This window comes from Passer domesticus, chromosome 4 (genome assembly GCF_036417665.1).
Source record: "Passer domesticus isolate bPasDom1 chromosome 4, bPasDom1.hap1, whole genome shotgun sequence".
In the NCBI taxonomy this organism is placed as follows: Eukaryota; Metazoa; Chordata; class Aves; order Passeriformes; family Passeridae; genus Passer; species Passer domesticus.
This window is the reverse complement of record NC_087477.1, coordinates 1026449-1096391: the sequence shown is the minus strand read 5'-3', so window position 1 is coordinate 1096391 and position 69943 is coordinate 1026449. Positions and strand designations below refer to the sequence as shown.

At 52.5% G+C, this 69943-nt stretch overlaps 1 protein-coding gene and 2 long non-coding RNA genes across 3 annotated transcripts; 1 reads left to right on the top strand and 2 right to left on the bottom strand.

Annotated features, from left to right (window-relative positions):
• Positions 1–13402: 13402 nt before the first annotated feature.
• On the bottom strand, positions 13403–15307 carry LOC135298336 (serine/threonine-protein kinase pim-1-like). The gene is made up of 4 exons (XM_064415907.1): positions 15262–15307; positions 14706–15072; positions 13908–14087; positions 13403–13652 (listed from the first exon to the last, which is right to left on the bottom strand). The coding sequence occupies exons 2-4, from the start codon at positions 14959–14961 to the stop codon at positions 13546–13548; spliced, it is 543 nt and encodes a 180-aa protein (XP_064271977.1). The 5' UTR covers positions 14962–15072; positions 15262–15307; the 3' UTR covers positions 13403–13545.
• A 21851-nt stretch (positions 15308–37158) lies between these two features.
• Positions 37159–41004, bottom strand: LOC135298340 (uncharacterized). The gene is made up of 3 exons (XR_010360326.1): positions 39608–41004; positions 38424–38483; positions 37159–38270 (listed from the first exon to the last, which is right to left on the bottom strand). It is a non-coding gene; the product is annotated as an uncharacterized LOC135298340 (long non-coding RNA).
• A 3177-nt stretch (positions 41005–44181) lies between these two features.
• LOC135298342 (uncharacterized) lies at positions 44182–45844 on the top strand. The gene is made up of 2 exons (XR_010360329.1): positions 44182–44580; positions 44727–45844. It is a non-coding gene; the product is annotated as an uncharacterized LOC135298342 (long non-coding RNA).
• The last annotated feature ends 24099 nt before the right edge of the window (positions 45845–69943 follow it).

Here is a 69943-nt window from a genome sequence, read left to right as displayed (position 1 = left end):
ACAGAGTTCAAGATGTGCAAAAGAATTCTGCAGCTCTTGACTGGATCAGGATGTCAGCAGTGCTGAACTCCACCTTAGTCCAAATGAAACACTTCACACCTCTGCTCATATCTGCTAGATTTTTTTCTTCAGGGTATCCAGAGAAAAGTAAACAGAGGAGGAGCCTACATTTTCATTGTTTATCAGAAATGTATCTAATTTTGCTGTACATTCCTTTTGTAGGACGAGTTCTCTGTTAAAAACACTGGACAAAAAAGAAAAGAAAAAAATATGAAAGATAAAACCAAGAAACAAATGTGTAGGGAAAATCTTCAGTAACTTTGGATTAAGAGGCAACTGATCTTTTTAAGAAGAGAAATCAGTTACTCTGTAAATGTTCTGATGGCATGGATTCATGTTACTGACCTCAGCATCCCTTTTTTAAAACATTCAGGGTTTTGTTTGCAATATTATGTTATTTTAAATTGTGATTGAATCAATAGGAAATTGAAAGATCTATTATGAATTTATGCATTACTGTGTCTTGAGTGTAAAAATATTGCAGTTTGAAATTTGGATTTAAAGTGTTGCAAATGAAAGTAATAAATCCCAATGGATTGTGTGACAGCAGCTTTTCCTAGAGGATGTGCAGCACTCTAAGGACTTCATCAGTGGGGCTGGGGGTACTTGGACCTTTGTCCTGTGCCACTCTGAGAATGTCACAGAATGGAACTTCACCTGCCACCAGCCCAGGTCACTCTCTGCCACCAAAGCTCCTTGGACCTTGTGTCCCCCAGGCAGGCACAAACTGTTTGTGCTGCTCCCCCTTTTGCACAAACCCGCAGAGAGCTGGGATTTTTCCAAGTCTCCTGTCTGCATTGGGCCATATTCCTAAAGAAGCAGCAGCCCATCCCAATGAATATGGCAAGTTATATGGATGGTTGTGAGCTCCACTTCCTACCTAGAAATCCTGAAACTGCTTCTGAATGCTGCTCCTTCAGCTCTTGGACATCTTCTCACACAGATCTGGGGAAAAAATCCCCTGGTCTCTGGCTAAAGAGTGAGTTATGCCAAAGTTAGAGCTCTGTGCGAAGTCTCTATCCATCCCTAACCTATTAATATACCAATATGTGGGGGTGTGCATGGATATGTCTTGTACACAAAGGAAGGAGTGTGCAAGCAACGTGACTGACACTTTCACTGTCCATGTTCATCCCATACCCATGGGTACAGAGACGTTATGGAAACCCTGGCACACACAGAGCCTTCTGTCCATGGATACAGAGACATCCAAGAGCCCCTGGCACACACAGACCCTTCTGTCCCTGGATACAGAGACATCCAAGAGCCCCTGGCACACACAGACCCTTCTCTCCATGGGTACAGACACACCCAAGAGCCTCTGGCACACACAGACCCTTCTGTCCCTGGAGGATGGAGCGCGGTGGGTGGGGGTGGTTGGTGGGCAGCGAGTCCCGGACAGCAGGCCAGACCCGGCTCCAGCCCTGCCAGGCCCTGCCAAGGCTCAGTGCCGGCTCCTCTGGAATGGGAAAGCCTTTCAGTCTTGTCCCTGCCCAGAGGAGCAGTGCTGGCCTGGCAGCACAGGTTGTTTTCCCCTTGTGGGAACTCAGTACATCACTCCGGATGTCCAGAGCTACCGAGACAACCCTTGGGGGGCTCGGAGGCCCTGGAATGTTGCCAAAAGTACCTGGTGGCTTGACTTTGATCCTTTTAAAGAAATGACACCTGAAGGTGAGGAGATGAGAGAATTTCAGGTCTGAATGGTGAGGGGATGTTATTCACTTGTTAGAACTTAAGTTAGAATGCACTGTACAGGGGGGTTTTATGTGTTGTACAGGGGGGTCTAGAATTCTGTGCATGGATCAGGAGTCCCAAGATGGAGGAATTTGGGCGTGCCCTGTCCTTCTTCTTTCTTCTCCTTGGCATCCATGTTCAGGATGATGTTGGCATGTGTGGATTGGTTCATAGAATGAGTACACTTGCCAACAAGGGCAGAAAGTATTGGGAATTAAAGGTAAATATCTAATATGTAGTTTTCATTATAAAAGAGACAACCGCCTCGTGGGCGGGAGAGAGTGCCTTTGGCTGTCTTGCTGATCAGACCTCGGCTGGACAGACAGAAAATCTTTGTAGATAAGAAATAATAAACTCGACTGAAGACCTAAAAGCAAGAGTCCAGACTCCTTCTTCGAGAGCGCGGCCTACCCAGAACCACTTTTTCCCGTGCTGGGGCAGAGACAAGTAACAGCCGACCCCGGCATCTGGCGTCCCTGGGTGGGCACGAAGGGGGGCCCGAAGGTGGGCACGAAGAGCGGCAAGCGAAAAGGACAGCCGAGCGGAGAGCCGAAGAGTGAGCTGCAGAGAGAACACCCAGGTGGGCAGCACCCGAGCGGGCAGCTCCCAGGTGGGCAGTTCCCGGAGCTGGACTCGTTCCCAGGAGAGCACTGATAACTCCTTGGGAAGGCAGCCAGAAGAGTCTGAAGAAGCAGCAGCCAAAGAGAGAACACCGCACTCCACTTCTCCCGAAGAGACCTCGTATCAGAACAGCCCGGATCAGAATCGGAAAGGCGCCTCCGAATCCATCTCCTGTGACCTGCTGGACGGGAACCGGGAGCCTCCAGACTGCTCTGACGACACAAATTCAGTGAGAAGGTCAAAATTAAGAAACATGGGGAACACACACAGGAACAAATAGAAACATTGTCAGCCTTACAAGGCGTGACAGAAGCGTACGCAGAGGGGGTTTCTAGAAAGGAGCTCAAAGAATTATTATTATGGGTCAGATATAATTATCCATTTGCAGAAACACATGTGTTGTTTGAGGTAGGCTGTTGGCAAGAAGTTAACAGGCATTTATATTTTTTAGCTGCCAGAAGGGAAGAGACGGCTTTCAAGCTGTTATCTCCAGCGAGAATTATGTTAGAGGCTATCTCTGCAAAATGTAGGAGATCAGCCAGGGAATTAGGTTCCACAACTCCCACAAGGGCGGGGAAAAAAGAGCATGGCTCAGTGCAGAGATTGGCTCTGGTTCCAATTGGCCCGGGGGGGACAGCTCCCGAGGGAGAGGAGCAAGGGGAAAAGGCACTGCTTTCAGCCCCGTCATCCCAAAGTCCCAAGAGACCTCCAAAACGCCCTGAAACCCCAGAAACTGAGGGGGGTTCAGGCTCTGATTCAGACGCGAATACAATCCCAACCCCAGAAGAGCTGAGATCTTCACCCAGCAAGATCGAGGGGTCAGGGACGATTGTTCCTGAATTTCGAGTCTCGGGGGACGAAGGGGCGGGGGAGGCGGAAGAATCGGGAAGGGGGGTCTGATGGGGATCGAAGGGGGATGGGGAAACGCTTTCTCGCGGCGGGCGCGGCTGCGCGGCGGCGACGGCGGCGGTTGTGACTGGCGGGGGGGGCGCGGAAGCGGTGGGGAACACGAGTTTTGGCATGGGTTTTGGGGGACCCACACCGGGGGTGGCGGCCTTGGCAGGCGCCGTGCCAAAGACGCACACGGGGGGCGAGACACGCGGGACATCCGGGAAGGGCTCCCAAATCACAGCGTCCACGTCAGACGCGGGCAACAAGCTCGAAGCAGCCGCGGAATTCCGAGCAGCACCCGTAAGTAGATGTAGGGGACGCACGGCGGTGACGCAGGACCCGGAAACAGAACTGCGGCGGTCAGCTCGCATCGCGGAGCAAATACGGGCACGGGCGAAGCAGGGATCGCACACATGGGGACAGGGTGTGGACACAGCATCAGAGAGGGAGGAGAGAGAGTCAGGGACAGACACTGGGGAGGAGACATCAGAAGGGGAGTGGGACGGAGACAGTGACGTCAGTCCAGGGGAGACAGGAAGCATTCCCGAAAGAGCGCACGCGCGGAAAATGCGGACGGAGCGCGGTCGGGGGCGGGTCCGATCCTCGGTGACGTCTCGGGCGAGGAGGGGCCGATCTCGGGGCTCCGTGTCCCGGGGCTCCACCCCTTCTCCGGTTCCGGTTTCCTTTCCGGTTTCCTCGATCCCAAACCCTGTGGTTCAGACCTCTCCCATCTCAGGGTGGTGCTCAGGTGTTCAACCTCCATTGCTGGCTCAGTCAAAATCCGTGCAGGCTCGGGTTCCACAAACACAACTGCTGCAGCCAATCGATATGGCTGAGGAGCCGATCGAGCTTGTGACGTCATCGCAGCTGTCCAGGCAACCCAGTGGGGGGATGACCGAAATGCAGGGCAGAGCCACAACGTTATCTCGTGGCAGGACTGCAACAATGCAGCAGTTTTTTCCAACGACATATAAAGGGAAGGCAATGTCAAAGAAAACAGTACCACAATTAGAACATAAAGATACATTATACGAGGATCAAGGGCAAGAAGAAGACGTGATATGAATCGCAGCATCAGAAGGAATTCCGGCATGGATGTTTTCAGCAGCAGAAGCAAGAAAAGGATATGTGCCATCATTTGATGCGATGAAAAGGATGCAGACACAAGAATTTCAAATTCCTTATTTAAGTCCAGGAGCAAGGCCAAAGACCTCGAGTCAAAGACTGTTTGAAAAACAATCACTGTTGACATCGAAGACTCCACTGTGCATGCAATTGCCAAAAGAATTTCTACAGGAAGAAGAGGAACAACCAATGAAAATGGTGGATTGGAAACAGGTCAAAAAAGAACTGACAGAAGAAGCTTTGCTGCAAGGATCAGGAGATCTGACAATGCCAGTGACATATGATGCGCAGGGGCAGAATCCAAGGTGGGAAAGGTTGAATCACGATGTGATCAAAGACTTAGCGAGAGCTGTTCAACGCAATGGACTGGATTCACCATAGTCTAAACAGCTCCTGAGGGGGACATTTAACATGTATGACCTGACGCCATTTGATATTCGAAGCCTTGTGTCAATGATTCTCACAGACACGCAGAATCTCATCTGGGAAAGAAGATGGCGAAGATATCTCACAGAGCTGAGGAACAATTATCAAGGCGGGCCAAAGGCGAACCTCACTGAAGCACAGTTGGCAGGGGATCCTCCAGATGACAATCCAGCAGAACAAGCGGTACGTCTTCCAAGGCGAGTGTTGAATGACATCAAGGAAGCGGCGCGGAAAGCGATCTTGCAGATCGCTCCAGCAGGAGTTCCAGATGTCCCATTTTCAACCATCAGGCAAGGTCCCACGGAACCATATTCATCATTCATAGATCGACTCACGCAAGCGGTGGATCGGCAGGTGACCATCGAAGCTGCAAAGCGACCACTCTTGGAAAGTCTCGCATTCGGCAATGCCAACCCGGATTGTCAACGGGTCATCACTGCAATGCCAGGACGGCCATCCTTGGCAGAGATGGTGGAAGCATGCAGCAAGGTGGGAATGCCTCAGCATGTTGCATCAATTGTGAGAGATTAATTGAAAGGAGAATGGGAAAACCAGCTGAGAGAACACTTGGGAAAACAATCGGAAGAAAAGATGCTGGACAAAATATTTCAACAGCAGAATGAAATTCTTGCAACCATCCAAAAGAAAAACAATCCACCAGGAGGACAGTGCTACAAGTGTGGAGCATTTGGACATTTTAAGAAGAATTGCCCACAAGCACACGCACAAGCGCAGACGCAAAAACCGCAAAAACCACTTTGCGCACGATGCGGAAGAGGAAGACACTCTTTGAAAGAATGTTATTCTCAGACGGATGTGGAAGGAAATCCTTTACCACATCCAGGAAACAGGAAAAAGAGCGCGCACACAAATCGCCAGCGCGCAACGACACAAGTGATGGCGATGACACAAGAGCAGGCAGAACAGTCATCGGAGAGCATCAAGCAGACACCCTCAGCAAAGTCCTCAGCAGACTCTCCAGCGACCCAGACCTCCTTCCACCAGGAGCGCAGTGCACATTGGCAGCTTCCAAATTAGTGTGTTTCTTGGACGAAAGTCATGCAGAGATACCAACAGGTGTCCATGGACGTTCGGACAAAAAACAAGATTTTTTAATAGTAGGGCAGGACAGAAGTAGTATCCTGGGACTCATTGTTTATCCATCAGTTATATCAGCAGACAGAAACACAGAATTAACAGTTCTGGCAAAAGCCCTCCGTCCACCGTTGATCGTGGCGGAAAACACTCAAGTTGCGAGAGCTTTCGCATTGCCACCACATGCCATTGGGCAGGTTCTGTCAATCTTTGATGAGGAAGGGCATCCTCTGAGGGAGAATGTTGAAATTCATGCCACGTGGATCAAACACATAGGTCGAGATCGACCCACACTCACATGTCAGTTGACTTGTGGGGACAGAACAATAGTGGTCAGAGGAATGCTTGACACGGGAGCAGATGTCACAGTAATATCGTACATCTTTTGGCCCCGTGATTGGAATTTGATTGTGCCTCTGGAATCTCTCTCAGGCATAGGGGGAGCTTCTCTATGTCTGCAGAGTGAGAATTCTATTGTTGTCACAGGACCGGGAAACAAAACAGCAATCATCCGTCCATTTGTTGTGCAAAAGCCAATCACAGTTTGGGGAAGAGATTTGTTGGCTCAGTGGGGGACGAAGATCGAGATGGATTTTTAATTGGGGTCACTGCGGCACTCGCCACACTGAAACTGACTTGGAAAACAAATGATCCGGTTTGGGTGGATCAGTGGCCCCTTGAACGAGAAAAGTTGAGTGCGCTGAAGAACCTGGTCCAACAACAATTGGAGAAGGGACACATCAAACCAACAAATAGCCCTTGGAATTCTCCAGTGTTCGTCATCAAAAAGAAACTATCAGGTAAATGGAGGCTGTTGCATGATCTCAGAAAGATCAATGAAGTCATTGAGGACATGGGACCTCTTCAATTGGGACTTCCATCGGTTTCGATGATTCCCAGAGATTGGCAACTCGTGATCATCGATCTCAAGGATTGTTTTTTCAGCATTCCACTTCATCCAGATGATGCACCAAGACTTGCCTTTTCCGTTCCAAGTATCAACAAGGAAGCACCGTTGCAACGATACCATTGGGTGGTACTTCCACAAGGTCTGAAAAACTCGCCGACAATTTGTCAATGGTACGTGGCACGAGCTTTGCCACCGGCACGGAAGAAATTCCTGCAGGTGAAGATTATTCATTATATGGACGATTTGCTCATTGCAGCGTCAACACAACAGGAGCTGCAAAAAGCTCGTGACTGTGTGATCACAGAGGTGCAAAAGGCAGGTTTGGAAATCAGTGTTTCAAAAATTCAGGAGATTGCACCTTGGACATATTTAGGGTGGAAAATCTCAGAGAGAACAATAAAACCCCAAAAGATGGAGATCAGCACAAAAGTCAACAATCTGCATGATTTGCAACAACTTTTGGGAGAAATCAACTGGATGAGACCAATTCTAGGGATCACGAACAATGACATTCCTGCGTTGCTCAATCTTTTGAGAGGGGACACAGACATTCGATCTCCCAGGACACTCACGCAAGAGGCAAAGAAGGAATTGGAAAAAAATCACAGATGCTATTCAAAAGCGTCAAGCACATCGGTTCGTTGAATCATTGCCTTTTGAGTTGGCAGTGCTGGGAGAGAAAACACAGTTCCACGGCTTGATCTTTCAATGGGATTCATCCCAAAGAGATTCTTTGATAATTATAGAATGGATTTTTCTACCATACAGGCCTTCGAAAACAATTCTTACAGATCTAGAAATGATGGCCCAAATCATCATCAAGGGGAGAACAAGGTTGCTGACAATGGCAGGACAAGAATTTTCAATCATTCATTTACCATTGAAAAAAGATTATTTTAAATGGGCGATGCAGAAATCAAAAGACTTAATAATTGCATTGTTAGCTTTCCCAGGAACTTGCACAATTCATTTTCCGCAACACAGAGTGCTGCAGTCACAAATATGTTACAGAGCAAAGCCCAGAATAAGTGAAGAACCTCTGGACGGGATCACAGTATTCACTGATGGCTCAGGGAAGACACACAAGTCAGTGATCACATGGGTGAACTCAGAGACAGGGAAATGGGACTCAGACGTGAGGATGATTCAGGGTTCTCCACAAATTGTGGAATTGGCAGCAGTCACTCGAGCATTTCAATATTTGAACAACCTCTCAATTTGATTACGGATTCCGCATATGTCGTGGGGGTAGTCAGACGCTTGGAAGGTTCACTCTTGAAAGAGGCCAACAATGAAATATTGTATTCATATCTGGTAAGCATGAAAACTTTGTTAGAAAATAGGGAACATAAATATTTTATCACACACATCAGAGCTCACACAACACTTCCAGGATTTTTAGCAGAGGGGAATGCTCGAGCAGACAGGTTGACAATGCCCATTTCACAGACACTCCCAGACATTTTTGAGCAGGCAAAATTGAGTCATAGCTTTTTTCATCAGAATGCACATGCATTGATGGAATCCTTTTGTTTCACAAAAACTCAGGCGAGAGAGATCATCAATGCTTGTCCAGATTGTCAACTTGTACAGCCGCCAGCCTCAACAGGAGCGGTCAATCCACGAGGATTGGAAATTCTTCAGCTATGGCAAACAGATGTCACGAAATATCCCTCATTTGGGAGGCTCAAAAATGTTCACGTTTCAGTAGATACATTTTCGGGAGCAGTCTTTGCTTCAGCACATGCAGGGGAAACAGCAGACCATGCTTGTCGACACTTTCTACAAGCATTTGCGTCATTGGGTGTGCCTCAGGAAATAAAAACAGATAATGGTCCAACTTATACAGGCAGGGTGCTTGACAAATGTTTGAAAAAATGGGGTGTCAGACATACCTTTGGTATTCCACACACACCCACAGGTCAAGCAATCATTGAAAGAACACACCATACCTTAAAATCCCTTCTAGATAGACAGAGGAGGGGGGAGCCAGAGGCGACGCCACACATGAAATTAAATAAAGCATTGTATGTGTTGAATTTCCTAAATAGTTCATCTTCAGAACCCAATCCTACAATCTTGAGACATTTCTCAAACAGTTCACAGGCAAGACTAAGGGAGAATCCTTTAGTTTTGATCAGAAACCCAGAATCAGGACAGATAGAAGGTCCTTTCAAACGAATCACTTGGGGCAAGGGTTTCGCTTGTGTTTCCACAGAGCAAGGTCCAAAGTGGGTGTCGGCACGACACATGAAGCCGTTTCGAATGCAAGAACAAAAGAACACAGATCCCAGAAACAGAGAGACAAGTACTCAGACGGAGGAGGAGACTCAAACTACAAGCAATAATCTAGAAGAAATAGAAGAATAAAAGACTTTGGGGGGTTTTCTGTAAAACTTTGGGTAGAAAATGGTGATATTTAGTCAGAAAGGTGGAGCGATGAACTTTGCAATGTTCATGTGTTTTGTCTCATTGCCAATGGTCTTGAACAACAAAGCAAATTTGCCAGTCAATCAGCCAGAAAAAAATGTTTGCGAAGTTTTAGCCCAGGCAGCAGATTTAGATAGCATTTGCCTGACGCACTCCAGACCAGGAAGGCCATTTTCAGCATGCATGATTGGATTGCCAGTGAATGAATGGCCAATTCCAGGACACACTGCAATCGAGATCTCACAGGTTGTTAAAGATCCTGTGAATGAATGGTGTACTTGGACACATTTCCTTCCTGTAGCTTCTTCCGAACCTCAGGAATTGGAGATTTTCGGGTCTATGACAATGAATGTATGCATGAAATTTGAGATTTCAGGTAAAGCAAAGCCAAACAAAACTACTGATGTCACTCCCAGTCATGAATTCTACAGAAATGCGTCAGCCTGGTGCAACAACACCATGGTGACAGACAAAGGGTCACTCCAAGTCCCAGTGCAACTGCCAAGGGGATTCTTTTTGATTTGTGGAGACAGGATTTGGCATGGTATTCCTGCGAATGCCAAGGGAGGTCCATGCAGCATTGGAAGAATTTCAATGCTGACACCAGATTTAAAAATGCAGAGGGAACAAAAACAAAGAAAAAAGATCTTTACAGCATTTCGATGAGAATTGTGATGACAGGGTTTACACTTGGAGCAAGGCAAGGAGAATTGCAACAGCAATTTTCTCACCTCAGGTAGCATCAGGGGTTGCTTTGACTCAATTGGATCATATGGGTTGTTGGCTGAACAAGCATGCTCAATCAGTCTCTCTTGCACTGAGTGACATGTTGCAAGACATGAACAGTGTAAGACAGGCAACTCTGCAAAACAGAGCAGCAATCGATTATCTTTTGCTCGCTCACGGCCATGGGTGCAAAGAATTTGAAGGAATGTGCTGTATGAATCTCTCCGACCATTCCAGGTCAATCCATGAAAATATCGAAAAAATAGAGGAGAGTGTGAAGAAACTTGGTGAGATCACTGGATCTTGGATTGAAGACATAGCAAAGTTTTTTGATCTTTCACCTTTGGGAAAAGAATTTTTAAAGATAGGGTTTCAAATTTTGATGATTCTCATAGTCCTCTTGATTGTAATTCCATGCATTCTTTTGTGTGTGCGGGGTGTCATGAGTCGAGTTGCAAAGAGGGTGCTTTTGGTGCAAACAGAAGGGGGAGATGTGGGAACTCAGTACATCACTCTGGATGCCAGAGCTACCGAGACAACCCTTGGGGGGCTCAGAGGCCCTGGAATGTTGCCAAAAGTACCTGGTGGCTTGACTTTGATCCTTTTAAAGAAATGACACCTGAAGGTGAGGAGATGAGAGAATTTCAGGTCTGAATGGTGAGGGGATGTTATTCACTTGTTAGAACTTAAGTTAGAATGCACTGTACAGGGGGGTTTTATGTGTTGTACAGGGGGGTCTAGAATTCTGTGCATGGATCAGGAGTCCCAAGATGGAGGAATTTGGGCGTGCCCTGTCCTTCTTCTTTCTTCTCCTTGGCATCCATGTTCAGGATGATGTTGGCATGTGTGGATTGGTTCATAGAATGAGTACACTTGCCAACAAGGGCAGAAAGTATTGGGAATTAAAGGTAAATATCTAATACGTAGTTTTCATTATAAAAGAGACAACCGCCTCGTGGGCGGGAGAGAGTGCCTTTGGCTGTCTTGCTGATCAGACCTCGGCTGGACAGACAGAAAATCCTTGTAGATAAGAAATAATAAACTCGACTGAAGACCTAAAAGCAAGAGTCCAGACTCCTTCTTCGAGAGCGCGGCCTACCCAGAACCACTTTTTCCCGTGCTGGGGCAGAGACAAGTAACAGCCGACCCCGGCACCCCTCAGGCCATAGGAGATGAGAACACAACACTTGACAACACTGAGTGCGAGGCACAGATCCGGGTGCTCCCCATGAACCTCAGCTCTGGGAGCACTGTCTGCCCCAAGCTCCAGGGGCTGCAGTGGGAGCCCGCCTGGGCTCTGCCCTGGGGCCATCCTGCAGGGACAGCTGGAAACAGGGAGCATTCAGCTGCCATAAACAGCCAAGCCAGGGCTGCAGGGCAGCTGCTCCAGCCCGGACTGCACTGCTGTGTGCTGTGCTCTGGGGCTGGGGCTCCCGACACAGGGGACTGAACTGGAGTGCCAGAGGAGACAGAGAAGCTTCAGCTTCAGCCTAACTGAGGTGGGTGCATCGGCTGGGAAGAGTGGGGAGGCTCCAGGAGATTCACAGAGCTCGTCCTACTGCAAGGATGAGGAAAAGGGAGTGGGAACTCAGCAGTGAGGAGAGCTGAGGGCTGGAGAGTGGCTCTGAATGACACTAAAATCCCACTGGACCTCTGAGACATTGCTGCTCCTCAGCCAGTGACAGCATGAGTCCCTAAACCTGGTGCTTGGCCTTCCTTGTGGTCAGGGGCAACAAGGAAGGCCACTGAGTGATGGAGACAGCAATGGGCTAGGAATTCATTGGGGGAAAAGAGGGAGCAGTTGAGAAGTAAAAGGCAGGTGGGGGAGAGAACTGTTCAGAGAAGGGCTGAGCTACAGCTTGAGCATGGTGAAAAATGTCATTTGGAGTCATCCCAGATTGATTTGATTTCAGAAGGTATTGAACAATTTTAATTTTTGGCACGTGTCATGTTTTCCCTTGAAGGTGTACACTCTGCAAACTTGAGCTGTGTTGCTGAAATGCTCAAGCAAGTCTGTGCTGCAGGTGACACCATTTCTTCTTTGGTTGATTCCGGCCCGGTGCTGAGCTCCAGCAGAGCCCTGGCAGAGCCCAGAGCAGCCTCAGCATCCGCAGAGCCCGGCTGCAAGGAGAGAAAGCAGAAACTGCTCGTCAGCTGAAGGCTCCTGTCCCCTTGTCCCAGCTGCCCATGGCACCCAGGCCATGCTGGCCGTGCCCAGAGCTGCCCATCAGTGCTGCCTTGGAGAGCAGAGCAGGAGGGCAGGACATGTGCCCAGCCTGCAGCCAGCCATGGCACATCCACCTGCTCAGCAGCTGCCCAGAGCAGGATGCTCCTGTGCTCGCTGCCATCTCCCAAAAGCTCTGATCCCACCTTGCCAAGCAGATGGGGACCCACCTCACGCCATCCACAGCTGGAAGAAAAGCTGGTCCCAAACGATGTCCTCAGCCTTCTCTAAGGGCACGGCCCATCCACGCCACAGCTGGTCCCAACATTTCCCAATCCAGACTGGACCCCATCTGGAACGCTTCCTCTAGAAAAACAAACAATAAATTATTGAAAATAGATTACAGACAAAAAGGGGAAACAAGAAAAGAGGTAAAAGATCTTATGTCTGTCAGGGGCTTGAGGAAGCACCAACCCCTGCATGCCAGGGAAAAAAACAGCCATGGGTGAGGAAGCCCAGGCTTTCTCCCTTTCCCCTGCACTGCCCCCCACAATAACCGTGATCCCAAAGCAAACAAGGGCAGTGGAGCAACCCAAGCCCTTCCTTGCCTGCACAGCAAAGCAGCCCCAGCACAGGTTCTGGAGTCCCACCTCTGCACCCACCACGGGGGTTTGTTTGTGTCGGGCTGGCTGCCCCAGCCCCAGCCCCAGCCCGGGGCACGGTGGGTGCTGGGGGCTGTTGGCAGGGCCGGGAGTCCACTCCCATTTTGTACCCACCCCAGCCCATTCCCCCAGCCCTGCCAAAAGCAGCTGGGCAGCCGACTGAACAATCAGCTGCATCCACCCCAGCAAAGGGGGGAACCTTTGGTTCTTGGCCAGGCTGTGCAATGCCCAAATCTGGGAGCATCCCCCTGCATGTGGACTCATCTGTAAATTCACTGTGGAGCCAGGCTTTGAAGAAGGTGCCAGAATTGAAGTCCATCATCTTCAGCTTACCAGTGGCCAGGTCCAGGAAGAGGCTGTCATCCCTGATGTCATCCACACTGTCCCCAGCAGCAGCAGCCCCACCTGGTACAGCTTCTCTGGAGGCTCCTTCTCCTTCCCTGGGCTCAGACCAGGCTGTCAGAGCTCTGCCCAGGACCCCAGCTGTCAGGGAACCAGGACAAGCAAAACCTGCTTGGATGACAGCCACCAGGGCTAGGCAGAGCAGCTCAGCTCCAGCACAAGGGCTGCGTGTTCCCATCCCATGACCCTGGTGCAGTGACACAGGCTGGGTTCCTTTGCTTCTGATGGCCAAGGCAGGTGTGGAGCTGTAACTTACCAGGGCCCTGCAGCACAGTGTGCCTGTGGCTCTCTCCCTTCTTCTAGGGCAGATGTATATCCTGCATCCAAGGATGACAGAACACCTCTTCTAATGAGGGCCTTTCCAAGTCCAGCATGGATAAACACCGCCTGATCAGATCTTGGCACTCTGGGCAGAGAAACCAGAAACCGCCGGTCAGTTGGAGAAGGCTCCTGTTGGCTTTGCCCCACTATTCCCTGACCAGGCCATGATGGATGTGCTCAGAGCTGGGCCTAAACTTTCCCATCAGTTCCCTGTTTTGGAGGAGAGCAGGAGAGCAGGACATGTGCCACCTCCTCAGCAGCTGCCAGAGCGGGATGCTCCCGAGCCCGCTGCTGTCTCCCAGCACTGGCATTCCCCCCGTGCCCAGAGATGAGGATCCACCTGGAGAGAGCCGTTGTGGCAGCGAGAGCTGATGGTCCCAGCTGATGTTCTGGCCCCTCCTGAAAGGGTGCTCCCCACAGACCATCTGGTGCAGCATGATGCCCAGGGACCAGATGGTAGCTGGCTCGCCATGGTACCAGCCAAAGCGGGTCCATTCTGGGGGGCTGTATGATAGTGTTCCTATGGAATACAGATGGAGTTCATCAGGGGGCTGCTGCTGCTCCCAGAGCCTGGCCCCAGCATCCCTGGGCATGCAGGGACTGCCCCACTGGCACACAGGGTGACCCACTGCCCCTCTTTCCAACACTTGCGGTTGGAAAAGAAGCCACTGGTGTTGGAAGAGGGCAGCAGAAGCCCTGGAAAGACCAACCATGACAGAAACACACTTAGTGCTGAGGGAAAACCATGCCTTCATCCTCCCTGCCTGCATTGCCCCAAAATACATTATGAACCCAGAAGAAACCAGGTGAGTGGACCAGCCCAAGCCCTTTCTCGCCTGCACACCAAACTGGCTGGGGCACAGGTTCCAGGCCCCCCCATCTCTGCTACCCTCACCCACGGGTGTTTTTGTTGGGCTGGCTGCCCCAGCCCCAGCCCTGGGAAGAGTGGTGGGCAAAGGCTGCCAGCAGGGCTGGAAGATGGCTCCCCACCCAGCCCTTCTCAAACCCAACTCGGCTAAAGACTCCGTGCCATGAAGGGCAGCAAAAGGGAGAATCTCTGCTGCCACACCCAGCTTGGGCCATGAGATGCTGGGCCATCAGATACCAGAACCGGGATCACACCCCTGCGTGGGCTCACCTGCAAAATGAATGTAGGCTGTCTCTTGCAGGTAGGTGCCACAGCCAAAATCAATCAATTTGGCTTGCCCGGTGGCCAGGTCAACCAGGATGTTCCCTGGTTTGATGTCTCTGTGCAGGACCCTGCAGCTGGTGCCGTGCCAGACGGCCTCCAGCACCTGGTGGAACAGCTGCCGCGCCACCTCCTCGGACAGGAACCCCCGTGCCCGAATGAAATGCTGCAGGTCCTGAGAGTGCTCCAGGCGCTCCAGCACCATCACAATGTCGTTGGGGAGCTCAACCCACTCCAGCAGCTGGACCACACCAGGGAAGCCATTGGACACCTTTGCCAGCAGGACAATCTCCAGGGATGCGCTGGTGCCGTCGGGCTGCAGGAGGAGCACAATGCAGTCAGTGGGGGCTGATGCTGTGCCAGGGCTGGGCAACCCCTCAGCCAGCCCGGGATGCTCTGCGTCCTGTGCTGGCCCCACGCCCGCTCTCCTTCGAGGCGTCCCGGTGGCTTCCACCCTGCCGGGCCTCGGCTCATCCCTGCCCAGCACAGCACCTCGCTCACTCACCAGCTCACCCCAGTGATGGACGCGGTTCCGTGGCACCCTTTTGATGGCCACCTGCAAGCCAAGCGCAGAACAGGGCTCAGCTCCTGCCTGCCCTGCCCAGCCCCATCCTCCTCCCTGCGCCTCCTCCTCCCTGCTCCTCCTCCTCCGCCCCCTCCTCCTGCGCCCGCCGCCGGCCCCGCCGCTCACCGGGGCGCCGTCCGAGAGCCGCGTTGCCGACCAGACGCTGCCGAATCCGCCGCGCCCCAGCAGCGAGCCCAGCAGGTACCGCTCCTGCAGGGCCTCCTGCGCCTTCCCTGCGGGCGGGACGCGGCTGTCAGCGCTCGGCCCGGGGCCAGCAACGGCCCCCGAGCGCCCCTCACCCGCCCCGGCCCGGCCATCCCCCGGCGTTCGCTCCCTCCAACGGGACAGCGGCGGCTCGGGGCCGGGGGCCGCGCTGCCGAGCGGCGGAGCTGGGGCCGAGCAACCGCAGCGGAGGCGGCGGGAGCGGCCGCGCCGCCTGTGTCCTCCGCGGGGCCCGGGAGGAGCCGGCGCCGGGGGCGGGCTCGGGGGCGGGCTCGGGGCCGGGCTCGGGGCCGTGGCCGGGCTCGGGCCAGGCGGAGCCAAAAGCCGGCGATGCCGCCCCAGCCCCAGGCATTGACGCCCGCCCAGCAGCGCTAGCGCCAGCACGGCCAGAGCCGGGCTGAGGCCAGGCGGCGGCGGGACGGCCGGGGGCGGGCACGGGGCAGCCCCGCCCGGGGCCGGGGGCGGGCCGGGGACATGGCCCAGCCCGGCACGGGGAGAGGGAGGCGGGGAGAGGAGGGGAGACCGGGAAAGGGAGAGCGGGAGAGGAGCGGGACAGCGGGAGAGGGAGAGGAGAAGGGAATCTTCTGTTGCTTCTGTCGCTGCCGCTGCAGCTGCCGCCGCCGCTGCCTCTGCTGCAACTGAAGCTCCGGGGCTGTTTGTCCCCGTGTCCGTTTGTCCGTTGCCCGGTCGCCCCCGCCCCGAGCCCCACGTTCCCCGAGGGCAGCCCCTGAGCCTCTGCAAACACGGGAACTTTGCCGAGTTCAGCCAAGAGCCAGAGTCTGGACTCCTGCACAGTGGCTCAGGAATCCCCTCGGTCCCTGCTGTGCATTGTCCCTGCTGAGGGTCAAACACTCCCAGAGCGCATTCCCTGAATGCAGAATTTGTACCTGACCCAAGCACTGCGCTTACCTCTCCAGCATTGATTTCCAAGAAAAACAGGGGAAGCCAAACTGTGTGTAGGTCATGGTATCTTAAAATGTCTAAAACTTGCCAACTCATGGATCTTAGCAGTGAGATCTGTTTGGAATTAATGGGATGGACAACTAGTGCAAGATGGAAAAGGGGAGCATAAAATAAATAGAGAAAAACGTCTTGAATTGTTTCAATTTTCATTTAATTTCTTAAAAGCTCTTTCAGTTTTTCCAGAATCTTCTCCTCAGTCCTCTATGCTTTTTCCAAGAACCTTGCCTGGAGAACGAGGTGCAGCTTCTGTCACAAGGTGTGCCACCAACTGCAGCTTTCCACACTGTGTGTGCAGCACAACACTTGCAGCAAAGCAGGACAAATATTTGAAGAATTTTGCAGCTTGTTCTTTTCTTTTCCTTGTGGGCTGGGCAGTTGTGTCATTGGTAATGTTTTCATTGTTACTGTTCTACCCTAAGAAAACATGACAGGCTACCAAGAACTCTTAGGGAATGCAAGCCTGACTGAATGCAGAGAAACAATCTCCAGAGCCTGCAGCCAGAAGTGGAGAGCTGTGTGATCATCATTCCAACACCCCCAAGGACATCTTGAAAGTGATCTAGAAGATGAAAATGGGCTGACAGAAGGAGTTTGTTTCTGTGTTCAGTTCAGATTCTGCTACATCTGAAATCAATTCTACAGTCTCCATCTAAATCAAGTGTACAATCAGTTCATGAAAAGCCCCAGAACAAACTGGACCTCTCAGGAGATGACTGAAAGAAAATGAAAAGGAAAAATGCAGGAGAAATGCATTTCTCAGCAGTGCAGTATTTCCCTGCCTGAAACCCTCCTCCATTTCCGCCCCATCCCTGGATCTGGCAGTGTCAGTTCTGTACTCGTTGTTGCCTCCAGCCCTGAATCCCCTCATCTACAGCCTGAGGAACCAGGAGCTCAAGGCCGCAGTGTGGAGACTGATGACTGGACATCTTAGGAAGCATTAAACTGATTGCCAATTTCTGCAAATCACTTGTAACAAAACTAATCTTTGATAGTTCTGTTGGTTTGGTTCTTTGATTTCCCTGTCTTTTTTTTTTTTTTTTTTAATATTCTTCCTAAAGCTAGACCAGTGTTTCTGTCATTTCTGACTTTGTTTCTCTCCATCTTCCCTGTGGCCACTGACTGTGACAATGAGGAGCTGTGCTCTCAGTGGCTTTAAAGGAATTAAGAATCTCCCAGCAGAGTTTTCTGCAGAGATGCCCTTTTGTTGCCTTCTCTGGAGCTGCAGCAGCAATGTCTGTGTGCAGAGCTGGGGCAGATCAGTGCTGGCACAGCAGCTGTGCCCAGCAGCAGCAGCAGCAGCACTTGGTGTTGCCAGTGCTGCTGCCGTGGCCCTGCCCCGCTGCCCTGGTGGCCCTGGTGTTGCTGCAGGGCCTGAGTGCTCTCGGGGCCGGGCACAGTCCTGGGGGTGGCAGTGCCGGGGCTGCAGCAGGGACAGGCCATGGGCACTGCTGGGGCAGCGCTGACGCCTCAGGCCAGGCCCTGGGGGCTCCAGGCTCCTTGCCCAGGGTCTCTCAAGAACACGGCCAGGCCAATGCTCAGCACAGAAAAGCCCCAGGGTGAGCAGCCCCAGGGTGGCCGTGGGCAGGCTGGGGGCAAACAGCATGGCTGGGGCTCTGCAAGGGCCCTGGGGGAGACGGGAAGGAGCAGCAGAGCAGGGGCTGATCCATCCCCAGTGCGCTGCACAGCCCAGGGCAGCGTCCCAGAGCATCCTCATGGAGCTGCCAACAACATCCCCCCTCTGCAGCTCTGGCCTCTCCCCCAGCTCACACAGCTGCCCCATCCTTGCAGGCACAGCCACGGCAGCACTGGCTCAGGAGCCCCTGTTTGCATTGCACAGAGCAGGTGGGAGCACCCCCATGCTGCTGCTGTGGGGACATGAACCTGAGGGAGCACAAATGCCATCAGCCCCTGGGGCCAGCAAGGGCTGGGGGACACCAGGGAAAGCACTCAGCTTTGTCCTGTCCTCTGCAGTCAGTCAGACAGTTTGTTCCCATCAGCTGGGAGTTTCCTGTCCCACTGCAGACCCTGTTGCTCAGAGCCAGGGCTGCCTGGCAGCCAGCCCCAAACTGCCCTCAGCATTTCCTTGGTTTCACCTTTGCTTTCTTTACCCATCCATGATCCAGATTTCTTCCTATTGCCCAGCCCTGTCCCCTCCCCTGCAAAAAGCCCATTCCTGTTTGCCCTTTCCTCTCTGGCCCCACTCCCCATTGCAGTTCCTGACTTGGCACCATGGGAACGTCCCTTGGGGTGCAGGATCATCCTCCAAGTGCTGCAGGAATTGTCTGCAGGCTCCTGCAGTGCCTGGTGCTGCTCCCTTGCCAGAGGCACCACAGGCCAGGGGGGCACATCTGGGCTGCAGTGTCTGCCTGTGGGGCTCCCTGTTCTGGGCAATGAGGAGGAGCTGCAGAGGCTCTGCAGGACTGACAGAATGGGCTTTGGGGCTGGCAGGAGAAGCTGAGGCACCTGGGCTGCTGGAGCTTCTGAAGAGGAGGCCCAGGGCTCATCGTGCAACTGCTCCAAGGGTGGTTTCAGAGAATCCCAGAATCAGCAAGGTTGGAAAAGGCCTTGGAGATCATCAAGTCCAGCCTGTGCCCTGACACCGCCTTGTCTCTCTGAGCCTCCTCTTCTCCAGGATAAACAACCCCTGCTCCCTCAGCCACTCCTCACAGGACTCGTTCTGGAGACCCCTCTCCAGCCTGGTTGCCATTTTCTGGACATGTTCCAGCCCCTCCATGTCCTTCCCAAATTGGGGGGCCCAGAACTGGACACAGCACTCAAGGTGTGGACTCACCATTGCTGAGTACAGGGGAAGAATCACTGCCCTGCTCCTGCTGGCCACACCATTCCTGATCCAGGCCAGGAGCCATTGGCCTTCTTGGCCACCTGGGCACACTGCTGCCTCATGTCCAGCCTGCTGTCCATCCGTCCCTGCAGGTCCCTTTCTGCCTGGCTGCTGTCCAGCCACTCTGTCCCCAGCCTGTAGCGCTGCAGGGGTTGTTGTGGCCAAAGTGCAGGACCCGGCACTTAGTCTTGTTAAAGCTCACCTTGTTGGATTTCTGCCCTGGATCCAGCCTGTCCAGGTCCCTTTGCAGAGGCCTCCTACCCTCCATCACATCCACACTCGCACCCAGCTTGGTGTCATCTGCAAATTTGCTGATGCTGGACTCAGTCCCCGCATGCAGATCATTGGTGCAGATATTGAAATCCATGCTGGCTGGCTCTGATCCCTTGGCCATCCTGTGAGTGCCCTGTGCTGGATCTCAAGGTGATCTGTTCCATAACCTTGCCAGGCAGCAAGGTCAGGCTGACAGGTCTGGAGTTCCCCAGATCCTCTTTCCAGCCCTTCTTGGGGATGGGCTCACACTGGCACCTCCACTCCTCTGGGACCTCCCTGCTGAGCCAGGACTGATGGTAAATGATGGAGAGCAGCTTGGGGAGATCATCCACCAGCTTCCTCATTGCCCTAGGGTCGATCCTATCTGAACCCATACACATGTGAGCACCTGAGTGGCTGAGCAGGTCCCCAGCTGCTTCCTCCTGGATTCCAGGGGCCTGTTCTGCTCCCTGTGCTCATCCACCAACTCAGGAGAACACTTGTCCTGAGGACAATCTGTCCTAATATTGAAAACTGAGATAAACAAGATGTTAAGGAGCTCAGTTTTTTTCCTTATCTTTAGTTATTTTATTCTCTACTGTGTCCAATAAAACGTAGAGGTTCTCCTTATCCCTCCTTTTGCCATTTAGTTTTTTTACAAAAACTGTTGTTTTTTTTTTAATAGAAAAGCGACCACATGAAGTTCTAACTGAGTCATCACCTCTCCACTTTTCTTTTTCTGTAACCTAACATCATCTTTGGACACTTCCTGAGTTTTAAGTAATTTTTTGCTTTGAGTTGCCATAAAAGCTCCATGGGTAGCCAGGCCAGTCATTTTCCTCACTAACTCAACTTTTGCCACACTGGGACAGGCTGCTCCTACTCCTTTAAGATTATTTTCTTGAAATGTCTCTCTCCTTCCTGGACCCCTTTGTTTTAAGGGTTGTTTCTCTTAAAAAATCAGTACCTGATTCCGTACTCCCCAAATCAGCATCCTAAAGAGGACAAAGTCTGCCCTTCCTAATTCCAGTGCAGAAGTTTTGTTGCTGTCCCTCCTTCTTTCACAGAACATTGAAAACTTGATTATTTCATGGTCACGGTGCCCCAGGCAGCCTCCAACCCCACATCTGCCACCAGCCCTTCTCTGTTTGTGAACAGCAGGAGACAGAGCTCCCCTTGGCAGTAGGAGTGTTGCCAACAATTTGGTAAAACAGAAGACTCCTTAACACCACTGTAGCACTAAGAAGCAGCATTCTTTATTCAGCCAGATGCACAGAGCATAGCTTCTCCCAAAGCTGTGCATGCTGAGCACAGGAAAGTTTCTGTTTATATTCTGTATTTTGCACACATATTCATTGATTGCCCTGGACTAAACACACATATGATAATAATTTCCCCAAAATCATTAACATACTTCTCCCCTTTACCCATGTGTTCTTCTGTCCTAGGAGTCTCTCTGGTGGTCCCTGGTGGTTGTGGACCCCAATGTTCCAGTGGGCCTGGCTGAGCTGGCAGGACACTGAGGCTGGTGAACTTCCAGTTCCCCTTCTCACACAATGGGCATTGTGTGGTTTCCATAGGCCTGGGGTTTTGGAGAACAAGCTCCAGGTGTGAGCTCACCTGCTGTAGGCAATTGATCATCTGGTAACATGAGGTGACAGAATGGGCTATGACATCACAGAGTGCGTTAGGTGAGGTTATCAAGAACTATGACATCATAGACTGCCTCTGTGACATCACAGAACTAGCTGTGACATCACAGGGCAGAGGTCTGACATCACAGAGAAGACTATGACATCACAGAGTCAGCTGTGACATCAAAGACCACCTGTGTGACATCTAAGAATGCGCTGTGACATCCCAGAGGGGCTGTGTGGCATCCCAGGAGGGCTGTGTGAGGTCACTGGGTTGCTCACTCCACCCCAGCTCCCCCTCACAGTTTCTCCCAACAAGTCCAATGCTGTTCATGCCCAGCAGGGTCCCTGTCCCCCGGTATCCCCCCACTCCACCTGGAGCCACAGCCTCCAGCAAAGGATGTTGCACAGGAACCAGCCCAGAGCCTGACATGGGGACAAGGGGCCAGGGCTGTGTGACCAGGACATGAAGGACGTGGATGACCCAGGTCACTGTGGCCTGATTTGGGTTGCCCAGGGCAGGAAAGATGTCTGGCAGCTGGAGCAGGGTTAGGGAAGGGCCTCCAAGGTGGGGCTGGAAGCCTTGGGCTGTGGGAAGAGGCTGAGGGAGCTGGGCTTGTCCAGCCCAGAGCAGGGAAGGCTGAGGGGCTCCTCATCCCAGCCCAGAGCAGTGCCAGTGAGGAGGTGATGGAGAACACTGAGCCGGCCTCTGCACCCGGGGGCCTGGTGGGAGCATCCTGATACAAGAACCTAATTGTGTTTATATCTATCACAGAAATACGTTTTTCTGAAATTAATTCTAGTATGGAAATCACTTGTGGATGGTGGACTCATCAGACACTGCTGGGACGTTGCACATAGCTCAGGAAAGAGTGTGATTGTTATTAAATTGTATCCTGTTCAACCATGGTCTGTTTGCCATGAAGAGAAACTTTCAGTTGGTTCCTGTGCCCTCAAGATTTCCGTTTTGAAGCACGCCCACCTTTCCCGAACTCCTTTGTTTTTAAGGGCTGCTTCCCAAGGAACTTTCTGAATAAGTCTCCTGAGAAGCCAAAGTCTCCGGAAGTCCAGTGTAAGAGTCTTACTGACATTCCTTCTCATTTCACCAAATATCAAAAAGTCTGTAATTTCATGATCACTCTGCCCCAAGCAGCCTTTAACCACCACATCTCCCACCAGCCCATCTCTATTGGAAAACAAAAAGATCTAACACAGTCCCTCCCCTGATGGGCCCACCCACCAGCTGTGACAAAAGGTTGTCCTCCACACACTCTAAAAATTTCCTGGACTGCCTTTCTTTCTACTGTATTGAGTTCCCAGCAGATGTTAAAGTCACCTACAACAACAAGGGCTGATGAGCCTGAAACATTCTCTAGCTGCTTATAGAATGAGTTGTCCACCACTTCTTCTTGGCAGGGTGGACGATAACAGACTCCCAGTAGGATGTCAGCCTTGTTGGTATTCCCTCTAATTCTCACCCAGATGCATTCATCTTCATCATCATTAGTTTCAATACCTGTGGTGTCCAAAGCCTCCCTAACATAAAGGGGCACCCCTCCACCTCTTCTCCCTTTCCCATCTCTCCTAAAGAGCTTGTAGCCATCCAGTGCAGCACTCCAGCCATGTGAGTCATTCCACAATGTTTCTGTAATGGCAATTACATCATAGCTCTGCTGTTGGACCATGGCCTCCAGCTCTTCCTGTTTGTTACCCATGCTGCATGCACTGGTATCCATGCACATCAGCTGGGCTGCTGATTTCACCCCTAACTCAGGCTTACCACCCTTGGGCCTGCTTCCAGACAGCCCAACAGCATCCCCTTCCCCCTTCAATCCTAGTTTAAAGCCCTCTCAACAATTTCTGCCAGTTCATGAGCTAAAATTCTTCTGCCCTTAACAGAAAGATGGAGCCTGATGCTGTAAAAGTTGCCGCATGATTAAAGAATCCAAACTTCTGTTGGTAACACCAACCCTTAAGCCACTTGTTAATAATTTGAGCTCTCCTATTCCTTTCACTGTTCTTCTTAGCCACCAAAGGGACTGAGGAAAAGACTGCCTGTGCCCCTGTCCTATCAACCACTTGTTCCAGTGCCCTAAAGTCCCTTTTAATTGTCCTGACACTCCTCTTTTCAATCTCATCACTGCCAGCCTGGAGTATCAGCAGTGGGTAATAATCAGCAGGCTGAATCAGCCCAGGCAGTCTCTCAGTGATATCCTGTACCCGGACCCCAGGGAGGCAGCAGACCTCTCTGTGGGGTGGGTCTGGTCAATATATGGGGCCCTCTGCTCCCATCAGGATGGAGTCACCCACTACGACTACTCTTCTTCTCTTTTTGATATTAAAAGTGGTGATCCTTCTCACAGATGAATCATAATTGGGAGGCAGATAATTTTCTTTTAAGTCTGACTCTCTAGATCCAGGGGTTCATACATGTTCTGAAGTGGCACCTGACTAACGGATGGGGATCAGGAGGAGTTTTTATTAATACTTCCCCGAGCAGGGACCCATTTCCACTCCCCTTCATCTACCAAGCATTCTTCTATACAGTGGGAGGCATAGGAGTCCTTTGGTCTTTGGTGGGCCTCCCTTAAGGATGGAAGGGCCGAACTCCACCAATCTATTTCCCTTTCCCTTTTCCTGATACTCCCTTAGTCTTTCAACTTCCTCTCTAAGCTCAGTGACCAATGAAAGGAGATTGTTCACATCTTCACACCACAGGCAGATTTCTTCCAACACCCCCTGAAACAACTGACAAGCTCAAACACTCCACACAGGAATGGGTTTGGAGAGATGGATCCTTTTTGGAGGGCTCCATCTGGTTACATACACTTTTACTAACTGCAGTTTTCGATCACATAAAAACCATTACTACCAGAAATCCCAAAACCAACCAACCAACAGAAACACTGCAAACAACACACAGTAAAACTTACTAGCAAGAAAACGTGCAACCCTGCCTTAAAAATGCAGTTGTTAGAATGGTGGGTGCTGCTGCCTACTATCTGCTCCCAACAAACCTCTGCTGTAGAAAAGCAGGTTGAATTAACATTCAGGCAATACAGTCAAGCCCCCACTCAACACTCACCACAGCTGGCTCAGCAATAGAGGCTTGAAAGGCTCTTTTTGCAAGGTTTTATTCCAGCAGAGTATCACATGTGGCTACAAGGAACCCAGATGAAAAGAGAACAACCACGTGGAGCAGGCAGCTTAAGAAGGGGAAGGGGTGGAGGGTGGAGCTAAGGGCAGAGCAGAGGGGTTTGGTCTCCAGGGGAAAGGGCACAGCCAGGGGTATCCAACCAATGAGGGGACAGGGCAAGGAGAAACCAGGAATCCGTGAGACAGAAGTCCAATGGGGAATCTGTCTTTTCCCCCAGCAGGACCACCTCTATGGTAAGTAGTTACTGCCATTGCCAGGGCCGAGGACTTCGGAATTGGCTGAAATGGGAGAGTTCATGGGATGCTACACTGCCTGCTTGCCCTGCATGCATGAGCTGCCTCGCAAGCTGCCGTGCCACGCTCTCAGAGCCGTGCCACACCCATTTGCCCACAAACTGCTGTGCCACACTCTCAGAGATGTGCCATGCCCGTTTGCCCACACACTGCCGTGCCACACTCTCAGAGCTGTGCCACACTCCTGTTTGCCCACACACTGCTGTGCCACACTCTCAGAGCCGTGCCACACCCCTGTTTGCTCACACACTGACATGCCACACTCTCAGAGCCATGCCACATCCTTGTTTGCTCACACACTGACATGCCACACCCTCTGAGCCATGCCACACCTGTTTGCCACGCTTGTTTGAAGCCTCTTTTAATCAACTCGCTACTCAGCAACAAAAGAAGTCGCACCCCATCCCTGCCTGACTCACGAGTGCAATGATGCACCTGTTCAGTGTTCTATGGGTTTGGGATTTAATGTTCTGTTTAGGAAGGTTTTGTCCTCATCATTGAAGTCCAAACATCAGCACTAAACACACTGAGGCCCTTTGCTCAGCTTCTCTGCTCTACCCTTCTTGCCAGCACTGGATGACAGCGTCAGACTTCACTTGAAACAAACTCCTCTGCGTGCCTCCCCTCTTGCTGAAGGAAAGCTCATGCTAAACTGTTCCTTCCCTCCTTTCCAGCCACCATGTCCACAGCCTCTTCCTGAAACATCCTCCCATGAATGTCTGTCCATTTAGAGGAGCACACACCCTTAGTTTTGTTTTGCACACAGGGTCTCTACTTCTGTGCTGTTTGTATTTCAGCCTGTAAGGGGAACACACTGTGCAAGGAGAATGCCAGAGGCTAAAGATAACAGGAAGTCATCTGGTTGCAAACAAACAATTCTGAAAAGTTTATTCCTTTGCCTAAATCTTATCTTATTAATGGAAGTCTAGTATTTATAACATTGAAAACAGAGATTGTTTCTAACAATCAATACAGAGAGTACTTCTAACAGTCAATACAGAGAGTATTTCTAACAATCAATACAGAGATTACAGCAATCAATACAAAGTATTTCTAACAATCAGTACAGAGTATTTCTAACAATATGGAGAATTTCTAACAATCAATATAGAGATCATAGCAATCAGTACAGTATATTTAACAACCAATACAGAGAAATAAAGAAATTCTTAACCTAAGGAACTTAAGGAATTTCAAGCACCAAGTTTTTCTTACTGGAATGACGTAATTTAAGAGGTAATTCAACAAGTCTATCTGCAAATACCGGAAGATATTGTCCAGTTCTGTCCATTGAGATGCAAATTGCCCTGAGCAGCACAAAGGGCTTTGTCAGGAAGGCCACTCCTTTCCAGGCTTTCCCCAGGAGCCCTGGGCCAGTCTCTTCTTCTCTGTTCTCCCCTCCATTCCTACACTGCCTCCAGATCATGAACATGGCAGAGACAACCAAGCAAATCACTGTGCATGTGTGCCATTGGATCTTTCTCTCCAGTTCCCACAGAGGCCATGCCAGAGACTCCTGCCTGGCTTCCAGGTCTGCCATTTCCTTCTCCAGGTGCAGCTGGTGCTGCCGAAGGATCAGATCACCTCCCGCTCCTTCATCCTCTGGACAATTTCTTTGTCTCCCTCGGGAGGAATTCCATTCTTTCCAGAGGGCTGATTGATGCTGACAATGGCCATCAGCACCAGTTACCTAAGGAAGATTCCTTCAGCCATGGCTGATCCTTCCTTGAAAGAGAAAGAAAGGAGGAAAGAGCCAAGTTCCAGACTGTATTGCCTTGGGAAGAGAAAGGAAAGAGGCTCTCCACTGGGAGGAAAGCTCTGGGTAGCCCTGCAGAAAGGCTGGAGGCCAGAGGTGCTCCTCAGGGCACGCCTGCTGCTGCAAGTTCCAAGTCCAGCTGCCCAGAGAGGCTCCATGAGCTCGTGGTGAGGAGGAAGGGGAGGAAGGTATGAGACACAGGGACACAAATGCTGAACAGCCAGGTTTGAGGAGAGAGAAGCTCAGCATTGCAGATGACAGAGGAAACCAAGCCCGCTCCCCCAAGCAGGAGGAGGAGAGGAAGGGCCCCCCAAGCTGGCTGCAGGCAGACAATGGAGACCTTGCCCAGATGTTCCCAAATGGGCTGGAGAGAGGGAATACACGGCCCTGCTTTCCAGCTGCTCCCACCACTTCTGACCCTGCCACTGTCTTGAGACAAAGCCTGATGAAATCCTGCTCAACGTGGGCAACTGGGCCCTTGAAGGGCTTAGTGTCAGGTCAAGGCTTCCTTTCCCTCCCAAAGCCCTTTCCTTGGCAGCCTTGGGCAGGGGATTCATCCTCACTCCCTCCTCCTTCCCACAGCTCTGAACCACTCCATGGGCACACTTTCCGTTCTCCGTGTCCTCCTCAACTGCAGTGTCAAACTGGGTCAGTGGGCTCTGCCCTGAGCTCCCAGGAGCTCGCAGGCTGCAGATGGCAATGCTCAGCCGCACCAGGACACTGCCACTGCCAGCAGCACCCCCACAAGCAGCAGCAGCAGCAGCAGTTGCCTCTCAGCTGTTGGTGCCCCTGCACTGCAGCCCCTCCCGCTGGCACCAACATTCCCTCCTTGCCTTGGAGACAGTCCTCAAATCCATCCATGGGGTCATAGAGCCATGGAATCCCAGAGTGCTAGGTTAGTGGAATCCTGGAGTCATTGAATCCTGGGACCCACACTCATCTTTGATGTTGAGAAGATGCTGGGACATCACATTCCTGAGAATGATCTCTACTTGATTGGATATTTTCAGCCAATAATTATGTGACAGGGTTAGTTTGCCAGCCAACTGGCTCCCAAAGACAAATCTGCAGTGATGTACAGAGTTCGGCAGCTCATTCCATACTCCTCACCATTCGAATCCATTACTACCAGCCAAGAAAGTGACTCCATTCAACTATGCAGGCTTCTTTAAAAGAATGGGAGAAAAGGGTTTATTGTGAAAATATTAACTTCTATTCTCCCTGCCCATTACGGATTGTGGGATAGCCTGTACCATCGTAAGAGCACAAAAAAAGGAGACCAAATTACAAAGGGAAGTGAGAGCAAACATAGGTTTCTGCTCTTCTGCCTGGCAGGGGTATTTAAACAGAGACAGATCTGGAGTTCCAAGGCTGCCATTCAGATGGTTAAATGGGCTAATTGACACAGTTTTCTTGTAGGGGGTAGGTGCCATATGAGAGGTCAGCAGAAGCAATGAAGAGAACCTTTGCTTTAGCAGCAGCTACCACTGAACATCCACCTTTTCTACCCAGCACACTCAGCACACACAGAGAGTTTGGGGTTTTTCTCAATTTGGCATAGTATGGCCATTCTGATCCAAAGCTCCCATTTGCTGCAAGGGCAGCACACTCAGATTGATCCTGTGTGATTCAGAGAGGCTCCTTTCTGTGTCAGATGGCTGATACAGACATCACGCAGAGAAGGCTGAACCTTTTCATCTTGGAGTGGGTGATTGTGAAAAGCATCTATGCAATTATTCAAATTGCTTGAGTTACTGTCGGTAGAGAAGGTTAGTTCAGCTTAAGCCCTTGTTGGAGGATAACCTGACCCTAAATAATAATAATTAAAACCACGTTCAGTAACTGTTTTTCAAGACTTGTTTTATTCACAGCCTAGAACTGAAAGAATTTCTATTATTTAGAACAGGTAAACAAATTAACATCTGTGGGTCTTTGCAACAGAAACTTATGTCAGGGTTGATATTTCAGCCAAGACTATGACTTTAGACACTGTTACATGAATACAACAAAGATAATAGTTCAGTGAACTTGTTGCACTGTAACAGCTTAAGGACTGAATTCATCAACAATACTAATGACTTTTTCTGAGCCAAGATCCCACAGTCCATTCCTGAGGAAAGACAATGGATATTTGGTTGCACCAAGAGCATTGGACTATCTGATTTCAGGATTGTGTGAACAGAAGGAAGAGCCTCTGAAACATCCCCACTGGAACTCTGCATTGGTCAAACTCTGGAAAACTTATTGAAAATATCCAGGTAGAATTCACTGGGAGCAATTGAGAGATAATAATAAACAACAGTAACAAAAAAATAGATTCAGAGAAGCACACACAGAGCTACAACCTCCTGGATTCCAGCAGTGTTCAGATGGAAATTCCAAGAGGAGGTAGGGTCAAGATGTGTGCTTGCATTGTGGTCAGCCTTATATTCCCCTTAGTCTTCCTGGGCCCTTCCCCCAGGTGGGACTGGGGCTCATTCGGTCACTCAGGAGCTGGGCTGGGGGGCTCCAGAGGTGGCTGTGGAGCATTGCCTGTGCTGTGCCAGGGACTGGCAGCCACTGCTGGGCTGGGATAGAGGCTCTGGAGGGATTGGGGTTGCAGGGCAGGGCAATGCTGGGGTTCAAGGGCAGGGCAAGGCTGGACCTGCCCCTTCCTTCAGCACACATGAAATGTTTCCAGCCAACAATCTCCTCCAGTCTCTCACAATAGGCAATGTTGGAGGTGAAATCCCAATTCTGGCTGTGGACACCTGGCCAAGAAGGACAGTTCTTTTCCATAGGAAGGAAAGCACAGAGCCCCAGTGTTTGGAAGGCAGGTGAGAGCCTCACTAGGCCAAGGCCAGCTAGACTTGTAAGCAATGGCAGATTTGTCTGGGAGGAGTCTTTGGATTTAGGGAGTTTTGGAGGTGGAAGCCCAGTCTCAGCCATGGGTGCCTGGAGAAGCAGGACAGCTTTTTCCCATAGGAAGGAAAGCATGGAGCCTTCCCCAGTGTTTTGGGGACAGTTGGGAAGTGACCCTTGTGAAACCGCTGTCAGCCAGACTTGTCCTGGCAATATTCCTCCAGGAGCAATCCCAGGATGTAAGGAAATTTGGAGGTGAAATCTCAATTCTGGGCATGGGTGCCTGGAGGAGAAGGACAGTTCTTTTCCATTTGGAAGTAAAGCACAGAGCCCCAGTGTTTCAGCAGCAGATGAGAAGAGACCCTCAAAATGCCAAGGTCTGTTGGACCAGTAAGGCAGTCCATGAGAGGCCAAACCAGCCAGACCTGTTCTGTGTTTCCTTGGTTTTATGGGGCCCTGAAATGCCTCGATGGCACCTTGGTTCAATAGGGTCCCATAGTGTCACAATGGCCCCTTGGTTCCAGAAGGGCCCGCAGTGTCACAATGGTCCCAATGTTTCCATGAGGCCTTGTAGTATCACAATGGTCTCTGTGGTTCCCCAGGCCCCACAATGTCACATGACTTCTCTGTTCCATGAGCCCGGATGTGTCACAATGAACCTTTGAATCCTGGGGGTTTACAGTGTCACAATGGTCTCCTTTGGCTCCACAGTGACACAATGGACCACTGATGATGTGAGTCCCCTCTGTGTCACCCTGGAGCTTTGGTTCCATGTGGCCCAGCAGTGCCACAAAGGCCTCTTGGTTTCACAAGGCCCCACAGTATCACAATGGTCCTCTTGGTTCTGTGGGGACCCCCAGGATCACAATGGTCTCACTGGTTCCATAAGGCCTCACAGTGTCACCATGCTTTGATTATTTCCTGGGCCCTCATAGTGTCACAATGGGACATGGTCTATGAGTCCTACTGGTGTCACAATGGTCTCCTTGGTTCCATGGTGCCACACAGTGTCAAAATGGCCTTTTGGTTCCACGAGGCTGTGAAGTCTCTTAATGGTGCCTCCATGGATCCATGAGGCCTTGCAATGTCGCAATGGACCTTTGGCTCCATGGAGCCTCTCAGTATCACAATGGTCTCTTGGTTTCATGACACCTCAAAGTGTCATAATGTTCTCCACACTTCCATGAGGCCCCGTGGTGTAACAATGGACCTCTGGTTTGATGGGTCCTCTCAGTGTCACCACAATCCCTACATTCCATGGAGCCACACAGTGTCAGTACTGTTCCCTTGGTTCCATGAGGCCCAGAAATGTCACAGTGCTCTCCATGATTCTATGGAGCCACAGTTTCATAATGGTCCCTTGGTGTCACAGGGCCCCACAGTGTCACAATGGTCCCTTGGTGTCACAGGGCCCCACAGTGTCACCATGGTCCCTTGGTTCCATGTGCCCTGTGCTGCTGCATTCCCCCCTCCCCTTCTCAGGCCGCCCTGCCAGCTCAGAAATGCTCCTTGGGCCTCAGCCTTGGCCAACAGCCCCTGGGCTCAGCTCCTCTGCAGCTCAGCACAAACACTGTCTGCTCCAGGCACTGCTGCTGCCCAACCAGCTCCTGGTTTCTGGAGGAGCAGTCCTGGGAACTGGTTTTGTTCCCTCGGTGGCACAACATCCCTGTTCTCACACTGCCAAAGAAAGCTGTTGATGCCAAGTGTGGCCAGGATGAACCATTGCTGTGACTGAAGTCCCTCTCTTGGGGCCCTACAAACAGCGCTGCAAAAGGAGCCCCTTGGAGCTCTCCTGGGCCAGTGACTCCCTCTGAGTGGGGCCTCTCCCAGCCAGGAACTTTCCCGTTTGCTGCACTCGAGGATCCTGAACAACGAGGGAGCTGGGCCGATCCCCCCACTCCTCCAGGCTCAACCCTTCACCGGCTGGGGAGATGCCAAAGCATCCACAGGGAGCATTTCCTGCCCTCAGGGGAATTTCTCACAGGTGCCTTGCACTGACTCTTTGTGTCTGTGTGCACAGAGGAGTGCCTGTGCTGGGGAAATGTGGCAGAAATGCTGCTCTCTGAGGGGTTGAAGTGCCTTGGATAGCTGAGTCAGTCAGGCATGTAGGTGAGGTTAAATCACAAGGTCTAAGTGAAGTTATATGCTGCTAAGAGTTATACTTTTGTTGTTATGTTTACTATAATTAATGAGTTAAATATTGTTAAATGTAATTCCCATGTTAAATTTCAAAGTCATAGGTTATAAAGTAGGTTAAATACTGTTAAGTGCTGTTCTTTTGCTAAATTGTGAAGTTGAAGGTATCAGTTAAGGTTAAGGTGTAAGTCAAGTCCCGTTAAGATTGAGCTGTGTTAAGCTTTTAGGCTGTATTTTTTTATGCTTGTCCTCACTGCCCTTTTGTCATACACACACACACAGGGACAGTTCTGGGTTCATTTCTGGTTTGATTGCCTGGAGTTGGTTTGGTTTTGTTGTTGCTTTGTTTCCTTGCTGTGCCTGAAGTGTCCAGTCAAGAGGGACTCTTGCCAAGGAACTTTGTGGTGCTCTTGCTTAATATTAAATCGGGTTTTTGCTGATCCCTTGCTGGAGATTTTTTCAGCATTCTCAAGCCCTCATTTGTAACCGGGTAAAGGAGCCCTGGCCCAGGCTCTGGCCTTGGGGGACACAGGAACACTGTCAGGGGATCCCTGTCTCCCTGTCCCCCTGTCCCCATGGCCCCAGTCCCCTTCCCCGTGTCAGGCTCTGGGGTCGATCTCGTGGAACATCCTCTGGGGGAGGCTGCAGCGCCAGGGGCGGGGGGACCCGGGGGGACAGGGGACCGCGCTGTGCACAAGCAGCGTTGGACTGCTCTGGGGGAACTGTGAGGGGGGCTGGGGCAGAGTGACCTCCCCAGTGACCTCACACAGCCCCTGTGACCTCACACAGCCCCTGTGATGTCACACAGCTCCTTTGTGATGCCACAGCCCTCATTATGATGCCACAGCCCTCATTATGATGCCACAGCCCTCATTATGATGTCACAGTTAATGTTGTGATATTACACAACCTACCCTGGGATGTCACACAGCCATTCTGTGATGTCTCATCCCCTCTGTGATGCCACACAGATACTCTGTGATGGCCAAATCCATTCTAAGATGTCACAGAACCTACTCTATGATGTCATAGGCAACTCAGTGATGACACACTAATGCTCTGTGATGTCACAGCCTGCTCTGTGATGTCACAAAGCCCCTTCGTGATATCACAGGGCCAGTGCTGGGATATCAGTCTGTGATATCATAGAGCTGCACTGTGATGTCACAGACGATTTGGTGATGTCACAGTCTGTACTATGATATCACAGCTGGATCTATGATGTTACTCAGTCACCCAGTGATGTCACAACCCACTCTCTGATGTCACAGAGAAACCTTCCATGATGGCAGAGGCTACTCCATGGCCTCACAGCCTACTCTATGACATTACAGACAGCTCTGTGATGTCACAACCACCTCAGTGATGTCACTAACCCCTCTCTGTGATACCATACTGCCACTCTGTAATGTCACAGCACACACTGTGACCTTACAGCCTGCTCTATGATGTCATACAGCCATACCATGATGTCACAGCCTGCTCTGTGATGTCACACAGTTACCCCTCTATGATGCTCTAGCTGCTCAATGACCTCACACAACAAACTCTGTGATGCCATAGCCCAATCTGTGACCACACACAGCCCACTCTGTGCTGTCACACAGCCCCTTGCTGACATCACAGCTGCTCCTCCTGCCTCTATGACACAGCCACAGAGGTGCTGCTGTGACACAGCCCCCTCTGGGACATCCCCCAGCCCCTGCCAGTGCTGAGCCCCTGTCAGCTCTGGCTGTGCCCTGCTGGTGTCCCTGAGCTGCCCTGGCAGTGCCCCAGCCCTGCTGGGCTGTGCACAGGAGCTGCTCCTGGCCAGAGCTGTCTCTCTGCAGCGCTGCCCTTGCCAGGAGCTGCCTCTGGGCCAGGAGCCCGGCCCAGCTCAGCAGCACAGACACAGCACCAGGACTTTAATCACCCTCTGGGGCTTTGCTGCTCTTTGCATCAGACTCCGTCCCTTGGAGTGTGCTCAAAAAGCTTCTCAAGAACTCCAAGTTAAGCTGAAACATAGACATTTCTTGTAGTTTAAATGGGGTCCACTGAGGGATAAAACTCATGTGAAAGTGTCCCCAGGTTCCAGGTAGAGCAGAACACTGGAGGCAGTGATGACAGCTTCAGACAAGCAAGGGAAAGGTGTCTCTGGTGCTGAGCAAACCTGGATGTGTTTCAGGAATGCAAAAGACCAAGGCCTCAGCCCCAGCCCCTGGCAAGGCAGATCCTGTCCCTCCCTCCTTGCTCAGGGCTCTTCCCAGGATGGGCACTGGCATGTGGGGATGTGCAATGCCAAGGGCAGCACCATGGGGCAGCCCCTGCCAGGCTGCTGAGCAGGGACAAGGAGGCAATGAGGCCCCAGGGCTGCAAGGGTCACTTGTCCCCTGCTCCTGGCTCAGGCCCAGGGCCAGCAGCCATGGCCAAAGCGCTGCCCAGGTTGGCTCTGTCAGGGCCTTGCAGCTGCTGCCCATCCCTGTGCCCTGTGCAGCCCAGGCTGTCCTACGGTGTCCCTGCCCTGTGTCTCTGTCCCTGCAGGCTGTCGTCATCCCCTGGCTGTCCCACCTGGCTGGCCCCTTCCTTTGCTGACAGCTCTGCCTCCTGCCTGCCGCTGCCTGCCCACACAAAGCCTTGGGCTGACCCAGACTCCTTCTGGGGGACGTGTTGCACCACAGCCCTGCCCTGGCAGGGAAATTCCTTTCTCCTGGTGTCCAGTCTGGGCCCCCCCATCTGCCCTTGTGTTGCGTTCTGCCAAAAGAAATGGAATAAAAACTCCATGAGGCCCTGGAGTCTCAGACCTCAGGCAAACACCGATGACCAACAGGGAAAGGAAGGCAACAGAATATATCTTGTTTAGCAAAACCCAGGATCCTTAATTTTGCCAAGGCCCAAGACAAGAAATGAGGGGGAAGGGTCATGAGTTTAGTGGTGGAGTTTTAGCCTCAGGGTCCAATAGCAGAAGGAGCAGGGGACAGCAAAGGGGTGGATCAAGGAGGACAACCAATGGAAAAATCTGAGGTGGGGGCTTTGCAGTAGAATTTAAAAACCAATGAGGGTAAAGAAGAGGAAGAACATTTTGGCACCATTCCTTATATGACCAGATGGGGTGGAGTGTCTTTTCCCGGGCTTGCAGGGGCACGCCCCACAGTATGGAAGAGTGGAATCTTCTTTAAGTCACACCCCTCACCCGATGGCCTCTGTCTGGGTAGAGTCCCTGCCTCCTGGGGGAGGGTGCTCCTCACCTTTGGTGCCATTATTTCTTTCTCTGGCTGTTTTATACAATGAAGAAGAGCACCAGCCTCTCTGAAACCACCCTTCAATCCCTCTCAGGCTACTCCTGTTCTGTTCTCAGTCTCCATACCACTGAACTTAGAGTCATCAGCCTCTCCCCACTGGTTATGTGATGAGCCGTCCAAATGCCATCTTGGGAGATGTTTGGGTTCTCACCAAGGTCTGTGAAAATTGAAAAAAAGTGGTCAAAGTTATTTTCTCCTAAATCTTACAGTGACAGAACAAGGGTCAATACCATTAGACTGAAGGAGGGCAGAACTACATTTTTTGGAATGAAGAAAATATTTTACAATTATGGAAGGAGGAAATTATGTGAGTGGCACAAAACTTCAACTGGTCTTCCAGAGAAGAGGATGCCTCACCCCAGAAGTTGTCCAAGAGCAGGAGCTTTATGCAACCTGACCCAGTGAAACCCTCTCATCCCCAAGAACAGAATTCCTGTTCTGTGGGTTCTCTGATGTGCTGGGTGCCCTCACAACGCTTCTGGCCAGAATGTCTGCTGAAGGCAGCCAGGCTGCTGCAGGGGCAGTGACCTCACAGCCATCACCATGGCAGCCCTGTCCCCTGGGCCTGGCTCTCCCCTTTCCTCTGCCCCTGCCTTGTCTCTGCTGGCATGAAGAGTTTTGTCATTCATATCTTGTCCCCAAGGTGCTGGGGCCAATGGCTTCCCAGGCAGGCTCCTGGAGCAGAAGTGGCTTTTCAGAGCCCAGGCAGAAATGAGCCCTGAGGCAGCAGCTCTGCAGTGCTGGCCACCAGGCCAGGCTGCCAAGGGAGGCTTCTGGCCATGCCCTGCAAGCAGCTGCTGCTGCCAAGGTGCCTTTGGTGCCTCAGGCTCTGCCTGGCACAGCTCCCAGCATGGCACTCTGCCCTTGTGCCCGAGCCCTTCCCTGTGCTGGGGCTGGCCTGGGGCTTTTCCTGCAGCGGGACCTGCCCTGCTCCTGGCACAGGAAAGGCAGGTCCTGCTGGAGCAGGAGGCTCTGCCTGCAGTGGGCTCCAACCACTCCAGCAAGGCTCTGTTGACTCCAAAACTGCTTCCTAAAGCAGAATATTCTAATAATTGTTATAGAACCTATACTGTGAAGTAAATAACTGTGGTTAAGTTCTTTCTTCTAATCATGATCAGAATCAATCAGAGCCATATTTATAGAAATATATCTGATATTACATCATTAATTGTATGGGACAAATTGCATTAAGGTTCAATTCCACCTGTACAATCTCTACACCTTTGACAAATTCTGGGGCTAGGATTGGATCCAGCTGATCCCAGTCTCCTCTCTTAAAAGGAATTCTGGAAGTCTGGGGGCCCTGCAGGGATTTGAGGATCCATGGTGGCTGTTGGATGTCATTCCTCTATCTCATAACCCAGCAGGATTTTCTGTAATAAAGAAATAAAGCTTTTCCCTGAGGCTCCCACTGTGCCTATGACAGGAACCCCTGGGAGTGTCTGTCACATCCCAGCTCTTTGGCAGCCTGGGGACTCCTGGGATGTCACCGTGGAGCCCCTGTCAGTGCCTGGGACAGATCGGTGCCTTTGCAGCCCAAGGTCCCCTGGGATGTCACCATGGAATGGCTGTGACTGCCTCTGAGCACAGAAGCTCTTTACCATCCCCAGAAACCCCTGGGAGGTCTCCATGGAGCCCCCAGCTCTGCCCGTGACATTCCAGCTCTTCAACAGCCTGGAATGTCCCCATGGAACACTCTGACGGCCTGTGACAAATCTGATCCTTACCAGGCAACCATCCCCAGCCCCCTGTTGCTATGGTCAGTTTCCATAGCAACCATCCCCAGCCCCCTGTTGCTATGGTCAGTTTCCATGGCAACCATCCCCAGCCCCCTGTTGCCATGCTCAGTCCCCTGGCAGCTCCATGCACACCCCAGGCCAGGGCTGGGTGCCATGAACACCAGCTCAGGCCTGCAGCCAGAGCCCGTTGCCATGGCAACCATTGGCAGCCCCATCCCCAGGGTCATGGGATCCCAGATCCACAGAATTGGCTGAGCTGGGAGGGACCCATCAGGATCCTGGAGTCCAACTGCTGGCCCTGCACAGGACACCCCAACAATGCCAGCCTGGGCCTGGCAGGGCTGTGCAAATGCTGCTGGAGCTCAGAGAGCCCTGGAGCTGGGAGCCTTCCCTGGGGAGCCTGGGCATTGCCCCAGCAGCCTCTGGGCAAAAACCTTTTCCTGAGATCCAGCCTGAGCCTGCCCCGACTCAGCTGCAGCCGTTCCCTCCAGTCCTGTCCCTGGGCACCAGAGGGAAGAGGTTCCCACAGCCCCAGCCAGGGACCCGCTCCCAAGGCTGTTGCCATGGCCACCAGGGCTGGGACCAGCTGGGATACTCGGTTTCCATGGGCTGGGGTTCAGGAATGGGATTCCCCAATTTCCTGCTCCCTCTAAAACCGCGCTGCTGCTCACTGCCCTCCCACCTCCCATGGAAAGCACAAAAGGCAAAGATCCCAGGCTGGGATAAGAACAATTTACTGGGAACAGCAATGAGATAAGGAACAAATAGGAACAAAAGCAATATTGATAACAGAAGGGATAAGAAAAACTATTTACAGGGAAAAGTACAACATCACCACTGAGTGGCTCTTCCTGGCCACGTATTTCCTCCTGCCTGGAAAGGACACCTTTCTCCTCAGGGAGAGAGAGAGAGTCCCTTTCCTGCCCCTGGCAATGACCTGAGGTGGGAGTGAATCTAATGACACGGCTCTGGCCAGACCCTCTTGTTCTTCAATCCTACATCAGCTCACTAGCAGGGGCAGGAAAAGTGACAAGTGTCTTCCCACCATGGATCACAGGGAACATGGATCAGCAGGTCTCTTCCCAGTGTGGGTTCTCCAATGGGGGATGAAGCTGGAGCAGCACACGAGGCTCTTCCCACACTCAGGGCACTTGCAGGACTTCCCTTACTGGTGACTCTGTTGATGTTTGGTCAAGTTAGAGCTGTGGGTAAAGCTCTTCCCACACTGGGGACACTCGTAGGGCCTCTCCCCGCTGTGGATGCACCGGTGCCTGGCGATGTTTGAGTTGCACTTGAAGCCCTTCCTGCAGTCTGGGCAGAGGAAGGGCCTCTCCTCTGTGTGAATCCATTGATGCTGGAGGAGACTGGAGCTGGTCTGAAACCTCTTCTGACACTCGGGACAGTCATAGGGCCTCTCCCCGGTATGGATGCGTTAGTGAGTGATGAGCTCAGAGCTGCACCTGAAGCCTTTCCCACACTCCCCACACTAGTAGGGCCCTTCCCCAGTGTGTGTCCTCTGGTGCACGATCAGGCTGGTGATCCACCAGAAGCTCTTCCCACACTCCAAGCACCTGTGAGGCTTCTCCCCATCAGGAACCTGCTCATGGACCACCAGCTCCAAGCTCTGGCTGAAGCTCTGTCCACCTTCCTGGCACAGGGTGGATCTTTACTCCTCAGAGCAACCTGGGCTGCGTTTGCAGCCCCTCCTCGTGCAGGATCTCCGGGGCTTTTCCTCCCCGTTGGGTTCCTGCGCTGTGGAGCCGCTCAAAACGGCCTCTGCCACGAGGTTCTGCCGCGGGGATTTGTCCTCCCTGCTCTCCATGCTCAGCTCCTGCTCTGGGGGAGGAAGGACAAGGACAGGATGGCATTTGCCTCCGGGCCACAGGCAAGGGCAAGGAGATGCCCCCAGGCTGTCCTGCAGCTGGGGGCTGTGCTGGGCTGGGAGATGGAGCAGGAGAGAGGGGAAAGGGGCACTGACTTCCTCCTCACCTGCTTGCATGTTCTGGGGCATTTTCCTCACAGCCTCAATGGGGGTTGGCAATGGAAATCCTGGTTGGAGGAAAACTAAGGATGAGCACGTTGTGTTTGAAGGTCTCTCTGCCCAAGTCCATCTCTACAAGTCACCAGCGACCTAGGCTCCAGAAAAACCTCCCAAACACCAAGATTCAGGGCTGAAAAACCCTCCCCAGGAGTTCCCTGTCCGTGCTCCCTCCCCTCTGGTGTTCGGGGTTCCCCCTGTCCCAGCTGCTGGGGTCACGCTGGCATTGGGGGTCCCCCTTCTCCTCGGTGCCCGCCCTCCCCAGCCTGCTGGCAGTCCCAGCAATCCCAAAAGCTGCCCCCTCTTCGCTCTGCCCATTCAGGGGTGCCGGGGCTTTTTGGGCTCCCTTCTGGGCTCCCTTCTCCCCTCATTCTCTGCTCCGGGCTGCAGGGGCTCCAAGGAGTCCCCCCTGCCCCTCTCCAGCCTCTGCAGGCTCCCGCCCATGGCGGCGCTCCCCCCTCTCTGGGCTCCCCACTTTGGGCTCCTGGGGGACACAGGGCTCTGCTCCTCCAGGCTGCCTCTGCCGCCAGCCGCCACCCGCCACCCCCCGATGTCCCCCCGAGGGGCCTTTTCCGCTCAGCCTCGCACTTCTTCATTTTCCAAACATCCCCCCAAAAAAATCCCAACTGGGAGGAACTGGGAGTCACTGGGAACATGCTGGTGATCACTGGAAAAAACTGTGCTTATACTGGGATCAACTGGGATCACGCTGGAGGTGACTGGGATCATCCTGGCAGTGAGTGCCACTGCACTGAGGCTGACTGGGAGTGCTTGGCAGCAAATGGGATCATACTGGAAAGAACTGGGAGTGTCTGTAACCAAAGGGAGGGTGAAAGAGAGCAACTGGAACCATGTGGAGCACAACTGGTTCATACTGGCAGGGACTGGGAGCACACTGGGCTCATCTCTGGATCATACTGGGAGGGACTGGACTAATACTGGGAGAATCTGAGAGCGACTGGGAACACACCCTGCACATCATCCCCCATACTGGGCCTGACTGGGAGCAACTGGGATTATACTGGGACCACACTGGGAGGGCTGGCATGTGACTGGGATCCAACTGGAGCTTACTGGGATCATATTGGGGTCGAAAGGGAGTGACTGGGATCACACTTTGGGCTACTGGGAGCACCTGAGAGAAACTGGGATCACGCTGCAAGCAAACTGGAGGAACTGGGCAGGACTGGATGCATGCTGGAGGCAGCTGGGATATTCTGGGCGTGACTGGGGGATCACACTGGGAGAACTGACACCTTCCTGGGGCACTGGCAGCGCCTGGAAATGACTGCAGACATGCTGGGACAAGGTGGGAAATGTTGGGGGGTTTGTGGATTTTGGGGGGTTTGGATTTTGGGGGTTTTATTGGCGCTTTGGGGGGGGTGTTCTTCTGGGGGTGTTTATTGAAATTTTTTGGGTTTTGTATTTTGGGCGGTTTTACTGAGATTTTCCTGTTTTTTTTGGGATTCTCAGAAATTCTGTGAGTTTTATTGGGATTTCTAGGAGATTTTGAGGCATTTCACTGGAATTGTGGGGGCTTTTAGTGGGATTCATTGGGGATTTGGTTTTTTTCAGAATTTTCGTGGGATTTTTGGAGTTTTGTGGGTTTTTTTTGGGTATTGCCATGATTTCATTGGGTGTTGGGGGGGGGATATTATGGGATTTTTATTATTTAGGGGACATTTTTGGAGGGATATGCAAGGTTTCATCTGGATTTTGGGGGTTATTGAGATTTCAAAAGATTCTGTGGGGTTTTATTGGGATTCTAGGATGTTCTAATGGGATTTTGTGAGATTTAATTTGGATTTCATGAGTTTTATTGGGACTTTTGGGGCTTTTAAGGAGATTTTGATGCCTCTCAGCCCTTCCGGAAAACCCTGGGACAATCCCAAAGGCCCCAGACCCCCAAATCCCCCACAAATTCCACTAAAAATCCCAAATTCCTCAAGAAATTACAATAAGATCCTCCAAAACCTTAGAGAATCCCACAAAATCCCAGTGAAACAAACCAAAACTCAAAAAACTCCCCAAAATTTCACTAAACCTCCTCAAAAATCAACCTCCCCAACCCCAATAAAATCTCCCAAAATCCAAAACTCCCCAAATCCACAAAACTTCCAAAATCCCATAACCCCCTGAAACACAATAATTCTCTCCAAAACCCCAATAATACACCCTCAACTTCCATCAAAATCCTCAAAAGGCCTAAAGAAGTCCCAAGATAATCCCCAAAATCCACCCAAAACTGCCTCAAAACAGCCCCAAAATGCCCCAAATCCCAAAATTCCCCCCAAAATCCCCCCAGAACCCCCCAGACTCTCTGGGGCCGTCCTGGGTCAGGGGCACCGGCCGGTGGAACAGGAGCCACCTCAGGGGCCCTCGGAGCTCTGTGGGGAGGGGGCACCATGGGAGACCCCCAAAAACGGGAGGGGGGGAGCTGGGAACCCCCAGGATCCCCAAATCTCCCCCGGGAACCCCAAATCCCCTGAAAAGCCCCCGAGGTTGGCCCAGGACCACCCTGGAACCCCAAAGTCCCCCCAGCACCCCCAGCACCCCCCTCGAGACCCCTCTCAGGACCCCTCCCCACCCCCAGATCCCCCCACAGTGCCCCAGGACCCCTGCCCAGACCCTCCCTGACACCTCACGATCCCCCAGCCAAGACCCCTCCCCAGACCCCGCCCCACACCCCGGAACCCTCCCCAAAGCCCCCCCAGCCCCCCGGACCCTCCCACGCCCCCCCGATCCCCTCTCAGCCCCTCCCGGCCCTGTCCCGGCCGCCTCAGCAGCTCCCGGAGCGCTCCGGCCGCTCCCAGCGCCGCCCCCGCTCTCTGCAGCGCCCGGCACCGGCACCGCCGCTGCGGCTCGCCTCTGATTGGCTGCAGCGCCGCGGGGAGGCGGGCGCTGCTGAGGGGAGCCGCGCCCTCATTGGCTGGTTCGGGGCGGGGCGCGCCGCTATTGGCTGGGGAGCCCGTGCAGGCGGCGGAGGCGGGAGATTCAGAGGCGAGCGCGGCTGAGGAGGGCGCTGAGGGGAAACTGGGGGGGTTTGGGGCGGTCTGAGGAGAAATTGGGGATTTTGGGGAGATTGACGGGAAATAGGGGGGTGTGCGGTGGGTTTGGGGGGAGTGAGGGGGTCTGAGGGGGCTTTAGTTATCTTTCCGGGCAGCTTGAGAGGGTCTGGGTGTTCTCAGGTGGATTTAGGGGGATCTGAGGGGAATTGGGAGGGTCTGAGGGGATTTTGGGGGATTGTGAGAGGAGCTGGGGGGCTCTGGGGGGTTCTGAGGTGCATCTGGGAGGCTTTAGCGGAGTGTGAGGGGATTTCCCAGGGTTTGGGGGGGATTGAGGGGTCTGAGGGGGATTTGGGGCAGTCTGATGGATTTGAGAGGGGTCTCAGGTGGGTCTGGGGTAAATTTTGTGGAGAACTGGGGGGTCTGAGGGTCCCGGGAAGGTTTTGGGGGTCCAGGGTGATCCTGGGCCAACCTTGGGGGGGTTTGGGGCTCCTGGAGGGGTCCGGGGGAGATTTGGGGGTCCCGGGGGGTCCCAGGCCCCCCCTGAACCGGGGTCTGGGGGTTTCGGGGCGAGGGGGCACAACAGGGGTTCCACCCCCCCCTCCCGTTTTTGGGGGTCTCCCATGGTGCCCCCTCCCCACAGAGCTCCGAGGGCCCCTGAGGTGGCTCCTGTTCCACCGGCCGGTGCCCCTGACCCAGGATGGCCCCAGAGAGTCTGGGGGGATTTGGGGGGGCATTTTTGTGATTTTGGGGCAATTTTGATGAATTTTAGGAGGGTTTTGGGGGATTATCTTGGGGCTTCTTTAGGGCTTTATTGGGTATTTGATGGAAGTTCAGGGGGAATTATAGAGGTTTTGGAGAGAATTATTGGGTTTTGGGGGGTTATGGGATTTTGGGGGTTTTATGGAATTGGGGAGTTTTGGATTTTGGGAGATTTTATTGGGGCTTAGGGGGTTGGTTTTTGAGTGGGTTTAGCGAAATTTTGGGGAGGTTTTTGAGTTTTGATGTGTTTCACTGGGATTTTGTGGGATTCTCCGGGGTTTTGGAGGATCCTATTGTAATTTCTTGGAAATTTTGGGATTTTTAGTGGAATTTGTGGGGGATTTGGGCGTCTGGAACCTTTGGGGTTGTCCCAGGGTTTGCGGAAGGGCTGAGAGGCATCAAAATCTCCTTAAAAGCCCCAAAAGTCCCAATAAAACTCATGAAATCCAAATTAAATCTCACAAAATCCCATTAGAACATCCTAGAATCCCAATAAAACCCCACAGAATATTTTGAAATCTCAATAACCCCCAAAATCCCGATGAAACCTCGCAAATCCCCCCAAAAATGTCCCCTAAATAATAAAAATCCCATAAAATCCCCCCCCCAAGACCCAAAGAAATCATGGCAACACCCAAAAAAACCCCACAAAACCCCAAAAATCCCACGAAAATTCTGAAAAAAACCAAATCCCCAATGAATCCCACTAAAAGCCCCCACAATTCCAGTGAAATGCCTCAAAATCTCCTAGAAATCCCAATAAAACTCTCAGAATTTATGAGAATCCCAAAAAACCAGGAAAATCCCAGGAAAACCTTCCAAAATACAAAAAAAAAAAAATCAATAAACCCCCAAACACCCCCAGAACAACACTCCCCCAAAGCGCCAATAAAACCCCCAAAATCCAAACCCCCCAAAATCCACACAACCCCCCAACATTTCCCACCTTGTCCCAGCATGTCTGCAGTCATTTCCAGGCGCTGCCAGGGGCCCCAGGAAGGTGTCAGTTCTCCCAGTGTGATCCCCCAGTCATGCCCAGAACATCCCAGCTGCCTCCAGCATGCATCCAGTCCTGCCCAGTTCCTCCAGTTTGCTTGCAGCATGATCCCAGTTTCTCTCAGGTGCTCCCAGTAGGCCAAAGTGTGATCCCAGTCGCTCCCTTTCAATCCCAATATGATCCCAGTAAGCTCCAGTTGGATCCCTATCACATGCCAGCCCTCCCAGTGTGGTCCCAGTATAATCCCAGTTGCTCCCAGTCAGGCCCAGTATGGGGGATGATGTGCAGGATGTGTTCCCAGTCGCTCTCAGATTCTCCCAGTATCGCTCCAGTCCCTCCCAGTATGATCCAGAGATGAGCCCAGTGTGCTCCCAGTCCCTGCCAGTATGAACCAGTTGTGCTCCACATGGTTCCAGTTGCTCTCTTTCACCCTCCCATTTGGTTCCAGTCACTCCCAGTATCTCCCAGTGTATGCCAGTTCCCTCCAGCATGTTGCCAGTCCCTCCCATTATTCCCCAGTATGATCCCATTTGCTGCCAAGCACTCCCAGTCAGCCTCAGTGCAGTGGCACTCACTGCCAGGATGATCCCAGTCACCTCCAGCGTGATCCTAGCTGATCCCAGTATAAGCGCAGATTTTTCCAGTAACCACCAGCATGCTCCCAGCCACTCCCAGTTGGATTTTTTGGGGGGATGTTTGGAGAATGAAGAAGTGCGAGGCTGAGCGGAAAAGGCCCCTCGGGGGGACATCGGGGGGTGGCGGTGGCGGCTGGCGGCAGCGGCAGCCTGGAGGAGCAGAGCCCTGTGTCCCCCAGGAGCCCAAAGTGGGGAGCCCAGAGAGGGGGGACCGCCGCCCTTGGCGGGAGCCTGCAGAGGCTGGAGAGGGGCAGGGGGGACTCCTTGGAGCCCCTGCAGCCCGCAGCAGAGCATGAGGGTAGAAGGGAGCCCAAAAGGGAGCCCAAAAAGCCCAGGCATCCCTGAATGGGGAGCAATAGAGGGGGCAGCTTTTGGGATTGCTGGGACTGCCAGCAGGCTGGGGAGGGCGGGCACCGAGGAGAAGGGGGACCCCAATGCCAGCGTGACCCCAGCAGCTGGGACAGGGGGAACCCTGAACAGCAGAGGGGAGGGAGCAGGGGTGGGGAACTCCTGGGAGGCTTTTTCCAGGCTGACTCGTGGCGTTTGGGAGGTTTTTCTGGAGCCCCAATGGCCGGTGACTTGTAGAGATGCACTTGGGCAGAGGGACCTTCAGAGTCAATGTGCTCATCCTTTGTTTTCCTCAAACCAGGATTTCCATTGCCAACCCCCATTGAGGCTGTGAAGAAAATGCCCCAGAACATGCAAGCAGGTGAGGAGGAAGTCAGTGCCCCTTTCCCCTCTCTCCTGCTCCATCTCCCAGCCCAGCAGGGCCCCAGCTGCAGCCTGGGGGCATCTCCTTGCCCTTGCCTGTGGCCGGTGGCAAATGCCATCCTGTCCTTGTCCTTCCTCCCCCAGAGCAGGAGCTGAGCATGGAGAGCAGGGAGGACAAATCCCCGCGGCAGAACCTCGTGGCAGAGGCTGTTTTGAGTGGCTCCACAGCGCAGGAACCCAACGGGGAGGAAAAGCCCTGGAGATGCCGCACGAGGAGGGGCTGCAAACACAGCCCAGGTTGCTCTGAGGAGTAAAGATCCACCCTGTGCCAGGAAGGTGGACAGAGCTTCAGCCAGAGCTTGGAGCTGGTGGTCCATGAGCAGGTTCCTGATGGGGAGAAGCCTCACAGGTGCTTGGAGTGTGGGAAGAGCTTCTGGTGGATCACCAAGCTGATGGTGCACCAGAGAACCCACACTGGGGAAGGGCCCTACGAGTGTGGGGAGTGTGGGAAAGGCTTCAGGTGCAGCTCTGAGCTCATCACTCACTAACGCATCCATACCGGGGAGAGGCCCTATGACTGTCCCGAGTGTCAGAAGAGGTTTCAGACCAGCTCCAGTCTCCTCCAGCATCAATGGATTCACACAGAGGAGAGGCCCTTCCGCTGCCCAGACTGCAGGAAGGGCCTCAACTGCAACTCAAACTTCACCAGGCACCGGTGCATCCACAGCGGGGAGAGGCCCTACGAGTGTCCCCAGTGTGGGAAGAGCTTTACCCACAGCTCTAACTTGACCAAACACCAACAGAGTCACCAGTAAGGGAAGTCCTGCAAGTGCCCTGAGTGTGGGAAGAGCCTCGTGTGCTGCTCCAGCTTCATCCCCCATTGGAGAACCCACATTGGGAAGAGACCTGCTGATCCATGTTCCCTGTGATCCATGGTGGGAAGACACTTGCCACTTTTCCTGCCCCTGCTAGTGACCTGATGTAGGATTGAAGAACAAGAGGGTCTGGCCAGAGCCATGTCATTACATTCACTCCCACCTCAGGTCATTGCCAGGGGCAGGAAAGGGACTCTCTCTCTCTCCCTGAGGAGAAAGGTGTCCTTTCCAGGCAGGAGGAAATACGTGGCCAGGAAGAGCCACTCAGTGGTGATGTTGTAGTTTTCCCTGTAAATAGTTTTTCTTATCCCTTCTGTTATCAATATTGCTTTTGTTCCTGTTTATTCCTTATCTCATTGCTGTTCCCAGTAAATTGTTCTTATCCCAGCCTGGGATCTTTGCCTTTTGTTCTTTCCATGGGAGGTGGGAGGGCAGCGAGCAGCAGCGCGGTGTTAGCGGGAGCAGGAAATTGGGGAATCCCATTTCTGAACCCGGCCCGTGGAAACCGAGTATCCCAGCTGGTCCCAGCCCTGCTGGCCATGGCAACAGCCTTGGGAGCGGGTCCCTGGCTGGGGCTGTGGGAACCTCTTCCCTCTGGTGCCCAGGGACAGGACTGGAGGGAACGGCTGCAGCTGAGTCGGGGCAGGCTCAGGTTGGATCTCAGGAAAAGGTTTTTGCCCAGAGGCTGCTGGGGCACTGCCCAGGCTCCCCAGGGAAGGCTCCCAGCTCCAGGGCTCTCTGAGCTCCAGCAGCGTTTGGACAGCGCTGCCAGGCCCAGGCTGGCATTGTTGGGGTGTCCTGTGCAGGGCCAGCAGTTGGACTCCAGGATCCTGATGGGTCCCTCCCAGCTCAGCCAATTCTGTGGATCTGGGATCCCGTGACCCTGGGGATGGGGCTGCCAATGGTTGCCATGGCAACGGGCTCTGGCTGCAGGCCTGAGCTGGTGTCCATGGCACCCACCCCTGGCCTGGGGTGTGCATGGAGCTGCCAAGGGACTGAGCATGGCAACAGGGGGCTGGGGATGGTTGCCATGGAAACTGACCATAGCAACAGGGGGCTGGGGATGGTTGCCATGGAAACTGACCATAGCAGCAGGGGGCTGGGGATGGTTGCCATGGAAACTGACCATAGCAGCTGGGGGCTGGGGATGGTTGCCTGCTAAGGATCAGATTTGTCACAGGCCCTCAGAGGGGTTCCATGGGGACATTCCAGGAGACTCCAGGCTGTTCAAGAGCTGGAATGTCACAGGCAGAGACAAGGGCTCCATGGACACCTCCCAGGTGTTTCTGGGGATGGTAAAGTGCTGTGTGCTCAGAGGCAGTCACAGCGATTCCATGGTGACATCCCAGGGGACCTTGGGCTGCAAAGGCACCCATCTGTCACAGGCAGTCACAGGGGCTCCACGGTGACATCGCAGGAGTCCCCAGGCTGCCAAAGAGCCAGGATGTCCTGGACACTCACAGGGGTTCCTGTCATGGGCACAGTGGCAGCTTCAGGCAAAGTTTATTAGAGAAGCTCCTGTTGGGTCACAAGGTGAAGAATAGCCCACATAAATCCCCAAATGTCACTGTTGAGTCAGAGATGACACAGACTCAGATGAGAAGGCTAAGGGCCAAAAGCCACCCATTTGTTCAAGCCTATTCTTTTATACCTTGGTTTGCTACAGGTGGACTTCTTTGGTCATTTAATCAACACATTTCACATGACTGGCTAATTAAGATAACACCCTTCAGTAAACCACTTGTTTACAATTCTTTCTCTCCAGCTCCCTAACAGTTCCCAGACCAATGCATGGGAAAGCTTATTTAGCTTTCTCTGTCTTGACCAGACTGTCATACCCACACCCAAACACCCCCAAGGACCTCCAGGCTTTCTAAACTCCTTCTGAGAGAGGAGCCTTGGAGCATCTGTCCAGTCCCATCCCCAGACTTTTCAAGCATTCATGTGGAAAGAATTTTCAAGCTGGAATTAAACCTTTATAGAATTTGTCCCACAGGATTAAGGATAGCAAACCAGAGATATTTATATAAATATCTCTTATGGTAATGATGAGACAAAATTATCTTAATCAGAAATATTTACTCCAAGATATAAGAGCTGTAACATATTATAACATATTATCTTATATAGAGCACTCAGAAGTGATTTCAAAGCAACTGTATTAAAACAAAACCAGTAATTAAGCAGAGATTGATGTCACTCCCCCAGACCAACGACCAGGGGCAAATCCCTTTGGCTCAGTCTGCAGCAATGACCTTGAGTGGTGTCCCCACTGCAGGGAGGAATCTCCACACCCCCAAGAAGGGAAATGTCAGGAGATGCTGCCATTAAAATTTGGGACGGGGCTTTTCTCGTCTCAAGTGCTGCCCTGTCAGTCAGATGTGCCCAGGCTGGGCCAGCTCAGCAGCTCTGCAGAAGCTCTCAGTGGTGTTGCTTGGTTGTTCCTTTCTTTGGGGATTTTTTCAGTTCTGCCACAGCTTCAGCTCCCTCTGAGGATGTGTAACTTTGGAATGGAGCAGTCAGGCTGGTTTCAGCATTATTCATCCAAAAGCAGCGTGACCCCCCCTCTTTCATTTCCCACTGGGGGCTTTGCAAACAGGGCCTTGCTGGAGCCCACTGCAGGCAGAGCCTCCTGCTCCAGCAGGAACTGCCTTTCCTGTGCCAGGAGCAGGGCAGGTCCCGCTGCAGGAAAAGCCCCAGGCCAGCCCCAGCACAGGGAAGGGCTCGGGCACAAGGGCAGAGTGCCGTGCTGGGAGCTGTGCCAGGCAGAGCCTGAGGCACCAAAGGCACCTTGGCAGCAGCAGCTGCTTGCAGGGCATGGCCAGAAGCCTCCCTTGGCAGCCCGGCCTGGTGGCCAGCACTGCAGAGCTGCTGCCTCAGGGCTCATTTCTGCCTGGGCTCTGAAAAGCCACTTCTGCTCCAGGAGCCTGCCTGGGAAGCCATTGGCCCCAGCACCTTGGGGACAAGATATGAATGACAAAACTCTTCATGCCAGCAGAGACAAGGCAGGGGCAGAGGAAAGGGCAGAGCCAGGCCCAGGGGACAGGGCTGCCATGGTGATGGCTGTGAGGTCACTGCCCCTGCAGCAGCCTGGCTGCCCTCAGCAGACATTCTGGCCAGAAGCTTTGTGAGGGCACCCAGCACAGCAGAGAACCCACACAACAGGAATTCTGTGCTTGGGGATGAGAGGGTTTCACTGGGTCAGGTTGCACAAAGCTCCTGCTTTTGGATAATTCCTGAGACGGGGAATCCAATTCTGTGGAAGAATACAGTTGCAGTTTTGTGCCACTCTCATCATTGTAAAATGTTTCCTCCTTCTAACAAATGTAAATCCACCCTCATTCAGTTGAAAGATATTGAGCCTTGTTCTGTCATTGCAAGATTTGGGTGAAAATAATTTCCACCACTATTCTTGTATTTTCACAGACCTTAGAGAGGACCCAAAAATCTCCCAAGATGGGGTTTGGAGGCCTCATCACATAACCAGCAGGAGGAGGCTGCAGACTCTGGGCTCAGTGGTGTGGAGACTGAGGACAGAACAGGAGTAGTCCGGGAGGGAGTGAAGGGTGGTTTCAGAGAGGCTGGAGCTTTTCTTCATAGTGGGAATGAGCCTGAAGAAATAATTGTGCTAAGGGCAGCTGGGGAGGCCCAGACTGGACACCAGGAGAAAAGCATTTCCCTGCCATGGCAGGACTATGGTGCAACACATCACCCAGAAAAAGCCTGGAGCAGCCCAAGGCTTTGTGTGGGCAGGCAGAGGCAGGCAGGAGGCAGAGCTGTCAGCAAAGGAAGGGGCCAGCCAGGTGGGGCAGCCGGGGGATGACGACAGCCTGCAGGGACAGAGGCACAGGATTGCTCAGCATCAGAAACACCTTTGCCTTGCTTGTCCCCACCTGTCATCACTGCCTCCAGTGTTTTGCTTTATGTGGAGCTTGGGGACACTTTCTCAGTCCTGTCCCTCAGAAGGATCGGTTTAAAGTATGAGAAACGTCTGTATTTCACTCTCTTTTTGAGTTCCTGAAAAGTTCTCTGAGCACACTCTGAAGGACTGAGTCTGATACAAAGAGCACCAAAGCCCCAGAGGGTGATTAAAGTCCTGGTGCTGTGTCTGTGCTGCTGAGCTGGGCCGGGCTCCTGGCCCAGAGGCAGCTCCTGGCAAGGGCAGCGCTGCAGAGAGACAGCTCTGGCCAGGAGCAGCTCCTGGGCACAGCCCAGCAGGGCTGGGGCACTGCCAGGGCAGCTCAGGGACACCAGCAGGGCACAGACAGAGCTGACAGGGGCTCAGCACTGGCAGGGGCTGGGGGATGTCCCAGAGCGGGCTGTGTCACAGCAGCACCTCTGTGGCTGTGTCCTAGAGGCACAGAGCAGCTGTGATGTCAGCAAGGGGCTGTGTGACAGCACAGAGTGGGCTGTGTGAGGTCACAGGTTGGGCTATGACATCACAGAGTTTGTTGTGTGAGGTCACTGGGCAGCCACAGCATCATAGAGGGGATTCTCTGTGACATCACAGAGCAGGCTGTGACATCATGGCATGGCTGTATGACATCATAGAGCAGGCTGTGATGTCAAACTGTGTGCTGTGACATTACAGAGTGGCAGTATGACATCACAGAGAGGGTTTTGTGACATCACTGAGGGTGTTGTGACATCACTGACGGTCTTGTGACATCACAGAGCTGTCTGTTATGTCACAGAGTGGGATTGGAGGCCATGGAGCAGAGTCTGCCATCATGGAGGGTGGCCCTCTGACATCAGAGAGTGGGTTGTGACAGCACTGGGTGATGGAGCAACATCATAGAGCCAGGTGTGACATCACAGGGTAACTTTGTGACATCACCAAATCTTCTGTGACATCACAGAGCAGCTTTATGATATCAGAAACTGATATTCCAGCACTGGCCCTGTGATATCATGAAAGGGCTTTGTGACATCGCAGAGCAGGCTGTGACATCACAGAGCAGTTGTATGTGTCACCACTGAGTTGCCTGTGACATCATAGAGTAGGCTCTGTGACATCATAGGCTGTGACATCATAGAATGGGTTCTGCCAGCACAGTGTATCTGTGTGACATCACAGAGAGGATGTGAGACCCTGGAATGGCTGTGTGACATCCCAGGGCAGGAGGTGTAATATCATAATGAGGGCTGTGTCATCACAAAGGGGCTGTGTGACATCACAGGGGCTGTGTGAGGTCACTGGGGAGGTCACTCTGCCCCAGCCCCCCTCACAGCTCCCCCAGAGCAGTCCAACCCTGCTCGTGCACAGCGGGGTCCCCTGTCCCCCCGGGTCCCCCCGCCCCCGGCGCCGCAGCCTCCCCCAGAGGATGTTCCACGAGATCAACCCCAGAGCCTGGCACGGGGATGGGGGGCTGGGGCTGTGGGGGTGGGACAGGGGCACAGGGACCCCCCGGCAGCATCCCTGTGTCCCCCAGGGCCAGAGCCTGGGCCAGGGCTCCTTCACCCTGTCACGAATGAGGGCTTGAGAGCACTGAAAAAATCCCCAGCAAGGGATCAGCAAAAACCAGATTTAATATTAAGCAACAGCACCACAAAGTTCCTTGGCAAGAGTCACTCTGCTCCTGACTGGACACTTCAAGCACACCGGGGGAACAAAGCAACAACAAAACCAAACCAAATCCAGCCAATCAAACCAGAAATGAACCAAGAAATATGTGTGTGTGTGACACAAGGACAGTGATGGCAAGGATAAAAGGAATATGGCCTAAAAGCTGAACAGAGCTCAAAGGTAACATTTCTTAACTTACACCTTAACCTTTCCTTCTACCGTAAACGTACATTTTAGCAAAAGAACAACACTTAACAGTGTTTAACCTAATTTATAACATATGATACAGCAATATAAGAGATTAATAACGCTTAACAATATTTAATTTAGCTAATAACTTATATTAAGCATAACAACTTAGCAAAAGAACAACTGTTAGCAGTATTTCACTCAGCTTAGACCTTGTGACTTAACCTCACCTACAGGCCTGACTGACTCAGCTATGCAAGGCACTCCAACGCCTCAGAGAGCAGCATTTCTGCCACATTTCCCCAGCACAGGCACTCCTGTGTGCACACAGACACAAAGAGTCGTGCAAGGCACCTGTGAGAAATTCCCCTGAGGGCAGCAAATGCTCCCTGTGGATGCTTTGGCATCTCCCCAGCGGGTGAACGGTTGAGCCTGGAGGAGTGGGGGGATCGGCCCAGGCTCCCTCGTTGTTCAGGATCCCCGAGTGCAGCAAACGGGAGAGTTCCCGGCTGGGAGAGGCCCCACTCAGAGGGAGTCGCTGGCCCAGGAGAGCTCCAAGGGGCTCCTTTTGCAGCGCTGTTTGTAGGGCCCCAAGAGAGGGGCTGCAGTCACAGCAATGATTCATCCTGGCCGCACTTGGCATCAACAGCTTTCTTTGGCAGTGTGAGAACAGGGATGCTGTGCCACTGAGGGAACAAAACCAGTTCCCAGGGCTGCTCCTACAGCAACCAGGAGCTGGTTGGGCAGCAGCAGTGCCTGGAGCAGACAGTGTTTGTGCTGAGCTGCAGAGGAGCTGAGCCCAGGGGCTGTTGGCCAAGGCCAAGGCCCAAGGAGCATTTCTGAGCTGGCAGGGCGGCCTGAGAAGGGGAGGGGGGAATGCAGCAGCACAGGGCCCATGGAACCAAGGGACCATGGTGACACTGTGGGGGCCCTATAGTGCCAAAGGTCCATTGTGACATTGCAAGGCCTCATGGCACAATGGAGAGACCATTAAGAGCCTTCACAGCCTCATGGAACCAAGGGGCCATTGTGACACACAATGGAGTCAGGGGATCATGGGGACCATTGTGACACTATGAGGCCCCATGGAATAAGCAAAGCATTGTGACTCTGAGAGGCCTCATGGAACCAGTGAGACCATTGTGATCCTGGGGGTTCCCACAGAACCAAGAGGACCATTGTGATCTTGTGGGGCCTTGTGAAAGCAAGAGGCCTTTGTGACACTGCAGGGCTGCATGGAGCCAAAGGTTCATTGTGACATTGTGGGGCCTGGTGTCATCAGTGGTCCATTGTGACACTGTGGAGGCAAAGGAGACCATTGTGACACTGCAAAACCCCGTGGTCCAAAGGTCCATTGTAACACTGCAGTCTCATGGAATAGAGGAGTCACGTGTCATTGTGGGGCCTGGGGAACCACAGAGACCACAGTGACACTGCAAGGCCTTATGGAATTGTTGGGACCATTGTGACATTCGGGGCCTTCTGCAACCCAGGAGCCATTGTGACATTGTGTGACCTCATTGAACCAAAGCACCATTGTAACACTGCAGGACCCCATGGAATCAAATCACCATTAGGACACTGTGGGGCCCTGTGGAACCAAGGGGACCATGGTGATACTGCAGGGCCTCTTAAAACCACAGCAACACAGAAGAGGTCTGGCTGGTTTGGCCTCCCATGGACTGCCTGACTGGTCCAACTGACCATGGCATGTTGAAGGCCTCTTCTCTTCTGCTGTTGAAACACTGGTGCTCCATACTTTCTTTCATATGGAAAAGATCTGTCCTTCTCCTGCAGGCATCCATGGCCAGAACTGGGATTTCATCTCCAGATTTCCTTATATCTAGGGATTATTCCCATAGGAATATTGCCAGGACAAGACTGGCTGACAACGGTTTCATGAGGGTCACCTCTCATCAGTCCCCAAATCTCTGGGGAAGGCTCCATGCTTTCCTTCTTGTGGAAAGAACTGCCCTGCTTCTCCAGGCACCCATGGCTGAGATTGGGCTTCCACCTCCAAAATTCCCTACATCCAAAGACTGCTCCCAGACAAAATCTGCCATTGCTGACAAGTCTGGCTGGCCTAGTGAGACTCTCACCTGCCTTCCAAAAACTGGGGCTCTGTGCTTTCCTTCCTATGGAAAAGAGCTGTCCTTCCTTTCCAGGTGCCCATGGCCAGAACTGGGATTTCACCTCCAACATTGCATCCTGTGACAGACTGCAGGAGATTGTTGGCTGGAAACATTTCATGTGTCGGGGAGGAATGGGCAGATCCAGCCTTGCCCTGCCCTGGAGCACTGCCCTGCCCTGGAACCCCAATCCCCCCAGAGCCTCTCTCCCAGCCCAGCAGTGTCTGCCAATCCCTGGCACAGCACAGGAAATGCTCCACAGCCACCTCTGGAGCCCCAGCCCAGCTCCTGAGTGACCAAATGACACCAAGTCCCACCTGGGGAAGGGCCCAGCAAGACCAAGGGGTATTGAAGGCTGACCACAAGGCAAGCACACATCTTGACCCTACCTCCTCTTGGCATTTCCATCTGAACTGCTAGAGTCCAGGAGTTGGTAGCTCTGTCTGTGCTTCTATAAATCTTATTTTTCTTTCTCTCTTTCTGTGTCTACTTCTTCTATTTTTGTCCTCTTGCAAACTCTGACTAGCTTTAAATTGAACAGGTTTAGAGTTTGTGAAGTCAAACAGGGCAAGTTATTGCTTTGAGAAGTGTTTTTTGGTGATTGAATGATGCATTAAACATTTTGACTAAATTTCTCTGATTTTCTAAAGTTGTCAGTAAAGGATGTTTTGTTGTTTTGAGCTCCTCAGAATCTCTTGTTGGTATTGTTCCCGTGCATCCAACTCAGAGTACACAAACAACTGTAATTCCTTTTGAATGTCTCCTTGAGAGAGTTTTTAGTGCTTGGCACAGCCCAGGCAGGGCTTTCCCAGCCACATTCCACACTCCATTGCCCAGCTGGAGCCGCTGGTGCCTCTGAGTTCTGCTGGCCCAGCCCCAGGGACGCTCTCCTTGTCTGCCCATTCCCCCACGGTCTCTGGGCAGGGATGGCCTCAGTGGGGGCTGCTGACATCCTCAGCAACTTGGAGGCTGCTGCTGGATTTCACTGCTCCAGAGGCTTGTTCAGCCTTCAGCTCTTCAGTGCAGGAATTCAGTGTCCCAGGGCTCATTAACTTTCAGAACACATTAATTAGCCAAGGCTCTGGGAATAATTTGATTTAAGTGTTCCAATAATTTTTGGTTAATTAAATGCATTTCAGGAGTGTGTTCAAACTGAATATATTCTATTTAAAAAGATAGTCAGAAAACAATTTGTAGGTGCTGTTTAGGATTTTTTTCCTGTTAATACATTGATATGTGCTATCTCCAATTGACACTGAATCCAAGTCCCTCCTCATGCAGTTTGAATAGATATGAAAATCAAGACCCTTCATGGCTGACAATCAATCAGACTCTGTCCCTACCCCCACCCCACCATTTCCCCCATCCAAGCCCTGGCACTCAGAGCAGCCTTGTGCCAATCTGAGCTGCCTCCAGCCCAGACTGGACCTGCAGCTTTCAGCTCCTTGGTGCCAATTCCCACCTGCTTTCCTAGGAGAAGGAGCTGCCCGAGACACAGAGGGATGTTCATTTATTGTCAGCCAATAGAAGGCACAACTCCATTAAATGCAAAAGTCATTCCTCTGCTGGGTATTAAGTCCACTTTCCATAGCAGACAGTCTCAGAGCAATGGAAAACATCTTCTGTGCCCAGCACCAATCCCAAGGTCCCCCCATTCCCTCCCTGCCCTGATTCTGCCCAGATTTGCTCTTTGCACACACAAGTCACACACTGAAGTCAGGAGCTCCCTCCATGCCCAGAGGGAAGAAAAGAGAGAAAGGGGATGAAGAGCTCTCCTGTGCAGAGCCAAGGTCCAAGTGCAGCCACTGCAGTGGGAACCACAACTCATCAGGTTTGTGTCCTTTGGAGTCAGGGCCTGGTGACACTCAGAGGCACAGAAGGGTTTCTGCCAACGAACACGAGTTGAACATGATGCTGTTTAATAATGATCACAGCTCTTCTTTCAGCTCTCTGGGATGATCCAGCAGCATCTGACATCGCCACCACCCCCCAGGGATTTCTGTACAGGAACAGTTTTGGACAAAGAAATAAGAACAGGTTATTCGAGGATAGATACAAATGAAATTAAGATGTTGACTAACATGATATTTATTTTAACTTCAGAGAGATTGGGCAACTCCCTGAAGCTCAAAGCATGAAACCAGTCAGTTGAGAGGCACTTGAATGATCAGAAAGCATCTGAAGGAGGAAATCTGGGAGCAATCGAAAGGACATAGATCCAGCTGCTCTAGTGAAGCGATGACCTTAGACATGGCCATTTAAACAGCAGAGCTGGAAACGTCTGAAGGATGAGGGAGAGAATATTGATGACAGCAGTAGAAGACAAGATCGGTATTTCTCATCCTGCCATCAGTACACCTCCAGGAAATTCCTGTTCCTTGTGGGAAAACATTTTTCAAAAATACTGAAGTGACTCAGATTTAAAAAAAAAAAAGTGCTTATATATTATTAAATGTTCAAGTATTAAAAGCTGTGCCCCTTTCCAGGCAGCCATCAGTTGTGTGCCCATGAACAGGCAGTGCCACTTGTGCCCTGAGGTGCCCAGCTGGGATTGGATCTCTCCGAGAGCACCTGAGGGAGAGCAGAGCACCTTGCAAGCTGCAGGTCCCTGCCAGCCCCGCAGGGCTCCTGTCCCATCAACATCTGCTCTGCTCCAGTCTGTAACAGGGCCCAGCATGGTGCTGGGATCATCAGAGAGCTGAGGTGTGTGCTGGAATTCAATGCCCTCCCCATTCCGCATCAGCCCTGCATTTCCCTGCTCCAGCCTTGGTCTGCAGCACAGCCATGGAGGCTCTTTGGGCTCCTGACTGTTCCTGCAGCCCCCAAAGGCAGCTGAGCTCTGCCTGTGGCACAGTCAGGCCTGGCCAGCGCAGGCCATGTTCAGCAATTGCTTGTGCGTGCCTGGCCTTGCTGTCAGCCCCGGCAGCGGCTGCATGGCCCCTTGGTGGCCCTGTGCTGGCCCCGCCATGGTGGCCCAGCCCCTGTGCAGGCCCAGCCCAGGCCAGGAGCATTGCGGCTGGGAACGGCCCCTGTGCCGTGGTGCCCACAGCAGCCTTGGGGCTCTGTGCCCCATGGCCTCCCTGCTGGGCAGCCTCTGCCAGCTCCTGCACAGCCCCTGGCACCTGTGGGCCTGCACAGACAGCCCTGCCCCGGGCTCTGCCGGCCTCTGGGCCAGCAGAGAGGCCGGCCAGGACTGGCCATGGCCGGGAACAGGCCCTGAGCCCCGCAGGAGGATGGAGCTGGGCCACAGCCAAACTCAGCCCAGGGCAAAGCTGGGCTCAGCAGCCAGGGCTGCCAAGGGCTGGGCACAGAGGCTGGCACTGACAAATGTCCTGGGCCCCCTCCCTGCTCTGTCCATGCCCCCAAGGGCACAGAGCAGCCTCCTCTCTGGGGCACTTGCCTGTTTTCAATGCCTTGCACAGGCGCTGGCCCTGCCCCACAAGGCCTGGCCTGAGTCCTGCCCCTGCACGCCCAGCCAGGCTGAGATGGACACTGATGGTTTCTGGGGCAGGCTCTCTGAGCCCAGCCCAGCTCCCTGCAAGCTCTGCCAGCTGCCCTGAGCTCTGGGCAGCACCAAGGGCCTCTCCCCAGCCCAGCCCAGCCGCCTCTGGCCCCACAGCTCTGCTCAGGCCAGGCTGCTCTGGCCACTGGCCCCACGGCCTCAGCCCCTGCCAAGGGCACAGCAACAGCTGCAGCTCACACAGGACTCAGCCCCAGCCATGGCGGAAGGTGCTGGGCAAGGCCAAAGGAGGCTCCCTGGCTGCCCTGCTCCCCTCTGGCTCAGGTGCTGAGAGCTCTGCAGCCCCTGCTGCCATCCCATGTGCCCAGGGCAGCACAAAAGCCCCGGCCTTGGGGCCCTCAAGAGCTGCTCCGGCTCCAGGCCCAGGGCCCATCCCAAAGCTGGGGCAACCACAAAGCTGTGCCCTTTTCTGTTCATTGCTGCTCTGATGGAGATGGATCCTCAGCCACTTGGAGGTTGCTGATGAATTTCACCACTCCAGAGACCTTTTCTTTCTTGAGCTTTTCAGTTGAGAAATTCAGTGAGAAAGGCTCATAAACATTTGTTCAAAACATGCAAACAAGACAAGCCTGTGGGAGTAATATAAGTTTTCAATTCTTTCATAGATTATTAGGTAGATTTCAGAAGTGTATTCAAAGTGAATATGCTATATTGAAATCAATGCAAAGAGAACTGGTTTTTCCTCCTTTCTTTTCCTGTTTATAGATTGATGTCAGCAATCCCCAATTGACATAGACCCCCAGCACTTCATAATACAGTCTAAATACAGATGAAAATCAAGGTCCTTTATGGCTAACAATCAATCAGACTTTGTCCCTGCACCCTCCCCACCATTTCCCTCATCCACCCTCTGTCACTCAGAGCAGCAGTGTGATGGCGTCTCATCCAGGGGTGTCCCCAGGACTCAGGACTGGGGCCAGGTCAGTGAAATCTCTTTACTGCTGATCTGGATGGGGCCATCGAGGGCATCCTCAGTCAGTTCCCAGGTGACTCCAAGGTGGGTGGGAGTGTGGCTGTGTTGGAGGGCAGGAAGCTCTGCAGAGGGATCTGGGCAGGGTGGAGCCATGGGCCCAGGACAATGGGATGAGGTTCACCAAGGCCAAGGACCGACTCCTGACCTGGGCTCACAACCACCCCACATCCCTGGCTGTGCCCTGCCCCTGATCCCCACAGCCTGTCCTCTTTCCTTCATCCCTGCGTTGCCAGGGACTTTCTGGGACAAGGGAGCTCTGCTCTGGCTGTGGAGGGAGGTGCAATGCCACCACTGGAATGGGAACCACAACTCATCAGGTTTGTGTCCTTTGGGTGTCAGGAACTGGGGAGACTCAGAGGCACAGAATGTTTCTCTTCCTGGCCAACAGACCATGGTTGAACAGGATACAATTTAATAACAATCACACTCTTCCCTGAGCTATGTGCAACGTCCCAGCAGTGTCTAATGAGTCCACCATCCACAAGTGATTTCCATACTAGAATTAATTTCAGAAAAACGTGTTTCTGTGATAGATCTAAACACAATTAGTTTCTTGTATCAGGATGCTCCCACCAGGCCCCCTGGTGAAGAGCCTGGCTCTGTGTTCTCCATCACCTCCTGGCTGGCACTGCTCTGGGCTGGGATGAGGAGCCCCTCAGCCTTCCCTGCTCTGGGCTGGACAAGCCCAGCTCCCTCAGCCTCTGCTCACAGCCCAAGGGCTCCAGCCCCACCTTGGAGGCCCTTCCCTAACTGTTGCCAGGATTTTTAGTGAAAAAGCCTCTGCTAGGATTTTTCCTGTCCTGAGGAGCTGAGGGCCTCAGGAAAGAAATGTAAACAATAACTATCTGCTGCTGTGGAGTGCCACAGGTGAATCTTTCATTGGTCCATGTGGATTGTTTTCAATCAGTGACCAATCACAGCCACCTGTGCCAAGGCTGTGAGCAGTCACAGGATTTTGTTATTCATTCTTGTTCTATTCTTGTCTTTGTAGCCTTCTGATCCTTTTCTCTCTGTTCTTTTAGTATAGTTGTTATGTAGCATTTTAGTATAATATATATCATAATAAATCAGCCTTCTGATCAACATGGAGTCAAGCCTCGTGTCCTCGCACCAGGGGTCCAAGTCAAAGCAACAACTGGTGAACCCTGGACGTGTGAAACTGATGGTCACCCCAAGAGTGACCATGGAATCTAGCCTGGAGCTGAAGAAACGAGACCCTGAAGATGGGCAGAGTTCTCAGCCAAGGCAAACAGGAGAACCTGTTGGACTTTCCTGGAGATTGTGTCCAGAGACCGCAGAGCAGCAGAGCTGCACAGCTGGATCCACAAAGACACTGTCTAGAGGTACTGTTATTTTTTCCCTTCCTGAAGATCCTGCCATTCGCAAAAGGTGGGAGGAAAGTTGGAAAAATGTACCTTCGGAAGCTCAGGTTCCGTTTACTGCGTCAGAGGAGAAAGTTATTAAACTCTGGTGCGAATGGGGACACACTTTGATTTTTAGGAAGGAAAGTTATTATCAGGCTTTCAGATGGGCAAAATTTCATAGATTTTTTACAAATGTGGCATACTCCCTCGATTTAGACCTTTGGGAGTTCATGCAGGCTGCTGTTGAGTGGGCAGAGCACCAGGGTGTTAGACGCCCGATGATATATTTAGTGTTCCAAGGCCTCTTATTCTGTGTTTTGAAAAAAGAGAAGGCTGTGAGGGACATCGTGGCTCGGTGGCGCAGCCGAGCTCCGTACCCGCCAGCTTCAGCACGAAAGAAGCCTCTCAAAGAAGACGAACCGCGGGTTTGCAGCCCCCCCGCACAGCCCACAGCTGAGCAAAAGTTTTTCTCTGTTCCTTCGGAGCAAACAGATCTGCCTTCCCCCCACCCCGCTCCTTCTCTTGGGGAGGATGGGGAGCCGAGCCCGCCGTTTTCCGGGCCGGCCCCGCCCGCTTCGCCGCGGAACTCTCCGGTCCCCTCACCCCGGGAGGGGGCGGATCCGACTCCGCCTCAGCCAGCCCCGCGGGAGGCGCCGGACCCCGCGGCTCCGCCTCAGCCGGCTCCGCCCGCGGCCCCGCAGCCTCTTGGAGCGGCTCCGCCGGCTCTGATGACTGCGTCTGCGCCGCGGCACCCGGAACCGCCTCCCGCCGATCCGCCCGTGTTGCCAGGGAACGCGATTAACAACAGTGATTCCCCGGCTGTGCTGCTGTCCCCGGGAGCTGCAGGAGCTGCCTCCGTGCCTTCTCCCTCTGCATCCCCGCCGGCAACTGAATTCGCAACGGTGCAGGCGGCGCCGGCGCGGGCCGACCCCGCTCCGAGCCCGCCGCCTGTCCCGCCGCTCCCTGCCGACCCAATTGCAGTGCAAGAGCATGCCGAGAATGGTGCTGAGCCCACGGAAACGCCTCAAGAGTCGACACCAGCGCCCGTGCTGCCCGCATCACCCACCCCAGTTGTCCCGCCGGTTTCCGAAGCTCCGTCATTCGCATCAGACCCTGCAAAGAGCCTGTCCTTCCGTGGAGGGGGCACGGCCCTCCAGCTGACTGCAGGAGCAGTTCGGCTGGCTGTGTTCAAAATCAGTATGGTTTCTGGGTCACTTTGTGTGTGGTCGGGGGCTTCTCCCTGGGGGTTGGGGTGCCTGCCTCCCCCCGAGTGCCCCAGCGGCGTGGAGGAGTTGGCTCCTGTGGCATCTGCCTCTGGTCCCCAGCCCAGTGGGGATGGGGGTGCCGAGGGGCAGAATGCAGGAGAAGTGGCATTTTCATTGCAGGAGCAAGAGACACAGAGCAAAGCAAGCATTGCTCGCTTGCTCTGGGGACAAGAAACCCTCAGATCTGGGATGACAATTCCTGAGAATGCTTCTCTTCCCAAGCTGCCGGTGTGCACTGGTGCTGCTCCTGGGGGGAGGAAGCAGTGGGTCATTTCTGCTCTCAGGACGCTGGCAGCATGGTCCTGCCAGGTTCTGAGCACACAGAGCCCGCCTCACAGGCTGGTTCTGGGCCGTTTGGCTCATTTCCCTGGGCCGGGGCCTCCGCCCCGTCCAGCGCTCAGTTTGGGGACTTTGCTTTCCCCGCAGGGACCTGGGCCACCATTCTGTGAGCCAGGTCTGGGTTCTCTGGTCCGTCCACCAGGACCAGGGCCACTCAAGGGTCCTAGAGACCCTCTGCTGCTGCTACTCTTCGTCTTTAAAAAAAAAAAAAAAAAAAAAAAAAAAAAAGGAAAATTAATAAAGAAAAGTGGAAAGAGCTAGCAGCTCAAAAGCATTGAAAAGCCAAAAATTAGCCTCAGCCCAAGTGGTTCAATGAAGGGCTGTGGCCAGGGCATTCCAGAATTTTCTCTCTGAATTGTTTGATGACTGTCAATGGATTTTCATGATTCTTGTTTTCTTTAGCAATTCTTTGGTTTCAGGATTCTGCAAGCCTGTTTCAGGACCAAAGGGGACTTCCAGAGATGTCAAAGAGGAACGTCTTCAGTCCATGGACTCTGTCCTGAAACTCAGCTGTTTGGACTCGAAACAATGAACTTTCCTTGCATGAGGTTTGCATTTTTTATATTTTAAGATTGTTTTAGTGATATAATAGAATTTGATGTTTGATAAGTGAAGAATTTCCCTGAATGTTCTACAGGTGAAGAATTTCCCTGACCATTCCACATCAGCAGATGATTGAGATTTTGATTGGCAACAGATGAACCTCAAGAGGTGTTGTTCTCTCTTCTGCAAAGCTCCAGTAGAAGAGATTGCAAACATTTCTTTTTCTATTTAATTTAATAATTTAAAAGGGTGAGATGTTGCCATGATAATTTAGGGAAAAAGCCTCTGCTAGGATTTTTCCTGTCCTGAGGAGCTGAGAGCCTCAGGAAAGAAATGTAAACAATGGCTATCTGCTGCTGTGGAATGCCACAGGTGCATCTTCCATTGGTCCATGTGGATTGTTTTCAATCAGTGACCAATCACAGCCACCTGTGCCAAGGCTGTGAGCAGTCACAAGATTTTTGTTATTGATTCCTATTCTATTCTTGTCTTTGTAGCCTTCTGATCTTCTTCTCTCTGTTCTTTTTAGTATAGTTGTAATGTAGTATTTTAGTATAATATATAACATAATAAATCAGCCTTCTGATGAAAATGGAGTCAAGCCTCGTGTCCTTGTCCAAGGGAACACAGTTTAAACAAGACTCCCCGACACATGAAATGTTTTGAGCCAACAATCTCCTGCAGTCTCTCACAATAGGCAATGTTGGAGGTGAATCCCAGTTCTGACCATGGGCACCTGGAAAAGGAAAGTTCTTTTCCATAGGAAGGGAAGGGCAGAGCCCCAGTGTTTGGAGGGCACGTGAGAATCTCACTAGGCCAATGCCTGCCAGACTTGTCAGGAATGGCAGATTTTGTCTGGGAGCAGTCTTTGAATTTAGGGAATTTTGAAGGTGGAAGCCCAATCTTGGCCATGGGCACCTGTAGAAGGACAGTTCTTTCCACAAGAAGGAAAGCACTGAGCCTTCCCCAGTGTTTTGGGGACAGATGAGAGGTGACCCTCATGAAACCGTTGTCAGCCAGTCTTGTCCTGGCAATATTCCTATGGGAATAATCTCTGGATGTAAGGAAATCTGGAGATGAAATCCCAATTCTGGCCATGGATGCCTGCAGGAGAAGGACAGATCTTTTCCATATGAAAGAAAGTATGGAGCACCAGTGTTTCAACAGCAGAAGAGAAGAGGCCTTCAACATGCCATGGTCAGTTGGACCAGTCAGGCAGTCCATGGGAGGCTAAACCAGCCAGACCTCTTCTGTGTTGCCGTGGTTTTAAGAGGCCCTGCAGTATCACCATGGTCCCCTTGGTTCCACAGGGCCCCACAGTGTCCTAATGGTGATTTGATTCCATGGGGTCCTGCAGTGTTACAATGGTGCTTTGGTTCAATGGGGTCACACAATGTCACAATGGCTCCTGGGTTGCAGAAGGCCCCGAATGTCACAATGGTCCCAGTGATTCCATGAGGCCTTGCACTGTCACAATGGTCTCTGTGGTTCCCCAGGCCCCACAATGACACGTGACTCCTCTATTCCATGAGACTGCAGTGTTACAATGGACCTTTGGACCACGGGGTTTTGCAGTGTCACAATGGTCTCCTTTGGCTCCACAGTGTCACAATGGACCACTGATGACACCAGGCCCCACAATGTCACAATGAACCTTTGGCTCCATGCAGCCCTGCAGTGTCACAAAGGCCTCTTGCTTTCACAAGGCCCCACAAGATCACAATGGTCCTCTTGGTTCTGTGGGGACCCCCAGGGTCACAATGGTCTCGCTGGTTCCATGAGGCCTCTCAGAGTCACAATGCTTTGCTTATTCCATGGGGCCTCATAGTGTCACAATGGTCCCCATGATCCCCTGACTCCATTGTGTGTCACAATGGCCCCTTGGTTCCATGAGGCTGTGAAGTCTCTTAATGGTCTCTCCATTGTGCCATGAGGCCTTGAAATGTCACAATGGACCTTTGGCACTATAGGGTCTCACAGTGTCACTATGGTCCCTGGGTGTCACAGGGCCCCACAGTGTCACCATGGTCCCTTGGTTCCATGGGCCCTGTGCTGCTGCATTCCCCCCTCCCCTTCTCAGGCCGCCCGGCCAGCTCAGAAATGCTCCTTGGGCCTCGGCCTTGGCCAACAGCCCCTGGGCTCAGCTCCTCTGCAGCTCAGCACAAACACTGTCTGCTCCAGGCACTGCTGTGCCCAACAAGCTCCTGGTTGCTGTAGGAGCAGCTCTGGGAACTGGTTTTGTTCCCTCAGTGGCACAGCATCCCTGTTCTCACACTGCCAAAGAAAGCTGTTGATGCCAAGTGCGGCCAGGATGAACCATTGCTGTGACTGCAGCCCCTCTCTTGGGGCCCTACAAACAGCGCTGCAAAAGGAGCCCCTTGGAGCTCTCCTGGGCCAGCGACTCCCTCTGAGTGGGGCCTCTCCCAGCCGGGAACTCTCCCGTTTGCTGCACTCGGGGATCCTGAACAACGAGGGAGCCTGGGCCGATCCCCCCACTCCTCCAGGCTCAACCCTTCGCCTGCTGGGGAGATGCCAAAGCATCCACAGGGAGCATTTCCTGCCCTCAGGGGAATTTCTCACAGGTGCCTTGCACTGACTCTTTGTGTCTGTGTGCACACAGGAGTGCCTGTGCTGGGGAAATGTGGCAGAAATGCTGCTCTCGGAGGGGTTGGATAGCTGAGTCAGTCAGGCCTGTAGGTGAGGTTAAGTCACAAGGTCTAAGCTAAGTTAATTGCTTCTAAGAGTTGCTCTTTTGCTAATTTGTTAGGTTTAATTTATTAGCTAAGATGACTATTGTTAATTGTTATTCCACTGTTAAATTATTTAGTCATAGGTTATAAATGAGGTTAAAGACTGTTAAGTGCTGTTCTTTTGCTAAATTCTTAAGTTTACAGTAGAAGTTAAGGTTAAGGTATAAGTTAAGTCCTGTTAAGTTTGAGCTCTGTTCAGCTTTTAGATCATATTCCTTTTATCCTTGCCCTCACTGTCCTTGTGTCACACACACACATTCACAGGGACAGTTCTTGGTTCATTTCTGCTTTATTTACCTGGATTTGGTTTGGTTTTGTTGTTGCTTTGTTCCCCCGGTGTGCCTGAAGTGTCCAGTCAGGAGCAGAGTGACTCTTGCCAAGGAACTTTGTGGTGCTGTCGCTTAATATTAAATCTGGTTGTTGCTGATCTTTTCCCAGGGATTTTTTCAGTGCTCTCAAGCCCTCGTTCATAACAGGGTGAAGGAGCCCTGGCCTAGGCTCTGGCCCTGGGGGACACAGGGACACTGCCAGGGGGTCCCTGTCCCCCTTCCCACCTCCCACAGCCCCGGCCCCCCGTCCCCGTGTCAGGCTCTGGGGTCGATCTCGTGGAACATCCTCTGGGGGAGGCTGCGGCGCCGGGGGCGGGGGGACCCGGGGGACAGGGGACCCCGCTGTGCACGAGCAGCGTTGGACTGCTCTGGGGGAACTGTGAGGGGGGGCTGGGGCAGAGTGACCTCCCCAGTGACCTCACACAGCCCCTGTGATGTCACACAACCCCCTGTGACATCACACAGGCCCATTGTGATGTCACACATTCCCTGTGATGTCACAAAGCCCCTGTGATGTCACATAGCCCATTGTGATGTCACAGCCCTCATTATGATGTCACAGATAATGTTGTGATATCACACAACCTATCCTGGATGTCACACAGCCATTCTATGATGTCACAACCCCTCTGTGATGTGACACAGATACCCTGTGATGGCAGAATCCATTCTATAATGTCCAGCCTATGATGTCACAGAGCCTACTCTATGAAATCACTGGCAACTCAGTGATGACACACACAGCTGCTCTGTGATGTCACAAAGCCCCTTCATGGTATCACAGGGCCAGTGCTGGGATATCAGTCTGTGATATCATAAAGCTGCTCTGTGATGTCACAGAAGATTTGGTGATGTCACAAAGTCACCCTGTGATGTCACAGTCTGTTCTGTGATTGCACACCTGGCTCTATGATGTTGCTCCATCACCTGGTGATGTCACAACCCACTCTCTTATGTCACAGAGGGCCACCCTCCATGACGGCAGACTCTGCTCCATGGCCTCACACCCTACTCTATGATGTCACAGACAGTTCTGTGATGTCACAACACCCTCAGTGATGTCACAAAACCCTCTCTGTGATGTCATACTGCCACTCTGTAGTGTCACAGCACACACTGTGACCTCACAGCCTGCTCTATGATGTCATACAGCCATGCCATGATGTCACAGCCTGCTCTGTGATGTCACAGAGAATCCCCTCTATGATGCTGTAGCTGCTCAATGACCTCACACAACAAACTCTGTGGTGTCATAGCCCAACCTGTGACCTCACACAGCCTACTCTGTGCTGTCACACACCCCCTTTCTGACATCACAGCTGCTCTGTGCCTCCATGACACAGCCACAGAGGTGCCGCTGTGACACAGCCCCCTCTGGGACATCCCCCAGCTCCTGCCAGTGCTGAGCCCCTGTCAGCTCTGTCTGTGCCCTGCTGGTGTCCCTGAGCTGCCCTGGCAGTGCCCTAGCCCTGCTGGGCTGTGCCCAGGAGCTGCTCCTGGCCAGAGCTGTCTCTCTGCAGCGCTGCCCTTGCCAGGAGCTGCCTCTGGGCCAGGAGCCCGGCCCAGCTCAGCAGCACAGACACAGCACCAGGACTTTAATCACCCTCTGGGGCTTTGCTGCTCTTTGTGTCTGCCATGGCCAAAGTGCTGCCTTTGGTGGCTCTGTCAGGGCCTTGCAGCTGCTGCCCATCCCTGTGCCCTGTGCAGCCCAGGCTGTCCTACGGTGTCCCTGCCCTGTGCCTCTGTCCCTGCAGGCTGTCGTCATCCCCCGCTGCCCCACCTGGCTGGCCCCTTCCTTTGCTGACAGCTCTGCCTCCTGCCTGCCTCTGCCTGCCCACACAAAGCCTTGGGCTGCTCCAGGCTCCTTCTGGGAGATGTGTTGCACCACAGCCCTGCACTGGCGAGGGAATTCCTTTCCCCTAGTGTCCAGTCTGGGCTTCCCCAGCTGCACTTGGGTTCTGCTGCAGTAAGCAGCGTAACAACTCCTCCAGGCCCCGGAGTCTCAGACCTCAGGCAGGCACCGATGACCAACAGGGAAAGGAAGGCAACAGGATGGCTCTTGGTTTAGCACTACCCAGGATCCTTTATTGTGCCAGAGCCCAAGAAAAGAAATTAAGGGGGTGGGGTCATGGGTTTAGGGGTGAAGTTTAGGGTTGGAGTCCAATAGCAGGAGGAGCAGGGGACTGCAAAGGGGTGGATCAAGGAGGACAATCAAGGAAAAAATCTAAGCTGGAGACATTGCAGTAGAACATAAACCAATGAGGGTACAGAAAAGGAAGAACATTGTGAGGCCATTCCTTATTGACCAGATGGGGTGGAGTATCTTTTCCTGGGCTTGAAAGGGCACACCCCACAGGGTGGATGGGGGGAATCTTCTTTAAATCACGCCCCTTGCCCGATGGTGGCTCTCTGGGTAGAATCCCTGCCTCCTGGGGTAGGGACACTCCAAACCCTTGGTGCCATTATTTCTTTCTCTGGCTGTTTTATACAATGAAGAAAAACTCCAGCCTCTCTGAAACCACCCTTCAATCCCTTTTGGGCTGCTCCTGTTCTGTCCTCAGTCTCAATACCACTGAGCCCAGAGCCATCAGCCTCTCCCTGCTGGTTATGTGAAGAGGCCTCCAAACCCCATCTTGGGAGATTTTTGGGTCCTCTCCAAGGTCTGTGAAAATGGAAAAATAGTGGTCAAAGGTATTTTCTCCCAAATCTTGCAGTGACAGAACAAGGCTCAATATCTCTGAAATAAATGAGGGTGGATTTACATTTGTTAAAAGGAGGAAATATTTTAAAATTATGACAGTGGCACAAAACTGCAACTGTTTTTCCAGAGAAGTAGATGCCTCATCCTCGGAATTGTCCAAGAGCAGGAGCTTTGTGCAACCTGACCCAGTGAAACCCCCTCATCCCCAAGCACAGAATTCCTGTTGTGTGGGTTCTCTGATGTGCTGGGTGCCCTCACAAAACTTGTGGACAGAATGTCTGCTGAGGGCAGCCAGGCTGCTGCAGGGGCAGTGACCTCTCAGCCATCACCATGGCAGCCCTGTCCCCTGGGCCTGGCTCTGCCCTTTCCTCTGCCCCTGCCTTGTCTCTGCTGGCATGAAGAGTTTTGTCATTCATATCTTGTCCCCAGGGTGCTGGGGCCAATGGCTTCCCAGGCCGGCTCCTGGAGCAGAAGTGGCTTTTCAGAGCCCAGGCAGAAATGAGCCCTGAGGCAGCAGCTCTGCAGTGCTGGCCACCAGGCCGGGCTGCCAAGGGAGGCTTCTGGCCATGGCCTGCAAGCAGCTGCTGCTGCCAAGGTGCCTTTGGTGCCTCAGGCTCTGCCTGGCACAGCTCCCAGCACGGCACTCTGCCCTTGTGCCCGAGCCCTTCCCTGTGCTGGGGCTGGCCTGGGGCTTTTCCTGCAGTGGGACCTGCCCTGCTCCTGGCACAGGAAAGGCAGTTCCTGCTGGAGCAGGAGGCTCTGCCTGCAATGGGCTCCAACAAATCCAGCCAGGCCCTGTTGACTCCAAAACTGCTTCCTAAAGCAGAATATTCTAATAATTGTTATAGGTCCTGTACTGTGAAGTAAATAACCGTGGTTAAGTTCTTTCTTCTAATCATGATCAGAATCAATCAAAGCCATATGTATAAAAATATATCAGGTATTCCATCATTAATTGTATGGGACAAATTGCATTAAGGTTTAATTCCACCTGTGCAGTCTCTACACCTTTGACAAATTCTGGGGCTAGGATTGGATCCAGCTGATCCCAGTCTCCTCTCTTAAAAGGAATTCTGGAAGTCTGGGGACCCTGCAGGGATTTGAGGATCCATGGTGGCTGTTGGATGTCATTCCTCCATCTCATAACCCAGCAGGATTTTCTGTAATAAAGAAATAAAGCTTTTGCCTGAGGCTCCCACTGTGCCCATGACAGGAACCCCTGGGAGTGTCTGGGACATCCCGGCTCTTTGGCAGCCTGGGGACTCCTGCGATGTCATCGTGGAGCCCCCGTCAGTGCCTGTGACAGATCGGTGCCTCTGCAGCCCAAGATGCCCTGCAGGTAGTTTTATTGAATGCATAATTTAACTTTTGTGTTGCCTTAACACTCACAGTAAAATAAGACCATTCTTCCCATTGGTTTCTGTGTTCTTTAAATCACCCCTGTCAGCTGGCAGAACAGGTATCAGAACCTGATGAAAGCCAGGCTCTGCTGTGATCTAGCTGGGCCCCATGGAATGCAGAGGGCCCCTGTCAGTCCATGGAACCCATGGAAGCAAGGCTCAGATGTGAAAAAGGCCTGCACCCAAGAGCCCCTCATGGAACCAGGGCTGCACTGTGTCACCGAGGGAGGGACCTCATGGCATCAGGAGAGCATTGTGAGGCTGTGCAACAACAGGGCACCAAGGTTCCATTGTGACTTGACAGAACCCCATGGACGTGAATGGCCCCAGATCGGGCCAAGAGACACTTCCCAGACAAAGCCCAAGGAGGGGATTTGCTTTATTCAGCCTGCTGGGTGTGCAGGGATATCTCCTCCTAACAGCGCACACAGGCACACAGCAGATTACAATATACGGTTACACTCTATGCATATTCATATTTCTCCTCAGAAAAGGTGAGGTTATATAAACGATTTCTCAGTACTCATTACAATCATTAGCATACACGAGGCACAGGTGCAGTGCACACTGGTGGTGGCACTGAGGAAGGCTCTGCGTCTTCCTCGGGGGTCTCCTGATGAAGGATGGACGTCTTCATTGCCGTGCCCTTTTCACCTTTCTCCTCTAGGCATGCACAGTCTCTTGTTGGCTGTTTCAGCAATTTCCTCACTGGTTTTAGCAAGCTCTGCCCTTCATTCCTGCCAGTTTTGTTCCCTATTTCTTGCAAAGTTTCATGCTGTGTCTTTAGCTTGTGGCTGAATTTTTGCAAGCGTCCATACTGGGTGCAATGTCTCTTATTCTTGCCCAAGTATGCCTGGACACAGTGCTTTTAACCCTTTCACAGCCACAGACTGGAGAGCCACTCCTGGACACTGGGAATTCCTGCAGGTGCCTCCACCTTTGCAGCCAGTGAGGCTCCAACCTCACTGTGAGAGGCCACAGCTTTTACACTGTTAGACAAACAAGCTGACATCAGTGCTAGCGTGGGAATAACTGGTTTAATTCTCCTGTTTGGCTTCTTCCAAAGCCTGGCCACGGCTCAAGGAGGAACCAAGGGAGGTGACTGATCCCACAGCCCCAAACAAAGCCAGATGGGGCCTTGTCCAGTTTCCAAACACAGAAAGGTAAATCCATGTTTCACCAATGAACACATACAGAGATCATATTGCTAATAATGACTCATTAACGAGCAGATACAAATATAACATTTGGTTGGAAGGTTTATCTAAAGGTCAGCTTTGGCTCGGGGCCTGTTGTTGAGGCTTCAGTCAGGCAGGGTCTGACTAAAACAGCCCTAATTAGTTGTTATTCTCTATGTTCTTTATTACAGCCCACTTTTTCTTGAGACTGTGTCTCTTTTTATCTCAGTACTCCATTTC

Excerpts from the sequence above, each read along its gene's own strand:
- LOC135298336 (XM_064415907.1), bottom strand. The coding sequence starts at position 14,961 with ATGGTGCTGGAGCGCCTGGAGCACTCTCAGGACCTGCAGCATTTCATT. Across the intron at positions 14,088-14,705 it reads AGCCTACATTCATTTTGCAG|GAACACTATCATACAGCCCC; the intron begins GTGAGCCCACGC and ends TGTATTCCATAG. Across the intron at positions 13,653-13,907 it reads GCCACAACGGCTCTCTCCAG|AGTGCCAAGATCTGATCAGG; the intron begins GTGGATCCTCAT and ends TTCTCTGCCCAG.